Source organism: Vanessa atalanta, chromosome Z (genome assembly GCF_905147765.1).
Source record: "Vanessa atalanta chromosome Z, ilVanAtal1.2, whole genome shotgun sequence".
Lineage (NCBI taxonomy): Eukaryota > Metazoa > Arthropoda > Insecta > Lepidoptera > Nymphalidae > Vanessa > Vanessa atalanta.
Window position 1 is genome coordinate 11,083,077 of NC_061902.1, and position 72,089 is coordinate 11,155,165.

The 72,089-nt window shown below is 31.4% G+C and overlaps 2 protein-coding genes and 1 long non-coding RNA gene across 5 annotated transcripts in view; 1 reads left to right on the forward strand and 2 right to left on the reverse strand.

The window, feature by feature from the left end:
• Positions 1 to 878: 878 nt before the first annotated feature.
• Positions 879 to 40,813, reverse strand: LOC125076327. Its single transcript, XM_047688445.1, has 2 exons — positions 40,293 to 40,813; positions 879 to 1,030 (listed from the first exon to the last, which is right to left on the reverse strand). The coding sequence occupies exons 1-2, from the start codon at positions 40,768 to 40,770 to the stop codon at positions 879 to 881; spliced, it is 630 nt and encodes a 209-aa protein (XP_047544401.1). The 5' UTR covers positions 40,771 to 40,813.
• Positions 40,814 to 51,636: 10,823 nt separating this feature from the next.
• On the forward strand, positions 51,637 to 62,174 carry LOC125075870 (RING finger and SPRY domain-containing protein 1-like). Of its 2 annotated transcripts, none has more exons than XM_047687693.1 (10): positions 51,637 to 51,885; positions 53,027 to 53,208; positions 54,883 to 55,063; positions 56,413 to 56,583; positions 57,293 to 57,500; positions 58,200 to 58,459; positions 58,735 to 58,952; positions 60,035 to 60,179; positions 60,695 to 60,810; positions 61,018 to 62,174. In XM_047687693.1, exons 2-10 carry the CDS (start codon positions 53,030 to 53,032, stop codon positions 61,103 to 61,105), a joined length of 1,566 nt encoding a protein of 521 aa, XP_047543649.1. In that variant the 5' UTR covers positions 51,637 to 51,885; positions 53,027 to 53,029; the 3' UTR covers positions 61,106 to 62,174. The 2 variants fall into 2 exon arrangements, with proteins under 2 accessions (XP_047543649.1, XP_047543650.1); XM_047687694.1 differs by lacking the exon at positions 51,637 to 51,885 and adding an exon at positions 51,957 to 51,981.
• An 8,425-nt stretch (positions 62,175 to 70,599) lies between these two features.
• Positions 70,600 to 72,089, reverse strand: part of LOC125075919 — a 23,545-nt gene continuing 22,055 nt past the window's right edge. For both annotated transcript variants that reach the window (XR_007120262.1, XR_007120263.1), the window contains exon 6: positions 70,600 to 70,672. This is a non-coding gene — a long non-coding RNA (uncharacterized LOC125075919). The remainder of the gene's footprint in view (positions 70,673 to 72,089) is intronic.

Here is a 72,089-nt window from a genome sequence, read left to right on the forward strand (position 1 = left end):
TTGCAATATTTGTGAAAGGAAACTGTTAAAGGAAAAATTAAATCAGAGACGTCTAATTAAATGGAAAAAGGGTTGATAACAAAAAAGAACTGGTTTTATATCCATGCAAGTACATGAACGTATGTTGAGTGCTCTGGGACAAAGGAGAATTCAGTTACGAAATAATTATGATGTTTCCTGTAACATTTATATTTTAGTTCATTACGCTTATTTACATAAACATAAGAGAAAGAAAAAACATCGTTTTGATTTGGAGCTACGAGTACGTAAATGTGAGCTGGCTTGACTTAAATGGATTTCAAAAAAAAAATTTAAAAACAATTACTCTTGCTGTTTACCATAAAATTTTATTTCTAAATCTGTGAACTTTTCATTATAATGTCAAAGCAGAATATGTCCAAGAAAGGCTTATATATACATGGCCAATCTTCTAAATCTATAGTGATGCAGTTCTTATAAATAAGGCTTGCTGTATCATCGATTAGTCCACCTGTTATGATATTATGTATATTATAAACCTACGATTCCCTATACACTGTAAATCTTACCAGTAACAAATTCGAAACTTGTGGTAGAACTTGATTCCTCAGAAAGCGACAATGACTATAGATCTGTTCACTAATTAAGACACGCGCTCCGATGTTTAATATCGGTGTGCATTAAACAAATATGGTATAGCTTGTTTTTTTTTTTGCTGTCTATAGTCTAACATTAGTCATCTCACGCATACTGACGCATCTTTTAAGCTCGAGCGTCAACTCATACTAATGCACACCGAAAATCTGTATTCAATTTTAAAAGAATACAAATATATAACTACTATAAGTTGGTTTACTACATTTAACAATCGAGTCGAGCATTAAGTATCGAATTTTGGTTTACTTGCCTTCAGTGGGCGTAGTCTGTTGGCTAGAATTGATGCGCGGGCGTTCTTCTCCAGCTGCAATATGCTTCCCGGTCCTGCGAGCTACAGGTCGCAATTCCCTGTCAACGTCACTGCCGTCTTCTTCTTCGTAACCATAATCCATTTCTGCAAAATGCAACATTACATTTATTCATACAAAAAAGAATATTTAGTAACACTAATATATCTCTTGAACGCAAAGTGCTCGGCTTTTATTTTTCAAGGAAAAGAATACTTTGCTTTTATTATATACTTTGTCTTAACAATTACTTGAGTTCGAACACAAAATTTCACATTTTATTCTTCAATCTTTCAGGAAACATGACGTAAATGACTTCAATATAATCAAATTGTACACTGAAATTAAATGTAGCTGGTTGATGGGGCCATTTTTTTTGTCTATAGGACGTGTCTGTAGGACGATTTTGTCTACGTTGTCAACGTGCCAATAATTATGGGATGTATGATATTATATTTCTAGTATTTGAACTAAGCGCTGGCTCAAGCACCCTGACAGAACAAACCTGCAATACAGGGAGCTGTTACGAATAGAAAAAGTGATGATCGAATGGTATACGGGTACACAGTTTAAGTGAATACGCTTTGCAACACATATTATATACAATTTAATAATAATTCAAAAGCTCATTTGTTTATATTATTATGCATTTTTTCTGATATAGGTAGGCGGACGAGCAAATGGGCCTCCAGGTTATTGGTCACCGCCGCCCATAGACATAGGCGCGGTAGGAAATATGAACCTCTACTTAGACTAAAAATGCACCGCCAACCTTGGTAACTACGAGGTTATGTCCCTTGTGCCTGTAGTTACACTGGCTTACTCGCATTTCAAACCGGAACACAATGAACACTAAGTATTGCTGTGTGACGGTTGAATATCACATGAATAGGTGGTACCTACCCAGACGGGCTTGCACAAAGCCCTACCCCCAAGTAAATGCAAGTCGGATTATCAGATTTCACATTTAAATTTCAACCTAATTAGTTACCTTAACCGGTCTATTCGCTTTCTAAGAACACAGCTACAGTATAAAAAACATTTAACGAGATTCAATAGCAAACAGGAGGCGCAATATAATAAAAAAATTGGGATATATTTGTTTTTTTTTTTTGTTACGTCCTTTTGTTTTGCATTGTTTGTTAAATTTATACAAATAAACATTCAATTCGTTTATATTGAATGAATAAGTGTGTTTTATTTCAATTATAGTTTCCGTGAAGTCAAACAAAATATTGAAATAAACTGACTCCCTCGACGGGTTTAATTCGTTGTATTAATGGTTGAATAAAATTATCATTGTAAAAGATTTTAGAGAGGAGGGAATAAAAATATTATAATTATTATAATCCTAGTATCCGACCCGACGTTGGAGGGAATCAAAATTCTAGTATGAATATTATCCCGCGATAATTTTTAATCAATGAAACATAATATAAACATTTGCCAATTGGTGATATCGCACCTAGAATTTTAAGACGCTTTGCGTGTTATATGTCATGAGATGATAAACATATCTTGTATATTACCTACGAATGTAATATTACTGGTTCAATTACAAACTCTTTACTAGGTTTTATTTTTTGGCGTTCAATGGAAAATTCCGCGAGATAAAACAATTTTCTTTCCGACTAAGCCGTATCAGACTGTTCAACTTGTAATTTTGAAAATAAAATATCTAATATAAAAGTTCCGAATTAATCAGATCCGAAGATAGAAAAACTATGACTTACGTCTTTATAATTAGAGTATGATCATTAAGCAATTAAAATTTCATATCAATCAAATATTTATACAAACAATAAATCACATTTTTATTCAAAAATACAAATAAAATAATATGTTAATCACTCATGATGAATAAACCTCATTAAACCGTGTCAAAGAAATTAATCATAAAATGACTTTATTAAACAATAATTCATAAAAAAACATATTTTTCAATATTCAAGAATGTAAGCAATATACGTACGCATGTAATGTACGATACGGATGTACGGTAAACTATTACCAACATTTATTTTATAAATTTATTACATATAATTTATATATTATATTACATACTATGGAGAGCACATACTATACAGATTGCCGGGTAATAATTGATACGGCGGCGGTTGAGTCCATTAATTCAATAGAGACTTCATTGCGAGTGTTCTAAAATGGTACTCGATTTAACCCGATACTCAGCTTTACTAGAAACGCCCGAGGTAAATATACATTCGAAATTGAATGTATTCTTGATACATGAATGAAGTTATCGCTATTTGTATGCGTACTATTCAATAATACCAGACGGCTTTAAAGCCTTGTACTTAGATTTTGTTGAAGTGAAAAATGCACACAATACAGTTCGCTTTTTATTGTAAGATTTATTGAATTGCATCTTTATTTATTACCTTATGTTACAGAATATCATTCTTTAAAAGGTCAAATAGTTTATTTATTTTGAATATTTATAAACAGTCATATTAAAAGTGTCTCTTGTTTATTTCTAATACAACATAAGCTAGAAAATTACTTATAATTGACAGAAGGATCAATCAAGCATTAATTTACGTCCGCGATTATGCTCACATATACATATACGCATATATATGCTTTCCTAAATACCTGATCATGTGTTTTCATAATTTCACTGAGATAGATATATATAATAAATGTTTAAAATAACTCATACGAAAGATTACTATAAAAAAATGGGTCAACTCTCTTGTGATAAAATGTAAGAAAATGACAGCTATTCGGTATGCCACGTGATCAAAACTGACAAATGGAATTAAATGGGACGATTGATCAATCCGTCGACGTTTCGAAAACGGTTTCAACGGATTTAGGAAAATAAATTGCTTAACCAGTTTTAGTAGTGGTTTCAATATTTTACTATGAGTATATTCAATTTCTCGCTTCTTATCAATCTATACTAATATAATAAATTCTGACTTAGAGGGGGTAAACAAATATCTGACCGATATTTGTTTAAGGACACGCGGGTAAGCGACTCCGGGTTTTCGAATCACTATCACACCTTCATCCAGTCCGCGATAGTGGTGTCCCATTCCCCATATTTCTTATCCTCCTTCCTAACCCTTACCCTCTCTTTGACCGGAGTCCTATTGGACTTGAACCAGCCGTTAAGTTTGAGCGATTTAGGTATCTTGGATCCATCCCACCTGAGTCCGGAAGCATCAATCACGACGGTCAAGCAAGATGTAACTGCAAAATACCGCCAAGCACAAGGGTAGATATACAAGAGCGTCATCCGACCGATCCTTCATATACGAAAGCTGTCTTAGAGTGAATATCTCAGAACACTCAAGATCTTTATATTCTGGAGATAAAAATGCTGAGATGAATGTGTGGCGTAACGCGGGCTGACCGCATAAGCAACTCGTTCATTCGAGGCAGTCTCGGGTTCCGCGATATAGCGGATAAACTCCAAAAGCATCGTCTGGAGTATTATGGCCATGTCACGCGTCGGCCTAATTACAATGTTGGAAAAAAGTGCCTTTATATGAGAGCCAATGTATGGATGACTTACACAATATAACGATAAAGACCGTGCAATATGGAGTAGGCTTAGTCGGAAGGCAGACCCTGGAAATAACCGGGATTGATAACAGCCAAACTACCAAAACCAAAACGCGAGCAAAACGGCAACTGGTAATGTACACAAGTTGCTGAAGATAACAAAATTGAATAAATTGGCAGACACACAGAGTTACTTTCGCATTTATCATATTAGCATAGATTGACATGACATGTGTAAATTTCATGTTCTTGTCAATGTATAAAATATATATATATGTATTATATACATAACATACACATATAATTGCATTTAACTAACATGACTTTATTTCAAGAAATTGAAAAAGAGTAACTACTGTGTTTCTTGCCGGTTCTACTCGGTAGAATCTATATTCCTAGCCGGTGGTCGCTTTACTTTAAATAGTTTGTTAAACGACGATTCAAAAGTGATACATATACATTTATAGGTATGTTTTTAAATATCTGTACCTTATAAATTAAAAAAAAGTCCTAATTATTAAGACTATTTTGCAGAATAAATTAGTACTGCATAGTAGACATAAATAGAGATTTTAATAGAATATCGCACGTAAATAATACGAGGCTAAATTCATTATTAGCTTATACATCATAAGCAGGGATGTTATTAAAGTTTGACAGGGTGGTAAGTGATGTGAACGTAAATTACATTTACCAAGTTGTAGCCACCGGCTTCGTCCCTGTCTCTTTTTTTTGTACATAGTTTTTTATACATATTAATTAAGTGAATCCTAGTGAACATAGTTGGTATATAATTGAATAATTTAGATGTATTTTAATTTAGATTTATTAACTTTTTTATATGGATTATATTTTATTTTGAAATCATCAAAGGACGAGATCGTAGTCCCATGAGACGTGATTTAGTAATATCATCATTATAGTAGAAAAACAAATTTGCTTACCGATGTCTGTCTGTCCCTGTGTATGCTTTCATCTTTAAAATTACACTACGTATTTTGATGCGGTTTTTTAATAGATATATTAATTCAAGATGGTTTATATATATGCACAATATAGTAGAGAAATACTTAAGAGGTTTCCGAAAGTGATGAAAATAAACACATTTTTAGTGCTTACTCGCAAACGTTGGCTGAACCCTACAAGATAGATCTAAATAATGTACAGTATTGCACACCTTAAAAACTACTTCAAAAAAGTCCGCGATGATAGGTATATGTCTCCTAGGGTTATAACCCTTAATAATCATTTTTTGTTGTTTACTTTTTACGATAAATTAATTCTTATCCATTTAAGTACTTTAAATACATTGTGCATTTAATATACATCAATATGGCTCTTTACAAGGTGTAATTTAAATAAATATTTTCGAAGATATTACAGATTTAAAACGCAGGGAAATAGCGGCTTGTATTGTCTAAAGACTGAAAAATTGTGATAGTTGTATATAAGGACATACTATAGTATATTATTTAGTATCAGTATTGAACCCGTGCGAATCCGGGTCGGGTCGCTAGTTTATTTATAAAACATAGTTTATTCGGATGACTATTTTTGGTCCCAATTTATTTATATCTAAAAATATATTAATTCTTAGTATCCTTATCAAGGTAGTTCTTAAGACCTATTTTTTATTCGTTAATGCCACGAGATAATCTTTGGAAAGGCGTGTTTTTGTATTATTCGTATATAATGTCTGTAAAGTTCTTTATCATTTTTCTTAGGACTAAACCCCTCTCTGTGTATGTATAAAATCAATACTGTTATAAATAATTTTATAAATAATTTATTGGGCTAAAAGGATTCACTAAAATAATATATTTATGTACTTAAATATTGTATGGCCGCTGTTCTGTGGGTACAGTCTGTTATTACTAGTCACGATATTTTAATGCGATTATTTTCATACCACAAAATGCTCATATACTCAAATAATGGTTAGAATTCAATTCAAAAATATTATTTACATTGAAATAATCTCACCTGCGTAATAGTTTACCAATTATTTTCTTTGTTTTATTAATTTAAACGCGCTTATCTCTGAAACTACAATTCGGATTTTATAAATATATTTTATATTTGATAACCCACTTCTTGATAAAAATGATATTTGACATTACGCTACGGACTACGTGGGCGGAACAGGAAGTATCAGAATAAAATGATTGTAAAATAGTTTTGTTTGTGAAATGTGAAAAGTTAAAACTATTTTATCTAACTCCGAAAATATTTCGGACATTTTTTTCACTTCCACAGTATACGTTTTAATGTGTGCTCTCCCTTTGGGCGTTTCCATTTGGTTAAAAAAGTAATAAAAATCAATACAACTGAATGACTGACGATTTGTCGATTAAAATAAAACCAGAAAACAGAACTAAGCTATTATCTCGTCTTTGTTATCTAACAGGCGAGGTTTGATGCAAACAAAACAACTTGTAATTTAGCGGAAAATGCATTCTGGTGAACATAATTTGCGGTGTGCGTGTACAACGAAGTGTAATTTAAGTTGTTTTTTTTTGGAACATTTGACAACAAAATACAATACAATTTCTAATGAAAGCTTCTACGTTCACATAAAATATCTTTATAAAGTTCTGTTTTTAAAAATATATTTAAAAGTGTATATACATATACAGGGTTTATACAGTCTGGACGGGAGTAAGCTTTAGCACAAATATATGTTCGTAGTCGGAGCGAGATTGGATGGGATCGATCCAGTATTTCAGCCCCTCGTCGTTTGCTTTAATCATTTCCTTATCAACGCGTTAACGTAAAAACATCAATTTTAATGACAAATATTTATTTAATAGTTTTATGTACATATCCATTACATTCGATTTAAAATTAAAACCTCACATTCGCTTGTTATATATATAACCAATCATTATACAATTTTGCTTCCACGATGTCAGAGAGGACATAAGGACTCAACACCTGCGCGCGTTCCCCTCGCCCGCTTAGTCTCAAGCGGAAAATAGTTCGATATAAACTTTTAATATTGTTAATGCAAATGAGAATGCAATTTGTTTTTTTTTGTCAAATATTACTTATTCGATTAACAAGACATATTTAATGGAGGAATGAAACGCTCCTTCTCCTTCTTCAATTATGTATGTTAATAAAAATTACTATAAAATACAAGAACTATTATTAAGTTGTCTTCGTCGCGTTATCGACAGGTGTCTAATAAAATTAATTTTTAAAATTGTTTTTTCAACTCACAAGTAAGATAAATTTTGTTAGCAAGATGTACCTAATTTATTAAATATTGTAAACTAGTTGATGGCCGATTCTTCGCTCGCATTTTAGGTGTCGGTCGTCTAGTATTAGGCATAAACGAGCAGCCTATGTCTTTTTTGGGGTTTAAGCTTGCTTTATACCGAATTTCATCCAATTCGGTTTTGTGTGTGGCCTTGAATAGATTAGTAGTAGAAATAGTTATTGTAAATAAATCTTTAAACATCCAAAAAAACGCAAATAAGTCTTTATTTTATTAACCCATAGGTAAATATAACATTAGAATACATAATAATACAAGTAGAAGATTCACCTTGAATATCTATAAAACAGACAATTTTGCGGCGGCATCATATATTTTTTACTAAATAAAAGAGAGTAAAAACTAATAGGTTTAAAAATCTCAAGACGTCGTCTGAAGAGATCAATTTAACAAGTGAATAAATAAGGCTCGAGTCGTAAAGTAAATTCTCAGTACGATCGCCATACATAGTAGATATTATTTTAATAAACTTTTACAAAGTCGAGCGAAGTTGCTAAATATCAAATAATTAAAAACGTAATACTGACGATAAATTACCCCGGCAACTGTAAATTTTAATTGGTGTTTAAATTAAAAAGTGAATATTGTGAAGTTGCAATCACTAATTTACTACAAGGCCGAAAAATAATGCATGCTCTGCGGCTTTACCTACAAATGTTGTTTAGGAGGTGCTTCGTTACTGAGAGATCTCTTCTACTTTCGAACGTCGAATCAACTTAACTATGCACACGCTATACACCGTTTAAAAGTAAGACCTTATATTTCTATTGAAGTAATTCCCTAGTTGGCAATAGATCTCGAGGTCTCGGTTTCGAAGCCCTACTGCGAAAATCGAAATCGGTCACAAGGACATTTTCGTAATTTATTTGAGTAATAATATTATGTTACATATTGTAAAATATTAGTTAAACTGAAATAAAGAAAAGCCTAAGCCTGAGATGAATAAATAACCGTTGCTCATTAGGTATTGAAGTCACTCGTTTTTTTTCGTTAATTTAGTATGAATTTTGAGAAGTTTTGACATTGTTCCATCAAATTATTTGAATGAATATGGATACTCATGCTAGATTTTCATTCAACATATATGTGGCGACCATAGCATGGAAGAGGCAGCGTGGGTAGGCCCCCACAAGGTGGTCCGACGACCTGGTTGCGGGCTGCACAAAACCGGTCGTTGTGGCGATCTTTGGGGGAGGCCTATGTCCAGCAGTGGACGTCCTTCGGCTGACATGAATATGGGTTTCTGTCTTCCTTCCCGCCAAGCAACCAATTTTAAAATCAAATTGACTGCAATGGAATCACCATCACAAAAACCATATGAAATGAATATTCACCTCTTTTAGACACTGAGCCTAGTATTTGTTATACTAAAAGAATCCACTAACTGATATAAATAAGACTTTAATCATTTTTTTATTTATATTTGCTTTCAAAATCCCATCGGAAAAAAGATAATCAAACACAACGTGCGAATATCCAATATTAAAACTCGGTTTTTATCGAATAATTGAATATAAAATACAGGAGAATTTCTAACGTTTCGTATGAACGATTTAATCAACTGTAGTTTGAAAAACAAATGAATGTGAAGCCCTTATAGATTCGGGTATTTAATCCACAGTCAAATTCAGAGACTTTCACGTACCAGATTATACGTAAACAATACTACGTAAGAACTACGTAGATATGTCGATGTGGGCAAATATTCCATATTCCTAAAAGATTTTATTTTATAGAATCACAAATTGATGATACTTGTATAGGAATTTATATAGTAAAGTAACTAAGTTGCGTGAAGAAATGTGAGAGGAACATTCCAAGCTCAACTGTGATAAGTCTCTAAGTTTATAAATATCTCGGAAATGTTTACGATACTCAATGTCATACTATGGTATTGTTCTATAGTAAGATGAATTGTGTTTCACCCACGCTATATATAAATCAAAAAAGACAACACAGTTCGGTACCTTTCTCTACTTTGTACGTCAATCGATATTATTATATTATAATCTTTATTTTTGTTCGTTAATTTTTTTAAAGTATTCAAATAAAAGTTAGTTTTGTAAAGGTTTTCTTGAGACTAATTTTTTTTTTTTTCAGTTTTGGCTGGATATTTTTCAGTCTATTTATTTCATACTGTTGCCCCATCGCTTGCTTATTAATTTACAACCATTTTGTTCTTCAATAAGGTTTCCCAGCTAACCCGGCCAGGCTTGCCCTGTGCCGAAGAGCATAGTGCTTAAAGAGACAACTACGTGGTCAACCGCAATAACGTGTATTTTGTTTATCATGCAAGCCCAGCACAATATAATATGCAACATTCAACGTTGAAACTTAACTGGCGATAATTGTAGGGATTTCGACTTATGAACGTGTATACAATCTTAGTTAAGCCAGACTTAAAATATGATTATCACAATTGAATATGAATACAAAATTACTTGTGCTATTGACCAATGAGCAGTTTTCTCGTGAGGAAATCTAGAATGCAGGAGTCCAACCTAGAATAGAGGAGCTATGTAACAGTAGCACTTATAAAGCAATCATAATTATATGCATATAAAATAATTCGTGTCTTTACAATTGGCCGTTGTTTAGAAGTGTAAAGTTAATTTTAAGTGTAAAGTTGTAAACCAAAGAAAAGCTTGAATTTAAGCGTATTGGTCAGATAATGCCTTATATGGATTGACTTAAGTAAAGAATTTTATAAGTAACAAAATTATTCGACAATTTTCATAGCTTTACCATAAAAGTATCCAACTACATAATTTACACACCTATAAAAGTAAATTAAGTGAGGAAAAATGCTCATTACACGGTATCAACGCGTATCAAAGTCAAAAGTATAAAAGTCGATGATATACTCGATAGTTTATCATAATTTAATTAATGTTCGCGGCGGCTATAAGCTGAATGGCTGATTAATCCTTAACTAGATTGAAGTTTAATACAATATAACATATTACATACAAACAAAAATTCATAATTGTGATTACAGCATCAGAAAATAACAATTGATTTATTAAAATTTTCGAATAACAGGTGTTCGCTTAGTAGACAAAATTTAATCGAAATTATTTCTAAAAATTGAGGAAATAATATATTATAAATTCATCATCGGTTAATTGGACTGAATTTAATTATGTCACACGTTACGTACTTCCAGTTAAAACATTTCATATAATTTATATGATAAACAAAACACTACCATCAAACTATATAGCAAAAGTAAAAATAAATATGCTAAAACTTTCAGTCGATATCACAATTTATTTTCAATATATGACATGGCAATAACGATTTGGAATTCCATTCCATACATTATTTTCGTCTGTTTTTATATGTATTCTTCTGGCGAAAGCATTTTGCGGTTAATACAAATCGTCGAATTCCTAGCCTTTGTTATACTTCGGGCATATTTGCCGGTCAAACAAAATAGTCGAAATATACTGCATTCGTGTATTTGATGCATCGGAGAATGGATACGCTTTTACCATATGAGAATCAATCAACTTTAAAAGTTTAAATATTTTAAAAGTCTGCAGAAAGATTAACTCGTATAATATATATTATTATTTATTTCACTATTTTAATAAATAAATAAATATAAATCCTCTTTGTAGCCTTTTTCCGCGATTTGCAACTCGGAGCTCCTGAATTTTTAACTTATCGATTTTTACTGAAATTTATCCCGTTAGCCGACTTTATTAATTTTTTATTCCCGCTCGCAGGGCAACAATATCGTTTACGCTTCTTTTTGCACAGCTTCTGAAGTTCCAGTTAAAATATTTACCGGCTTTGTTGTGTTTTTATCCTTTATTATGGCTTTTAGTAGCAGGTTTGGTTTATTCAATAAAGTGCATGAGATAATCCTAAACATTATCAACTTATTCTCTGTAAAACCGAGCGCTTGTTCCTTAATATTATGAATTCCAAAATAACTATCTCTGAGTGTATTATAAACACTCATGAACCTAAACCTATTTTAATTTAGTAAAACGCAAGTTTTCAAATTCCTAATTTATAGTATTATTTCTGGTGTAAATGAACATGTAAGCTCCTCAAAAATGTAATGAAAACTTTATGGTGTTGCCGTAGTTTTTTCCAATTGAAATGTGAACTATACTATGAATGCGTACAAATAACAAATAGTGATATGAAAGTTCTTTGGAATAAGTCCACAATGGGAGTTAGAAACGTGTAGATTATATTATTCATTTAAGTAAGATTTTTAAATATGTATTTTGTATTTATAAATTTAGGTTAAATATCTTATCTATTAGTTACAATATTCTTGCTGAAAGTATAATATTTATAGATCTAACTAATATATTTATATTAAACGTTATATAAAATATAACGTTTCTATGTCATTTTACAGAAAAAATAAATTATCAAATAAGTAGTAAGTGTACACGGCGCTGCAGCCACATCCGCGCTAAATATTGCTATCTCGACGTCAGTTGATTGTGACGGTAAAATATAAATTTTATGCATACATAATAATATCTGAGGACACCTTATTTTTGTAACATATGCAGCATATTATGAATAAGATTTTAGTGAATAATATTATTACACAACTAAAAGCACTTCAAATTGCATTTAATTTAGACTATTGACGTGACATGTTTTAGTTTTACGTTCTGGTAACCCTAAATATAACAATGTGTATTTTTAAAAATATAAATAGAATTTAAGATACAATGCAAATGTGACCAGCTGTTCAGACGTGTAATGTACACAAAATGTTGTCGTTATAGTCTGCAGTAATGCAACACGCGGTTTTTATTCATATTATAAAATAAACTTGCGGACCGACGGGAGCGCGAGCAGTGCATGTACGCGAAGTCTAATATTTGATGTAGTTTCGTATAACGTAAATTTATAGTTATAGAAATAGGTGCTTAACACTTAACGTCATATCTTCTTTAGACGGACCTTTCATTGCTTTGCGTCGATTATAATATCAAAAGAAAAGCATCAAAAATTTTAAAGAAATACTCCATATTTGTTTTGAATATACTCTTAATTAATATCCGTGGTCGTTATTGTTTTATCGCTTGTATTGAATCGAATAGTTACTAGGTAAAAGAAAATCCTATAAAAAAATGAATTGACTATAAATAAATAAACGGGATAGAGGCAGTCAATTTATGTACAAAATGTTAAATACTATTTTTTATATATGTACATATGTATTCATATTCGATGACGTTAGTGTGATGCTGGAATACAATTAAAGTATCAGAAATTACCATTTATATTGTTAAGCAAACTAATATTTACTTACCAATGTCAAATTAATATGCATATATCTTCAGCTATGCAGATGTAAATTAGTAATACCAATAAGTTCGTCTTATTACGGAAATTATAATTGAGAATATCCTACATGAAATTATTCATTGATCGTTTAATAGAATCAATTTGTTTCTAAATTTCTATAGTTCAAATAAAATTGTTATGTTGTAATAAAAGTTCGCCTACTTTGTACGAAGACTTGTAAACTCACTATCAGTCAGGATATAATACATATATGTTTTTTTTAATTAACATAACTTTGTTTTTAAAATGTTGGAAAGGAACAACTTCAAAGTTTTTTTTGTGGTTCTGGTTCTTCTTGGTGGAATCAACATTCCGAACTGGTAGTAGCTTTACATATAATAAAATAATATACATATAAAAAGACGATTCAAAAAGCTTGTGTGGATAAAATAGATACAGGTTGTTTAATTTTCACATATGTAAATATTTACATAGATATTAAAATTCTAGCAGTAAACAGAGTAACAGAAATGAAAACAACTAACGAAATTTAAATTTTGTTTATCGGATTGTGTATATAACTTTGATTAGTAAACTGACTAATTATGTATTGTTTACGTGTTTGAAAATTTTGCAGTATTTATTAATGTGATTATAGGCGATAGTTGATTGAGCGGACCTAATGATAATACCAATAAATTATACCTAAGCACGTGTTGCGATAATCGATTGTCGCCTCTGTGTGTATTCAATTCACGATGAAGCTGTCTAGCAAACATGTGGATTCCGATTGAGAACTGAATATTAGCATATTATTCTCAAGTTAACAAACATCATTTTCGTAATTATACACATGATTTATGATCTTTGCCTAAAAAATCTTTGCATTGATCAGAATCAATGTCCAAAAACATCATATTTCAATTCAATCTGATTTTCCAATCATTTCATGGTTAAGTCGTTATCGTGGCGCGGGTCGTAAAATCACATCTTTAATATGTTAGATTCGCTTGCCTCCAACCAAAATTAAAAATTGAAGATAACTTTATTCGTGAATGTGGCTTATATGAAGGTTCAATTGATCACATATTTTTTTAATGTCCTAAAGATTCTTAATATGAACCTTCAATTTCATTAATCTTCCTTCTGACATTAGTTGACTCCTCTTTTCAATGTAATTATTATTCTATTATTATTCTTATTTTCTATTCCAGTAATTAATTCATTTAATTATCATATTGTTCTAGATAATATCTACTACTTTATATTACTAATTATCACCGATTATCCTCATACGTGTCATCTGACTTCTACGTGACGTTAGCCGAATATTTTGCGTTCAACGATCATAGATACACGATATAATTGAAAATATAAAACGTCGTCCATAAAATAGTTAAGTTACACATTCTTTGTTATAATTAGTGTTATATGGACAAGTCAGTTGAAATAAATTGTTAGAGAAAGAATAGCCTAAAAATGAGATCGCGATCTCTATGTGATGGAGTGAAGTACAAAATTTAGACGGCTTTGTACTCCGTATTATAATAAATATGTAACTTTTTGGCACTAATAACTATATCAGACATCAACAATTATATATTCATGTATTTTGCCTATCTTATGCCTAATAACTATATCAACAAGCAAATATGGTTTATGAACATGTTGTTGACAAGATACGTAGGTTAATCTTGCTTAACCTAGAGGAATAAGTACATCCACATATCGATCACGTAATTGCCTTAACCTAAGTATGATAGCAGGAAATTAACCCAAAAACAAAATCGTTTCCTCACGACCTTTTTCTTCGCCCTCGAGCACGAGATGAATTACAAACACAAATTTATTTCATGAAAAATCAGTGGTTGCCTAGATTTGAGCCCGAAAACCTCGGTTAAGATTTACACTTTCTAACCACTGGGCCATATTGGCTTACATATTGTGCCGACAGTGTGTTTCTTGTACGAGTAACGCTCATTGCAAGACTTCGAATCAGCATGTCTTGTAAAACTGACTGCTAGGACTCTTCTAATATAATAATCTAGTGATTACATTATTATATAATAATATAATAATTTAATATGAATAGGCCAATATAACACTGCCTTATAGCGAAATATAATTTATCCCTAAAATATGTGTGATGGAAAGTAACATCCATAACAACAGAGTATCTGCCAAATGTGGTATTTCTAACAATAGAAGAATGTATTATATTTAACCTCTCACAAACTATACTGAGTTGATAATATAAAATAACATTTTATAAGTTCATGATATTACTACCATTACCGAAGAACTTAGCTTCGGCTAATCGGCTTGAGTAATAGTATATTTGTGGATAGTAGATTCGAATTGACTGTGTAGATATCAAATATTTTAAAAAGACGAATAAGAAAAGTGTCCCGTTTATTTATAATTAATTTTGTACGTAAGAAATAATATTTTTTATTATAATTACAAGTAAGTAGTAGCGTAGTTAGTTAATCATAAACTCAATATAAACCTATATATATAATATATAAAAACATTTAAGAAGTTCTATGACTTGTTGTCGGCCATTTATCCGGGATTGTCTACACGACTCTGGGAAGTCGTTATGTTAAAAAGGCGTTGATTATAAATAATGCAACTAAAAATTAACTTTTCCTACCTTTTCAAACAAACGCTTTCTCTCTGAACTTTAAAGCAAGTTTTAATGAGACATTTAAAGACAGCTTCAAAGTCGTCGTTTCTCTATTAAAATAAAATGTTGCGTTTGTATTTTCCATATTTCTTAACATTATTTCAATAAATATAATTTATATGTAACATACACGATCTTTTTAACTCGAACGCGTACAAAGCAACGCGTCAGCATAAAGAATCGATATCCATAAATCTGGTTCGTTATGATAACATATACAAATAGCCTATGTACCCAATAACAGCACCTGAGGTGTCTGAGGAAGCTAATACGTGCCACGAACGCTGTTGCATATAGAATTTCACTATATCCTATTTATAAAACGCATTTCTATCGAGTTTAAAGTGAAAGCAATTTAACGAGACGTATCCTAAATAGCTCCAGCTAAATATCTCTGTAAAAGCTTAAGGTACCTTTAATGTGATGTACTGTCGCTAATAGTCAAGAAAACTGTTGCTTTATAGTAATAAATGACATATTAATTTCATTGAACGTAATACGTCAAGAGTTCTTCTTAGATACAGACTCATAATGCGACTGCGGTAACAACTAAGCTATGAGTATACCTAATGATATATATTTTATCAACACTAATAACTCTAAAGACCAATATACATACATAAAACTTACACCAAAAGATGAACTGCGTTTCCCGGAAGGTTTTTGAATATATTTATTTGTATATAGTTTATTGTATATTAAACATGTGTTCGCAGCTTTAAATTTAGACTATTGACGTGACAAGCGCGAATTTCATGTTTTGTATAAAATAAATAAAGTTGTCAGTCTGTAAGTTCAAGTGAAGTAACATATTCAAAGCGTTACAGCAAACAGTTCTGCTCGAGCCTAACTTAATGTAAATTAGCCATGCGAACATACAACAATACGTACATATCAAATAACGTTTCGTTTAGCTACAGCCGAATTTAAACTGTCTCATTATTAACATAAAGCTTAAATTAATTTAAAACCAATTCGCAGTATTATTCATTTATATATGATGTATTTTAAAGCAATTTGTTACAACAACATGTTATTTTAATCGAATATGACAAAATTATTTATAATAAAAATATTTTCATAAATAATTCTTTGACTGATATTATTTTTTAAAACAATTAACGTACATGATATTTTTTATGATATATGACGCCCGGCTGATGTGATATTAATTATTGAAATAATTTATAATTAAAGAACACCATACATGTTTTTTCATAAAGTTTTGTTAATAATTTTTTTTTTTTAATTATATACAGCACACACAAGGTGGTAAGGCGGCGTTTGAAGAGGACGTCATCCCGCTGTCACGTCCCACGAGATAGGTCAACATCTAACAAAGTTATGAGATTTTCACCATTCACCAATATTCATTGCAGGATTTTCGATACGTGGTATTTCACAAGATTACACATGATGGAGTTACTGTATATGCATTATTAATGAATCTTTCGGACAGGTATATGAGTATGATAGTAGTACCGTGTAACACTAAACGTCATACAACTGCAGTATAAAGGCCGTCGGTCAGGTCACCCGTTGAAACCTCCGCCGCGTCGCAGACTACTTCCGTGCAATATAATTTTGCATTTCAGTATTCCGTTTACAATTCACATATTTTCATACAAACGATTATAATCAATAGTTTTCCGTTCATTAGCATAAATACAAAATACTTCTTACTAATATTACGTAATGAGATATTTTAATATATAAATTATAAATGAAATTCATTATTAATAATAATAATATGAAGTCATAAAATACGTAATATGAGAATGTCATATTTAATTTATCTAAATAGTATAATTGTTTAAAAACTGGATGCGCTATTAACAACGATTATTATGGATTATATGTGGCTTATAGTAATTAGGTTACTTTTTTCGAGAGCAGTGAAATGTCTCTTGGCCAGTGACCTCCAATCGATTTATGCCCCAACCTACTCGTACGTACTCATACATAGCCTACGTCCATGACGAATGTATGCGGGACAATAGGGTTTTCTACTATGTTTGAAAAAGTACTCGAAAATTTTGAAGTCACTAATAAAAAGCTACAAAACATATATATCGGCAAAATAAACACGTTTCTTCTTAAATTTTAAACCTTTTTTAATCCAGGAAAAACGTTGTCAGTAGTTTTTGTTAGCGTCATATTGCTATAAACAAAATGTTAACAAAAAAACTAACTTAAAAAAAACACTAAATGCACTAAAAAGTAAAAAAATAATTGCATATACTCTACACACGTTAATTCTAACACAACACATCTATGAATAACAAACAATGATCAAAGCATTTTTTAGAGTTCCCCTAAGTAAAATGAAAAATATTAGACTAATTTAAAGTCGACTAACTATAATATAATGTAGTTATAATGATTGTTAGTTTTGGAGTCGGTGTCAGCCAAGAACACTACAATATACCTAGCAAAAATAATACAACAGACAATATCTGCGACCTTGAAACGACGTAAATACCAATACCTAATCAAACCAAACAAACGAAATAAATAAAGTTGATGATAACATAACATACATTTACTATGAAAGTTGATAGATATGTACCTAGCTGTTTACAATGAACTGACAGTTTTTGCCTATGCGACGTCACAACGTAGCGGCTCATGTTTTAGGTCACGTGATATACAGATTAAAAATTACGACTTGAAACAATAATGTGCTTTTATAATTCAAAATTAGAGTATTTAAGAATATTTCTACATAAATTTTAATTTTATTATTCATTTTTAACTAGCAAAAGTACCCTATTGCTTGTTCTTAATGGTTTGAACTATTAATGTTATTTCATTGTATATATCCTTTATTTATACCCCTTGTATTATTTACCGCTAAGGTTTCCACACAAACAATTTTATAATAAAAGTAAAAATAAGTTATTTCTTAAGGTACAGAAATATTAGTTCCAATGAACGTAGAAAAGGCGTACCCGTATCTTTTCAATTTAATGACCGTACTTTAATATTAACTGCACTGAATATTGGTTTCAATTCCCGCTATTTTATTATTATAAATACGAAACGTATTTGAAATTATTATTCATTTACTTATAAATTCCTTTGGATATATGTATTTTACTATTAAAAATTGTCCTTAAATTTTTTAATATTATTGTAACGTCTTTTCATGTAATAATTTCCACCAATTTCTATTAAATATGTTTGTTTTGTTTAATTAAATTAAATTAAATATGTTACAATATAAAATTTCGACGAGGAGAATGTTAAAGCTTATGTGTTTTAGCTCACCATGGTGCTCCTGTGAGAAATTTTCTACTGAAACATGCAAGTTTCCTTACGATGTTTCTCTTTATTTATTACTAGCTGAACCCACGGCTTTTCCCGCATGAAATTAATAAAACTTTATACCATACAAACCTTTACCCTCGTTACCTCACGCCCACACATATATAGATTGATTCCGCATTTAAACATCCAGCCGCCTTTTCAATCCATTAATAATTTTCGTAATAAAAACTGACCCTTGTCTTTGACTCAAACTATGTTCATACTAAATTTCATTTAAATCGGTTTAGTGGTTTAAGCGTATAGAAGTTACAGACGGAGTAACTTCCGTATTAATAATATAAGTAGAGATTATAATTACTAATGAAGAACAATAAAACTCAGAGCTGCCTGCTCGGATTTTTAGTTGTCGTATTCGGTTAAGTGTGTATAGTGAAATATGTTTCTGTAAATTGTATCGAAATATTTCTACAATGACTCTTTAGAAAAATGTACGTTGCTGTCTGAGAAAAGGTTGCGGAAGTACTCGTCTCACAATTACTAGGATTTATTATACTAGAGACAATACAAGGAATCTTTCAAAGCAATTTTCTTAATAGAAAATAACAATGCAAGTAAAATCATTTGACCAATGTATCCGGATTACTAGTTTGATTAAAAAAAAAGTCTGTTTTAAAAGTGTTGCATAATTTTATTTTAAATTAATTGACACAATTATACATAATCAATGTTCCGTTGATTATTATATTTGTGTGCATTAACCGAACTAATATTAAAAAATTAGAGAGTATGTTTCTTTCATCTCAAGAATTACTCAGATTTAAAGAAAACTTTTTACGCTTAGGTAATCCGATTATTGAGTAAAGTTATATGTTTTATATACGTTCGCTGGCCCTTGGGATCAGAGCAGTAACTATAAACGTCAACTAACCTGATAAAGTGACAAGTGTGCGAAGTGAGGACAAGGAAGGCAGGCGGCATGGCTGTGGTGGTAACGAGCTGAAATAGCATGTATCCAACTGAAGATGCTTTTTTAAACATTTTATCAACTTTTTTTTTATTACATCCTACACATGAAACGGGTGAATATAATCGAAGTGAAACGCAGGTGAAACCACAGCGAACTGCTCGTTAATAAAATGACTCAATTAATAAACTTTTAATGACGATAGTAACAATGAAGAATTTTGCTGGTTTGAAAACAAAAAAATAACTTTTCAACCATAAATGGTTGCAGATTTTCTCATAGTACAAATTTAAAGACGTATCACTTTAAATTTTACCTATATCAGTTGTTAATAGTAACTGTTTAGTGATATGCTGATAGTGTAACTATTTCAAAAATTAAATAAACATTATACTAAAATTTTAAAATTAAAATTCTAAATCAAATAATTAGACATAACGAAATAATTAAATGGTCACGCGTGAAAACATTGACCTACGTTGGATGAGAGACATTTTATCGGAGCTATAACCTATGCGATTTAAATTTCTTTTTAGTTAGAAAATTATAAAAGGTAAAATTCCATTTCAATTAAAATTAATATAAGTGTGTGACATACGTTCTGCCTGAAATAGTATAAAAAACTCTTCGAAAATATACGATTTTTCGCATGAATTTAGCTAATTTCTTCAGACAGGTGTAAGATTTATATAATCAATGGCAACATAATTTTTGATTAAATTCGCAAGTTTATCGTTATAATAAATGCAACGATTGAGGTTGGTCGTATTAGTTTGAAAATAAAATCTATTATTTTGAAAATTCAGACTATAAATAAACCTAACACCTGTAATAGTCATGCTGTCTCTTAAAGGCCCGGTTTAGTGACAGTTTGCAAAGATAATGTTTCATTTTCTTATAACCAATTTGATGCAACTAAGGACTTAAATAAATAATTCACTATAAAACGAACTTAACAGTCAAAATTGTCCAGGCAAATATATTCGTAAAAACATCTTTCATCAATTTTTCGGAATTCGCCAGTATTATTTTATTTTACGAGCAGAGAAATTTCGATATTTCGTAATCAAGTCGCTAAAAGGTACTGTCACACTGAGTTGCGCTGACAAAATGATAACTGATACATCAAATTAATGCACTGCAGCACTACAACAATGCTATTCTGTAAGGGATTACTTCGCATTACACGCGTGACGCGTGACGTGAAAATTGACGTAACGCGCTATTCAAAAGTTATATTTTTAAAATTTATAATTTACAGTAAGTCATATATAACTTTCTGACATCTCCAGATTTTGTTCTGCGACATGTTACATCTAATTTTATAACACGCTTTGTCGGCCGAGCATATGGAATACCTGATATGTGAGATATGCAAAAAAACCTTGTAATTAATAAATGCGTCTCCAACTTTGGGAACTAAGATGTCATGTCCCATTTGCCTTTAGTTACACTAGCTCACTCACACATCCAACCCGAACACAATAATAGAAGAAATCACCTAGTAAACAAACAGTGCACCTGTGTTTAAAACATAAGTGCCCTAAATATTCCCTCAATTTCATAATCCAATGGGATTGCAAATCCCACGACCGGAACGAGTTCAGACGCAACATTTATTGGATTGGACTGGATTTACGTGATTTTTGAAGAACGGAGGTATAAACACTGCCATTTAAGTGTTTACGAGCCCGAACCGGGGTTTGATCCCAGTTCCTTGGAATCTGCTGCCTTACAAGCCACTAAACTAACATAGCAGTCATTATTACTATTATCACGGACTAGCTCTTAAAGAGGCAGATAGTGAAATAAATCTTCTATGGACGACAAACACTTAATTCAAAATCGATGACCAAATAACGCTCACTCTGCAAGCCACGTTTAATTTTGATAGATAAAGAGATTTATTCTATCGACAAAACCGTAATTCGCATTCAGATTTACTTAATTGTATAAATATATTATCATTGCATGGTAGGGTTTATTGCAAACCCATTTGATTAGTAACCACTGCTACATATTCATCACGTTTTATACCACCAACTGCACTCCACGCACTTAGTGTTCTTGTGTTCCGATTGAAGGTTGGAATAGCCACTGTATCCACGGGCACATGGAAAGTAACATCTTACATCCCAAGGTCGGTGTATTGAAGATGTAAGAGATGGTTAATATCTCTTACAGTGCACATGTCTCGCAGTGGAGACTACCATTAGTTGGTCCATTTGCCAGTCTGTCTAACATTTTTTTATTTAAAAATATAAATATATTTTACAGATAATTTTGTCCTAGATTATTTATTGAAAAAAACGTTGTGTATTTCGATCGCATCTTGAAAAATATATCTTTAGGACTTAGACCGTAGAAGACACATGAAAATAACCTTAGATCATAATAGACGACAAAAAAATGTTTTCAAATAGTACTGAATGTTGTTCATTGTGTAGAGATAGACTATCGTCTGTTGACTGTCAGTCTCACTGTGATAGTCAGAGAATCATCTGTACAAAGAGACAATCGATTGCTCACTGATTGAAACACACAAAGTAGCCACAGACCTGCAAACTGTACAACTTCTAATCTGTGATCAGTTAAAGTGAATTCTGTCATGAATTACATGTGGTGAACATATATTTAATTGAATATAACGTTCAATGCTGTAGGAATACATTTGAGTGCGGAATGCTTTTCAACTGAACGCGTTTCACGCTAAATAGAAAACTACTTATACATATGGTATATAATACAAAGGGGCTACTTCAAAACTAAATCTGTTTGTGTTGTATCTCATTAAAAAAAACTGTCAACGTTATTAACAAGAAAGAATTTCTTTAGCATAAGTACTTAACATAAACATACTTAAACAAAGTTTAAAGAAAATAAGTAATTTCTTACTTTTTCCTATATTATATAATAACAAAATATTTTAAAATAAGTTTATATGTTAGAAATTGTGAATATTGTGTACATTTTCAATTCACATACATATCAGTTAATGTTACGTCTATGATTTGCTCTTTTAGTGTGATATATGTATATTGTTAAATAAATAATTAAAACGGGTGAGCCGTAAACATATTGTGAGAAGAAATAAATATCTAATTTTAAAATTAATTTCTAATTGTTAGGTATTGGTAAAATAGAAATAACTTCTAATTGTTAGATATTGTAAACCACGCCTGTATAAAAAAAATATTGATACCGATTTGCGAGACTCGTCAAAGCTTCCGGTAATCGAGGAGCCGGGGCGCGGCGCTTACCTCGGTTAGAGATGAGCCTTGCTATTCAGAGAAGCACTATCGCCGGTATCTTAATGCCAGCGGACATTTAAATGCTAAGATCTTTTTATGATTTGTACATATTTTATTCTTAAAGTCACAACTTTATTTATTTTGCCTGTGTTACTTTAGAGCCCATGACAATATTAAAAATGATAATAGTACTATAATTTAACAAGTTAATAAAATTATATATAGCAAGCAAGATATTCTTATGTATATTTCAAATGAAAGTATAAAATACTTCATACTTTTATTAAAAATACCTGTGAAAATATCTGTTCTAAGATATTTATATTAAATTTTGTTTGATATCATCATTAAAATTAACTGTAGTATAGTAAATATTCGTATTTATTAGAGTTATGTCTTAAAAAAGATTTGTATAATTATTTTGCACTATTTTATTTAATGACAAATGCTGAAGACTTTATTTGTTTAAGCGTGATCATCTATCAACCAACCAGGCTTAAAATAATTTATTTACAATAATGGAATACTTACAAAGGCAAAGTAGCTATATAAATAAAAACAACACGCAAATTAACCTCAACATGTACATTGTACAAGTATGGTTCAATAACACCAATATATAATTGCAACATATACATTACTTAAAATGCAGCCTAAATTAACACAATTTAAAAAATATAACGATAATTACCGAGCAACGAAATGCGGACTTTATCGAACAAGTGCAGGCGGGAAGTTGCTTGAAGGAGAGTTGCAAACTTATTCACATGAGATATATAAACATCTGAAGGCAATATTACATGACTGAAATAAATAAACTTGTAAAATTATAATTGCACATGCAAACTCATAGAAACATGTTTTTTTATATAAATAATGTAAATTGCATAATATTATATTATATTAGAGCTTAATGCGACTACACATAACGCATAAATTGAAAGGCGCAGTAGGCGGACGATTAAAGGATAATTAATCAGCAATTAGACATTACTCAGCACGACTCGATATAGATAGAGTAATTGCATTTTCATTTGACTGATTTCCTTATCATTACGTCTTTGATTCAAGATAAAAATAAAATTACGTTTCAAGCATTCGACGCCTTCTAAATATACGATGTTGTCTTATCTTTGAGTTTAATATTTAACATTATGTGACAAGTATTAAAATAGTTTTAGAAGTAAAAATTATAATAGAATATCTGAATATTATTAATAATGTATTTATTAAATATGGCGGACTAATGTTTAGTTGTGTGAAGATCGAAGGCAACAACAATAACGAAGTTATTGACCTAACCATTATTTATGTTCCACTGGGTTTAAAAAACAAAAATATCTATATTTTCGCAGTTATTTTTATGTTACGAAAATATTTTTTGCCATAAAAAAAATCATATTATCAGCTTTACGTAACGCCTGTGTATATCACTGGAGAATTTAATTAAGCTTGCCTAGTGATAGCGTAATCCCACTGAATATTGTAGACTTATAAAGATATATATAATAAAATTTATATCGAGAAATGAAATAATTCCCGGGGCATTGTACTTCAATACTATATCAATATGTTCAACATCTACATAACTAATTCGATTTTTTTAAATATAGATTCTGTCCTAATTAAAAGTCAATCACCCCTTAAATGTAATTCTATATTGCATAAAAGCGTACTGTGCGTTTAATTATTATTAATTTTAACGTAGGATGCATATAAATGAATTGACAATCGATTTTACTGAGCGAGCAACATTTGTACGAGTATGTAACGTGTATCATGATTACGATTGGACATATTCATCATACATTATAACTTAAATAAAATAATCTGTCATACTAAATTGATTTATTCGAGACTGTCATAAACCAACCCGTGAATCTTAATGGATGATGGATTCAGTCCCAGGCAAACATGAAAGCCGTGGCGGAGCAAAGCTTCGAATGTTAATCAGTCCCATCTTTATCCTTCAGCCAGCATTGGAGCAGCGTGGTGAAAGAAGATAACCTTAAGCTAACTTCTCTTCAAAAAGAAATGAAGCCTCAGGCCAGCATTGTTTCACTTCTGTATTTGTCAGTCACTAGTACTAGTAGTTTAATTAATTATAAATAATGTTGCTCAGTTAAGCAGATAATTATATTTAAATTAAAACAATAAAATCCTTAAATGGAAACACGATGTCGTATATTATTCTCAAGGTCAACACTAGATAGTGAAAATTTAGTAGTAAATGGCTAAATGAATAGTTTGTTTGAAAACTAAATTTAAACGCGTAATATTTATCTGACGCGAAGGCGAGTTAATATTTATATAGTCGCAGTTCTAACAGAATTTTAGTTTCTATTATTTACACAGCAGTTTATGTAATTATCAACTAAATATAATTGAATCTAACATTTAACTGTTCCTTGCTAATAATTAGAGTAATATTTATGAAATATATCAATAATTATTAATTTTACTGCATTTTATATACATACATGCTAGAAGTCGATATGGTCGCGGCTACGACTATTTACAGATTGGTAAACGGGAAACTTCTTAACACGTAGCTCCTGCTTGTAGTTAATAGCGTAGGACTTTTTTTACGATTTAGGTAGGCGGAGGTGCAAATGGGCCACCTGATGGTAAGTGCCGTTGCAAGAAATATTAACCATTCCTTACACCGTCAATGTGCCACTAACACTGGGAAAGGAGATGTTATGTCCCTTTTGCCTGTAGTTGCACTGGCTCACTCACCCTTCAAACCGGAACACAAAAACACTGGGTGGGCTGTTTGGTTGTAGAATATGTGATGAGTGGGCGGTACATACCCAGACGGGCTAGCACGAAGCCCTGCCACCAAGTAAACTTTTATGGACTGTTACTATTATGAAATTTGTTAGGCAGATTATCAAATGTCATAACCACCATCTCAGTTGATGGTGGTTACAACATTAGCACTGAACGAACTATTTACAGTCCCTTACATCGTCAATGCGAAACAAACTTTGGAAACAATGTAATGAGTGAAAAGTGAATATATTCTTAAAAATGTTAATGATAGATAGATTAAATAATTATTAATTGAACAAAGGGATATCTCAAGAAGCGTCCGTAAAACAATACGCCTAGCTTTTAAGTGTCACTATTCCCACTTGTAATGAATAGATGTCGAATGTACTAAACACACTCGAGACGTCTTTGAAATTGTAGTATTTATTTTTAAATGCAGAAGGGGCACAATGCATGGCTCTTGACACAATGCGAGCGTGCCGCGTGGCGCATAACACTGACAAACCAACATTTTTGAAGCGTATTACGAGCGGATTTAGAGCTTACAGTAACGGTAAAAAGCCGATTCAAAGCAAAATAGAAGCAAAACCTACATTTTCCATTACACCAGCGAAAAACAGAAACGTGTGAAGTATTCTGGTAACATTAACACGCATTCAAGTGTACTCTCCTTCATTGTGGAGGTGTATTAGATCAGGTGAAAAAATACTCTTTCAAAAATAAGTAACTGCGTTTAACTTGCCTTTAATGTCCCATAACTGAATGAAACCCAAGAGAAAGATTGGCCAACTCCAATGAATAAACACTTACGCTGAATTTCATGGTTTCCTCTATTTTTTTATTCATCGTCGAGCACGAAATGAATCATAAAAACAAATAACATGAAACCACATGAAAACACAGTGAAGTTTTCCCGATTTTGAACTCGCAATCTTCGGTTAAGATTCACTTGTATTAACCACTGACAATTATTTAATTGTATCCGTAGCAGCCGTAAGAGCCGACATGGCCCAGTGGTTAGAACGCGTGCATCTTAACCGATGATTTCGGGTTCAAACCCAGGCACGCACCACTGAATTTTCATGTGCTTATATTTGTGTTTATAATTGATCTTGTGCCCGAAGGTGAAGGAAAACATCGTGAGGAAACCTACATGTGTCTAATTTCAACGAAATTCTATCACATGTGAATTCCAACAACCCGCATTGGAGCAGCGTAGTGGAATATGCTCCAAAACCTTCTCCTCAAACGGAGAGGAGGCCTTAGCCCAGCAGTGGGAAATTTACAGGCTGCTAATGTATGTATGTAAATGTAATGTATCCGTAGCAGCTATTTTATGTAGAACATCCCGCAACTAACTACCTATTATGATTTCGCATAAATACTATTTAGACATGATTGACATAAGAAACGTATTTTTAAAATTAACAGGATCATGTAAAAATATCAAAAATATGGATGATAATTTTTTGTATTTTTTTTAAGCTAAATGTTACTTAAGATAACGTACAAAACGTAACGTGAAAAATGGTAGATCAATAAATTAATTAAACCATAGGCCTTGTTTAGAATTGTTTTTCGAAATTTCATAAAAACCTATTTTCAGTTAAAAGAGATCTCAAGCTGAATTCCAGTAAATATTAAGTAGTAAATTAGCTTTAATACTTAGTAATTTTACATTTCGAAAATCGATCGAGCTTTACAAAGTGGAAATGAACGTACATCGAACTGTGAGACGTGTAGAATAATTTTTATTCGTCTGTTTTAGTAGGGATTGATATTTGGCATAGAAGCATTGACGGGGAGTGTTTATTCAGAGCGAGTCTGTTACACACCTGAATAAAGAGAGCATTACGCATGCGCGCAAACTTCTCTACTGAAGCGAATATAATAGAGGTGAAGTGTACACAGTTTTTGAAATACAAAAATTATGAAGAAGATACACTCTTATCGAGAACGGTGATGGCTATTGAGATACAATGGCTTAAGTTATTGCATATACTGTTAACATCCGTTTTTAAGTGAATAATAAACACGATACTGTATTCGAAGATTAAATAATATTTTTAATAACAACCGCACTCGTCACTGTTTAATTATAATAATATCGTTTTACTAATTAAATGAAATATGGAAAATATTGCAAAACATATATATATCATTATTTTTTTATGATATTTTAGGCGGACAATAAATGGGACACCTTATGTTAAGTGGTCAACACCGCCCATAGACAATGGCGCTATATGAAATATTAACCATTCCTTACATTGCCAATGCGACACCAACCTTGGGAACTAAGATATAATGTCCCTCATGTCTGTAGTTACACTGGCTCACTCACCCTTCAAACCGGAACACAACAATACTGTACCTACACGGACGGGCTAGTAGGGACCCATAAATATAAGTATATTTATAGATATGTCATTATTATTCGAATAATTTAAACTTTTTCATATATGGTTAGTTTAATATTGAATATGAGCGTTTCAATTTCTGTTTTATTACTAAGAAGATAGCAGTCAGAGCGTTGACCTCAGTCGACGCTCTGACTGTTGTTTCGGTCACCTTATGCGTTAAAGTTCGATGACTCTTTAGCTACGACTGAACAGAATTCAGGCTAGACGACAGTAGTGACTTCTGCGCCGATGTTGGATTCTCATAATTTGAAATTGAAAGATCTTTATTAAACCTCAATTGCATTGCAATAAATAACTTGAATATTTGTGCTAATCTTTGCTGTTGTGCATATAAACGACGATTCAAAAGCCTGCTCGAATAAAGTATATTCAGTTTTTGATAAAAAGTCGTAATTGTTTTCTAAATTTATTTAGTACCAATTTATATTGTTTAATGTACGAAATTGAAATATGATTCATCGTTTTTCCCTAAAATTATTTCGCGTTTATACATCACGCCCACGCCAATAGCGAATCTGTTCCTCGACAATGGTAATGAACCATTCGTCTACAAATGCTGACCCGGACGATCGAGTACATTCGAATTCGAATCGTTTATATGTACATACGTTCGATACATATGTATGCTATTGACAATCGGATATCCAAATAAAGTATTTAAATTGTAATTCTAATTTTAACAATAATAATGTCAAAATAAGATAATTATATAAGATATATAGATTGTCATAGATTTTGTCAAATAGATTGTTTGATGATATTAAACACGTTTAATATCATCAAATCGATTACATAAATTCCTGAAAAAAAAATAGTTTAACATTTTTGAAATTGATTGTACTTTTAAGGTAATGAAATCAGTAAAAAAGTTAGTTCAATGACCTACTACGCGCATCGATTGATGATTTCTTAATATGATCAAATCGATTACATAAATTCCTGAAAAAAAAAACATGTTAAACATTTTTGAAATTGATTGTAGTTTCTTTTAGATTTTATCAAATAGTATGTACTATATTATTGTAAGTTTATTGATGAATTACGAATTCGTAATTTTACAAAAGCTAAGTTCACCTCACATCGTAATGCCTTTGTTTCGAATTAAAAAACCGCATGCAAGTGGGCGCTTGCTTTCGTCACTCTCGCACGAACACATAAATGCTGTATTACACCATAACATGTATGTCGGATAGCGGCATCCTTTGTCTCAAATCAACTCGCTCACACACGTAACACGTCTTTATGTCCCGCATGCCCCGCATGCGCATAGAGACGAATGGTAATAATTACGCAAAATAAAATTACCAAATCTATAAAATTAAGTACCACGATTAAACTAAAATCGGGGAAGCAGTGATCATTAATATTAATAATTCCAATAGTTGTCTCAACAAAGAAGGTAAATTTTAGAGTATGCTTAAAATAACTGAGTTTTTGATAAAAAAAAATACCTACATTTCTATATTGTGTTTTTGGAAAATAAATAAAATAATAATATACATTTTAAATAAATTGTTTATATGTTTCGACGATTTTTTTGTGTACAATATTTCGATTTATTTTATATTATGATATGTTTGATAATGATCTACATATAATACTAGAATTAAATAATTAACTAAAATTAAAAACTCTACCCTTTTATTCTTGTAATGAACTTATCTTTCTAATTAACAAAGCAATTAAACTATTTATCTTGTAACGCTTAGACATAAAGTATTGCCATAATTGTAGTCGTTAGCGTGGAATCCCCGTCTATTCTCTCTCATCACATACACGGCGTTCAAATGCTTTCAAAGGCTGTGTCATCTATTCGGAACAACTTACAATCGCCGTTCGTCTATTCTCCGACGACACCAACTCGTACCTCCTCTATCACCTTTGCATCTATAAAACACTCGACAGTCATGCTCTTCATTGTTAATAATGAACGATTCTTTTCTAATTCACATTCTGTTTACCAAAAGTAAATAAATATATAATTGATATCTATACATATAATAAAATTGGAGTGTCTGTTTGTAATATTAAAATAACCCATTTTTACATTTACCCATTTTAAATATATATGTATGTATACACGTTACATATACCGAAATAACATTTTTTACAATTTTTGTCTGTCTGTCTGTCTGTCTGCCAGTCTGTTTGTTTGTTCCGGCTAATCTCTGAAACGGCTAAATCGATTTCAACGGGACTTTCACTGGCAGATAGAGGATGTAATAAGGAGTAACTTAGGCTACTTTTGTTTTAGAATTATATATAGAATAAAAATAAAATCACGCTACAATATCCAAATAAGTTAAATTCAAACAACGCGTACGAAGTCGCGGGCACAACTAGTTACATATATGTAATATATATAAGTAAAACATTTTTGTATCGCTGATACGATGTCCGCCATACGAATTTCTTTTAATTTGTGTAAGACTGTTGAGAACGATGATTCAGGTTCTTGAAATTTTCTTTTTATTAAAAATAAATCGTTGAATTCCTTCGTTTTAAAAAAAGCTTTTTTTAAATTAAGATACTGTCAATTGATGTCAGAATCATTTTATTTATTACTGTCAAATCTAATTGGCAACGAATCTACGCCTTTCAAGAACTACAAATTATTAAAATTTCTGTTCTTTATAGATAATCAAAATTAATTTATTTGTCGTTCAAAAAATTGGGATAAGGGCAGGAGGATGATGATTGTAGTTCAAATAAACAACAGTGACATTTGAAAAAAAATAGGAAGATTTGGTTTTTGGTTGCTATTACGACAGACTAAATTGAGGTGCAAATTTGGCAGAATTTCAGACCCGACAAATATAGGTTTCCTCGCGATATTTTCATTCACCGAGCACGGTTTGAATTATAACCCCAAATTGAGCACAATATGCAATCTCAGTGGCGCTTGTCCGAGTTTTAGCCCCAAATCTTCGCACAAGATTTACGTGTTCACTTGGTCATCATGGCATTAAAAATAGGTCGCAGACTAGCCATTCAATTAACAGCCTAGCCTTTTTATTAAGCGGCAGCGTTCAATCGGCGGTCAGAATAATTACATTCAGCCAATACATCTTTTTTTTCATAAAACGGGGTAATTTGTTTTAGTCTCACTTCAAAATAGACATAGACATACAAAAATGAGCTAAAAATTTATTTTTTCAGTTTTTCTTTAACTAAATAATTATGTTGGTTAAACTGGTTTTTTTAGAAATTATATATATTTATAAATTAAAAGGATAATTAAACTAGTTGCCTGCTACATATATACCACGATAATCTGTTTCCTTTTAGCCTTACTGTCACTGGAACAAGCTATTTTCAAACTTCCTGTTACGTACTCATTTCATATTCCATCAATTCTCGTCACCGTGCACATCCCTCTCAATATTCTCATCTTAGCTGTACCTAAGTATTCGCCTTTCATCGTCACCTTATTGGCCCACCACTCTGATCCATGGCAACACGTCTGATAACAGTTCCATAATTTTTCCTATTAGTTTCAGAGATAAGTTTTTGAGTTAAATTTATTCATGTAACCATTATGAATTTAAATATCAAAAAACTAAAAACATATTCAGTTCTTATATATTATATTCAAGTCGTTTAATTACTTATTCTTTGATATCGAGCAACATGTACAAATATTTCAGTGTAGTATGGCTTCTTAGTATTAAAATGATAATTATGCGAAAGTAAAACTATACATAAAAGCAATAAGTGCTTTCGAATATCTATTCAGGATAAAAAAACAAGCTACAGAACATCAAACTCGTTAAATTTTATTTGCTAAGAATTTACAAAGATTCCTTTAAGGTTTATAAAAAAGTCTACCTCGCGTTTTTAAAATCACCTTAAAATGGAATCAAAGATCAAAAAGTCTTAACGTGTCTTAGGCTGCTTATTCAATCCTTAATCACAGTTGGGTCTGATCTATGATATATATATTCGCTGCAACGACATAAACACGATAAACTAGTACAGAAGATTGAAGTTTCCGAAATAAGATAAGTTGTTGTGTAAAGTTTTAAATGACGAACATCTATATAAAAGTTTATCCGTTATTTAACTATCATAGTTAATGATTTTTTTAAGCGCAGTTTTATATATGTATTGTATTTTAATCAGGAACATCAATGCCGCTTTCCATTTTTCTAACATATAAAATAACCCTTAAGATATGATTTTTTTTTAATCTGTATGTACCTGATGACTTCCAAATTAGAAATATTTCTAAAATAAGAATTAGCAAACTTTATACAACCTTTAACCCCCACATTCGACTGTATTTAACTCAAAATTAGTAGTCTAAACATCGATACCCATATTTTCACATCAGAACGTCAAGACTAATATCGAATTTAATATCTAAAGTAATTACCTTCTAAACATCCTTCGTTACTGTACACCTATGTTCCCAAAGTCCTGCGCAAATTTCCATCCTGTTTTATGCAGGTTAAGCTGTGTTTTGTATGTCAGTCATTCATTAACAAAATAAATGAATTATTATTATTAAATTATTGCGTTCGCCATATAGTTTTTTCGTATTTATTCAGGTAAAATTACAATAAACTTTTTTTTTATAATAATTTACTCAGATACTTATAGTCTCTTCAGGGCTCGAGGCAAGCGAAAGGGTACTCTCGCTACGCCCTCGCTAATAATTGATTTTAGGATGAGTATTTTAATTTAAGAAAATAATGAAATATAAAATTACCGAAATAAACATTAAGTACCTAACTAATCTGGACATGTTTTGTCGGAGACAAATTAAGTACGTAATTGATGTTTGAGGATTGTCCATACATACAAATAAGGCGACCACATGGAATTAATTCTTTTTTTTTTATTTAACAATACTTCTGAATATTTTTCTTACTAAAGGCACTACAAATAACTTTAATGAAGTTAATTATCTCAAGTTAAGTATCGAAGAAATCACGTTAACGCTATAAATATATCGACGACCATGTTTCATATATAACGATAGAAAATATTTTCATTAGAACTTCTTTTTGTTTTGCATGTAAAGGGACACCATTTGTACTTTTAAAGGACGACATTCTTGCTCTTTGTGGGGGTATCTGCATTGCTAATGTATATAATATGAATTAGGAAAATGCTTATTTACTTCCTCGTCTCTACGTTATAGAAAGTTGAAACAAAAAACAAACATGTTTCCTACGATACCTGAGTTATATATTATGTGTTTATATTATAAATAATGCATGTTTTAAGTTTAACTTGTATTTGTATCAATTACTCAAAGGTTTAAATATTAACAAATTTATGATATAATCGTATAAGATAGTTTTTAATTGAAGAAACAAACCTGGAAAATATTTTATTGAATATTTTTATCTGGAATAAAATGATCAAACTGTTTACTGTGAAGAGAAAAAAAGGCCATCTCATGTTTAATATTCGCATGTACAGCAACCGTACATTTCATTGAAAAATAAAATACTCTTCTTTTTATTATTCGACGCTGTCGTAGTAATTTAAGATTATTGGAAAATTAAAGCAAAATGTTTTAATTTTATGAATACGAACGTAATTCAATTTCTCTTTCCTCCTACATTAATTGGGAATTCACACGGCTCTATTTTATTTTAAAAAAAAATGTTGAATCAACAATAGTTGAAAGAGGTCAATAATTTATTTTGATAATAATTAAAATATTTTTTGATTCGAATGAACTGAAAAGTCCATACAGTTCAAAACGCTATTGGCTTAGGTTTTGACTCGACTAAAATCAACTCGTGTGAACGCGACGTTAGTGACAGAGAATTAAATTGGCAATTTGTTCGACAGCTCGGCATGCGAGCGTCGCGAATCAACAAGGATGCGGCCGTATCTATGTATAGTCGTTAACACTGATTTAATTGACACCGATTTAATCCAAAACAATTACAATCTTCATTCAACTAATTCTGCATCAAATTTATTCTATATACGTGGAAAAGGTGTTCGTTTATAAATATGATTATATTCTATGATTGCGATCTTTCAATAATAATAAAGCCTGCATTTATAATTTAGCTTACAAAAGTGAAACTTCCAGGTAAGCTTTTCATTTGCCTTAATCTAGTTTATAATTAAATCAATGAACACTTGTTCTATTCAGAGTAATAAGAAACATAAAATACATTTCTCACCTTCCCGCTTAAACACTTTGCATAAAAGAGATAGAAGCGACTTTTTCCACGAATAGAGCTTTATTAATTGCAATTAAATACCTGTTTATTTTATCCTATTGTTGACATTTTATTTGAAATTAATTACGAATGGCTGACTTTAATTATGTACTACGATTAAAATTATCTTTCGTCACGGATTATTTACAAACTAAATCATATTTATTTTAACACGCGTAGTAGCGTCATTTCGCTGTATTGGCTTACGGGCTTAGATGTAGGAATTGTCTTGATGTTTGAGTCGATGATCATTTCTTTAAGTGTTGTGTGATATATATAACACTACATGCTTCTAATTTCCTTTCTCAAGAGAAACTAAGTTAAACTCGATCAATAACCGAATAAATTGTCTGTAACTAGACATGGTTTAACATTTAACTACCTCCCAATAGGCAAACTAAGTTTCACATCATGTGTGAGATCTAATATAATGCGTGCACCACACTTGAGATAACAGTCTTGCTTGCAATATTTACATGTATATTATTATCTCTATACATTAGAATGAATAATTATATATTAAAGAACACTTATATTTAGTCGTTGACACATTAAGAAATCTTATAAGAACTTCCTGAAATACAAAATTCGTGGATATTATGCTGTTGTAAATGGTTATAACTCAAACGTTAATAAAATTGATCATTTTAGTTAAAAGACACTGTTTAAATATCGAAATCAACTGTGAAAAATAATTTACATTCGAAAAGTAATTTACATTTAATTGATTAAAAACCATGTCGCGACATTCCGGCCGAGGCAATGCGATTATTCACATACGTACTTATATGAAATAAAATTCGATGGAAAAACGGAAATAACCTGATTACGCTTTAAAGACGAAATCTTATTTAACAAAATTTGCATTATTTCAGTACTTCTCATCTATGCGTAAAAAGAAACTGTTTTATCGCGTTTTTAGGAAATATCTTAGAATATAGATATTTTAATGAGTCATCGGAGTGACAGCTTAAACCCTACAACAAGTAAGTCAAATTTTAAAACGTTTTCACAGAACGCACATTTAATTAATTGTAACAAATATGATGTTACAATTGCTGAAAATTACTTTCTTCTTCCACTTCGAAATGTTTTATATTTTTTAATACTTGTTAAGCAACATTTATAATATATTAGCGTTATGTTGTTGAATATAATGGAAAGGGTGCGCTGGAGCAAAATCGGCAAAAGTTAAGGATTCGACCACCTTTTATATGATAGTTATGTTGACAGGTTGCTGATCTGTGGCGCTGGATTTATACTACGGGTATTCTTGGCTAGAAACCGAAGCGAAAACTTGTCTGCAGTGTATCAATGTTTTTCTGACGTGATCGAGCCAATTTAATTCTGTTGGTTCTTTTCTAAAGATTTTACTATATTAAATATATTTTGATACAAAACATCTTTGTTTGTCAAACATAATTGGTGTGGCTTGGTTATGTGAATGGCGTAGGCCGTGAAGGAAAACGGCGAAACACCCCCGCCACTTTGTGTATGCATCGATATTGTCGTGTAGTATTATTATTTATTATAATGTAAGAAAAATATATTTATTTAAATAACGACATTCTACGTTTCTTGTGTATAAAACTATTCTTTCACAAACATCACATTCGACGTTTTACATCCACTGGGCGTCCCGTGATGGACACATTTTTATTACAACGGAGCTTCGAGGAGCTCTTTACTTTATATCAGGAAAATTATGCTTAGCGCCACCCATTATTACAGCCTGGCTTCGATTTGTAACATAACATGTAATCCAACAGAAATGGCTGATATGTCCACTGAATAACGTCTGTAGTTTAAAAAATCATAAACACAATGATGATTTTTCCATTCATAACACTTTATCCATAATAAAAGTTTGTAGTAGGCATTATATTTTTAATTAATCATAATAAATTATATTGTAGTAATATCATCATGCACGTTTCGTTCAATAAAAGTCTTAAGCATTCAACATTGTTTCGGTTTATTGAAGTTGAAAGCTATGCGTTGTATTTGTGCTGTTAACTTTCAGACATGAAAATTCGTAATTGGAATTAGGATGCAGTTTCATAAAACACATTTCGAAAGTAATTGCTGAATGCTTGGACTGTTTCTGTATTCACTATAATTTCATCCACGTCTTAAACATTGTTAGGATAACCGCTGTTTTGAGGCGAAGTCCCAGTTTTCGCAGGATTTCTCAGGTTGACATAGTAACAAACAAAGACAAATTCGTTATTGATTTATACGACGTTTGTTTAAATAACTCTTTTGACGAAAAAAAATGATAATAGATGTATTGAATTTAAAATTCTGAGCTAATTTATGCTCATATAAGCATTGTTTCTGTTATTTAGTTAGAAACTGTTGCAGTTTATTTGAGTAATATCTTCATAAAGTGACAAACTAATATTGTTACGTTGATACGTTGAAGATATGTTTAAAATATAGAGTGGATTGTTCTTGTAAGCAAACTAGCTAAAAACAATTATCTACTACGGTACTATGCCAAAAACGACTGGTAATGGCAAATGTTAGTTTCAACTAAATGTATATGAGTAATACGTTACCTTGCTAAGAAATGAATGCACATATATAAATGAGTGTGCATGTAGGCAAATTGATGAAGTGCGTTTTTTTTTTTATTTTATACATAAATCAAATTATGGTCGCATTCATTATCGACTTAACACATAAAATGAGGGATTATTGATCCTTTTTATACTGTATATATTGATACCTTATTTTAGAAATGGAATGATAGACTGGATTTTTTTTTTTATGACAGAGGTGGCAAACGAGCAGGAGGCTCACCTGATGGAAAGTGACTACCACCGCCCATGACATCTGCAACACCGGGGGGCTTGCAGGTGCGTTGCCGGCCTTTCAGGAAAGACTGGACTACTACTTTTCTCATAAAATAATCTTAAAATACTTAATTCATTAATAATAACTATTGTGATGTAAAATGATTCATTTTATAAATTAAATTATTAGTTTTATTTTGATCCATATACAATATTTTCCTTTAGAATATGTCAACAAATTTTTATTTTAATAACAAATGTCAATATTGTACACGATCGTATAAAATGTTAATTGAAATGTGCGATTTTTTTTTGGATTGATTAGTCCATTAAATAATTTATCATGACAGTAGAATATTTTATTTTCATAAAATATTTAAATAAACGTTTAATTTATATTAAGCACACTCTTTGACGGAAGTGGTGATTAACTCTGACGACTGTGTTTTATTAATAACATTAACTGTGTAAACGCATATAATAAAATTTTAATATCAATTAAATTACACTGTCTGAAAAAAGAAATCGACTTGTCAGCCTTACTTTTTAGTCACTAATTTACTTTATCTTTGTTTAGAGCAAACTAAATTAGCATTCGCGGCATTCAGTAATTCGATGTAGAAAACTTTACCAAAAATGTTTTGTAAATATAATGTAAATCAACTTTTTATTTTCTTTATTTCATTTACAAGTTTTTCGCTAACGGAAAGCATCTGTTTTTCTTCAATGTCTAAAATGTTTCGTTTTATCCAGAGTAGGGCTTGTGGACTGTAAATATAGCGTGAAAATGAATGAATGAATGAATATTAAACGTGTAACAAGTTTCCATTGCAATTAGGTATATATAGGTGCCGTGACTTACATGTAGAATATTACCAAGGTGTAATGTAAATATTCATAGGCCATGCACCTCCCCGCCCCTTCCTACCTGGGCGAAGCCGTAAGGGAAAACTAGTTAAAGTATAATTTGGGTCGGGTAAAGCGCTCTTAATAAAGTACTATTTTCATGAATTTCGAAAATAAAATCATTTGTTTATTATTTATCATCACTCAAAAAAAGGCTTTCTGTTTTTGTTTCTTCATCTCCCTTTAGAGTTTTTTGAATATCATAAAGTCGTACCAACTTATTGTATTCTATACTTATAAAATAACATGCCCTGACCGGCTGACCGACTGACTGATTCATCATCGCCGAGCGTAAACTATTAATATTAGGGCCATGAAACTACCTCCCTAACTACCCCTAAGTGGGTATAATAGGGGTTTAATTTTTTAAGTTAGATACATGAAACTTTATTTTTCGGCTACTGATTAAAAATGAGTATATACATATTTAAGCCGTTTTGGATATTATACCCATAAGGGTTGAAATAGGAGTTCGTTTATAAGTTATTCTGGAAGTCTGTCATTTTTTAAGTTAGAAGATTGGCGCTCCAATAATTTTATGAAGAAATTTAAGACCTCCAAATTTATGCAACGGCACTAGACTAATAGTAATAGTAACAGCACTCTATCGTAATGTCATAGAGGCTACAATTATTACAGGATGTGCTAATTCCATGTGTGTATATTCCATGAATATCTTTCATACCATCAGCATACCCCTTTGAGTTCAAGAGAATACAGTTCCCGCTTAAAGTCTAATTCGTCATAACAATTAATAAAGCACAGGGTCAAATCTTTAAAGTAGACCTAAGAGAAGACTGTTTTCGCAGGGACAGTTCTCTGTTAGTGATTGAGCTCTACGGGCAGTCTGGTGTCTTTGGCCCACGAAAGTCGAACCACAACTGTGGTATAAAAAGAGGTCTTAAATTCGTCTTAAATAACGTCATATTTTATATTATTCTGTAACAGGCACGGTCAACAGCTAGTCCTTTTGTGAATTAAAAGTAACGTATAACCTTTGCAGTTCAAATGTAATAAACTCATGCAAAGTACTTAGCCGTCCTAATGTTATCTGTTAATTGAAATCCAAATATTTCAAGGTAACAAAAACCAGCCACATTAACAAAGTATTTTTCTTAAAATTTCCATTGATTTCAAGAAATAAAGAATGTACTACTCCTCTTTGTAACACATTTGTATCAATTTGTAAAATTTTTTTGTGTTGTGAGTGTGACGCGATTATGAGACTAACAAACGCAGTTACGAACCGCTACAAGTAAGCCTTCTTGTATCTTTGTTACAATGATTTAATTTATGTTCTATTTTTATAACTAATATTTTAATCTCCTTTACATGTCTTATGTTTATGTAATCATTAATTTTTCGCATTAAATATTAAATTGTTATTAATTTTAAGGATAATATAATTATTGCATTTACATTAGATATTTGTATATGTCTACTGTATTGTAAATAATATATATATTATTCGTCTGTACTGTAATTTACAGTTTAATTTAAAATTACCGTTAAGAGATATTTTTTGTGTTTAATTCCAATGTGGTATCACTAGACGCTTAACACGTTAATTGTATAAAACGTTTTAACCTTATAGTAATATTTACGACCGTCATGAGTAATTGAGCGCATTGCTGATGTTTTCGCTTTAGCTATTTTTAGTTCAGATTAATACCATAATATTAAAATAACGATGTCAGTCTTCGCTAAGCATTTATATTACGATCGCAAGTGCTAACATTCATAAAAAGAAAGCTATATTATAAATGTTACTCGGTTTTTTGGTTATTATATAACATGATCATGACTTAAGTAAATACTTTTAGCGTAGCTATAAAAATGTTGTACGTAACGCATAATTAAGATGGTACTTGTGAACATTTCATGAAATATTGTGAATAATTAAGCAGATGGGTTTGAGATAAAACAAAGTCGCACTGTAGAAACATGAGACGTTATTCGGAACGAGGCCAGGCGAGGCGAGACCAGAAGGCACTCGTCCTTGCCAAGGACATAGGTGACTCACCGTGCGGCTGGTGAATCGTGGGGTGTGCGTCGCAATCCGCACAGACGGTGGAACGTAACAATCGCTCCCGTTGCAGCCTCCGCAAGAGCTGTAGATGCTGCGGCGTGAACACTGTCCCGGACCGTTCGCCCACCAGCACCACATCACCAGCATCCCACCATGCTTGTTCTCGCAATGTTCCATCCCTATTGAAAAGGCCCATATCTTTGTATCCCTCGGGCGGACTGAGCGCGCCCGGCTCGGGGTCCTGAAACCGCTCGCAAGCTCCACATCCCGAACACTCCTCGTTTTCGTCCTCGTCAGAGTATCCGCATTCATCGCGGACAACAATAATATAATCAGCTTCAAAAAATTCATTCGCGCTCTCGTCAAAAACCACGCGATGTTTTTTAGTCTTAACTCCTTTTTTCAGCGACGATTTTAAATTTTCATGGTCCTTGTTGTGACGCGTGTCACGAGCGGCGCGGTCGCCGCGCATCGTCGCGTGTATACACGGCGTGAGCGATCGCCGTAGTGGTTAAGTGTCGGAGTCTCGGAGAGCAGTAGCGGGCTAGCGGCTGGCGTACCGAGGAGCGACTGCAGCGCCGCGCCCGCCTATCGATCGCGGCGACCGCCTCATCGGCATCGCGGATTCAATTCCACCGCCATCGTCACCGCCGCCAAGCCGAGGCTGTCCCGTCACCGTCGCCTGATGACTAAACATAAGCATAATGCGTACGAACGTACTACACCCATTCAACAACGCGATCATTCGCCCACCTCAGTATTTTAACAAAATAACAATTTCGTTAATACAATTAACATTTTTTTTATTCATTTGAATTCTATATACAATATAAAAGATAAGTGCAAAACAAATATTAACACTAAAATAATTGGGTAGTTATATTATATTAATAGGATAAAATAATCAGAAACAAACCGATAATCCTTTAATCAATTTATAATTTTAATTATTTGAGTAACTTAAACAAAGGTAAGTTCAACGCTTGTTGCCTTAAGTTGTCAATTGCATAAAGTGCAGGTATAAAGTTCCCGACAACATTAACTATAGATTTCTGATAACAGGAAATTTCTTCTAAAACTTTTCCATTGCAATTATTCTTTACTTTTTTTAATTCTTTACAAAATTGTTTTTATATAAATTCTCTACCTAAAATGTATGAGCCGTATTTCTATGTCAATAGTTACCACAGCATTCGATGAAACTGTAATATGAGTATAGCTTTGTTATCGTTACGGCAAAAATATTTGTCATGTCTTTATGAAGACCGGCATTCCAGCGAACGCTTTTTTAAAAATTTATAACTTTTGTTGAGATCGAAAAAATATATCTGCATTTTTTGAAAAATTGTTATTATTAGAAATAGACGCGACGATTTTAAAAGAATATTTATATTATTATTTTTATCTTAGAATATAATTTAACGGATCATTATAAACTAGCGACCCGCCCCGGCTTCGCACGGGTGCAATGCTGATACTAAATATACTACAGAATATGTAACAACGTTCACAGTTTTTCAGACATTAGACAATACAAACCGCTATGTCCTATGTTCTATGTCAGCTATTTTAAATCTGTAATATATTCGAAAATTTTCATTTAAATTACATGCTGTGAAGGACCATATTGATCTATATTAAAAGAACAATGTATTTAAGGTACTTAATTGGATAAGGATTAACGCATTGTTGCTTAAAATCGCTTCGAAAATAAGCCATTATTTCTCGTAAAAAGTCAAGGATATAAAATGGTTATTGTGGGCTACCCCTAAGAGATAGACATATACCATCACGGACTTTTTTAATATGTACAAAACCGTAGTTCAAACAGCGTTTGCAATGTAAGCGCAAAATTGTGTTTATTTACGACATAACTTCAGAAACATCTAAAATAATTAGTGTTTCTCTCATTTAGTATACATACAAATATACCTATCGAATCGATCTATCTATTAAAAAAACCGCATCAAAATCCGTTGCGTAATTTTAAAGATCTAAGCATACTGGGACAGACAGTGATAAGCGACTTTATTTTATACTATGTAATGACTAAGATACTATTATTGTTACATACTCTTTTTAAGCAGTTCTAGACTAGATGTCAAGTTGTGTCTTAATAGACGATGTCCATTACTGAAAATTAGTTTTCTAATACTTAAATAGGTACAGATGAAATAAAGGAGCACAGGAGCATTTTATAATATTTATTAAGCTGGCACAGTTTTTAAAATGAGAAGAGATAATATATAAATGAAAAGTAAAAAAACTTTTTAAAAACAAGCTTTTATTTAAATGTAAATGTTTTACACTAAAACCCTTTATTATAAACCCTTATTTGACCTTTGACACATTTGACACAATTTATATAACATAAAAGCTTGTTGCGAGATTTAAGTAGGTACTCGTATTTACTTAGTATGTAAATTTTAATAGATAAAATTATTAACATAAAATTATTTAATTTACATGATTATCTACACACGTAAATAAACCTTACTCCGCCGTATTGTTTTACAGAGGCGTCACGTTATTTTTTTACTTATTCTCATACCGTTTAACATGCTCTGTCATCCAAACTAAACGTGTATTTCAGCTCAATCGGTAAATTGAGTTGCAAGACTTCACTCGTAAAAACCTACATTGCAAGTTAAATAAAAGTTTGTAAAAAAATTACAGTTACTTTATGGAAATGAAACATTGTTCTAAGATTACTAAAGTATTCAGTGAAATGAAAAAAGTACAATAACAAAGATACGTATTATCGACAATGATAATTGTATTTATTGTATTAGGTAAACATAAGCCTTAAATATTACGCAATTAAAGTTAAATATCAGATTTTTAAATAATAAGAAAAAAATGCACTACTGTGTCAAAATTTTTATGGAATATATTATACACAAATATAAAGATATTATACTAAATATAGATATTAATTATATTGGCCCAAAAGTATAATATAAGAGATTTTACAGCGTCACTGCTACACCAATTCCCGCCCCACGTCATTATGTCATGAGTTTATTCAAATATTGCAACATCTCTCTAATTACTTATCTAGATTGCAATATTTTAAAGCTTATTTTAAAAAGCGGCTAATTAAAGCAATAGGGTGTTTAATTCAAAATTAAATATTACTGAGTGATAAAGAACTGAAGTGACCACGTTTTCTTTTTTCATTTTTCATTGACGACCTCCATGGTCGAGTAGTGTGTACACCGGTTTTCATGGGTACGCCACTCCGAGGTCCCGGGTTCGATTCCCGGCCGAGTCGATGTAGAAATAGTTCATTAGTTTTCTATGTTGACTTGGGTCTGGGTGTATGTGATACCGTCGTTACTTCTGATTTTCCATAACACAAGTGCTTTAGCTACTTACATTGGGATCAGAGTTATGTATGTGATGTTGTCCAATATTTATTATTTATTTTATTAAAAAAAAATTATACCTAAAATTTGTAACTGGTTTCGCTATAAGAAGGTATATATTTAAGCACAAGACTCAACAATTGACATGGCAATAAGGCTTATATTTAACGTTACACGAAAAAAATAATTAAATAATTGTAGAAACCGCATCTAATTCGAATATCGTTTATGAAAAGCGAACATACTTATATAAGAAAGTCAGAATATTTTTAAATAAATAATAATAATGAATAACGTATGAGATATACCGATAAAATATTTTTACCAGGTCACTATAGCACCACCTTACCCTAAGATAGCTACGCCACTGACGGCCAGACGTGAAAAATGAAAATCGACTTTGTTTTATAGTAAAGATAAGATTTAAATAGCAAGGTCGACTTAGGGAATATGCAAAACTATTCTTAGTCTTAGAACAAGCTCCGTAAATAGAGACTGTACAATCTATATTTATGAACTAGAATTTCAAGAAAGTCACATTCGTCGCAAAATTATCAAAATCGAAATATTTTAATTCATGTGTGCTCATAAAAGCATTTTGGAATCGTCATGTTAAAGTATTTAATTAAATGTAAAGCTACTACTGACTGGTAAAGTAGATTCTACATTAGTAGTAGTTTCTAGTAGTTTCTCTTTTCCACCTTTTTAACGTGGCAGAGTATAAAGAGCAATTATATTTTTTTATATATCCTACGGAAATCAATAGATACTAAGTCAAAGACGTAATTTATTTAATTAGTAATACATAAAATTATAATAATATTTTATTTTCCTAATTTAGTAAAAACTTTCGGGGCAAACGTAAGTAAACGTTCAGCGCCATCTATAAATAAGTACACAAAGTAGTAGCACCTCCGTGGGATAAGTGATTTTAATTAAGTACAAAATTTGACCTAAACTCTAGAAAACATTGCAAGGTAAATAAACCTTTGCAAAAATAATAAAATTAATCAACGTTTAGTTAGAATGGTTTAATTATCGCCAATATATGTTTAAGGAAAATATATGAATATCCAAATAAATAATCAAAGAAAAAAAATTTTTTTTTCCTTGTGTGCGTCCGTTTATTTCGTAAGCATGAATTACGCTATCAAGATTTTCTTTAGCGATTGCTGTACCTATAAAATGAGCTGCTTCAGTTTTATCTGTCCAGCTAGTTACGCTGATCAATGTGACATATCTTCTCGAAATATTTATTATTTTTCTCTCAACTATAATAATAGAATAAACTGTTACCGAGTAATCTTTATTTTCTATATGTAGACATCTGCGAAAATAAATATTAGACCTGTAGTTTTAATAATTACTTTATTCGTTTGGTTGCCGGTGCGTTCGAAAATATAGTCGAATGAAAAATGTTTCAAAGAGTCAATACCTAATGTAAAAAGTTATTCCGAAAAAATGTTCGGTATTCGTACGTGTGTTTTGACATTTATTTACCAACATAAATTGTTTTTCACAAATACGGAAGCAAAGTAATATTAAATTGAAACTTCTCTTACAATTTAAGCGACCTCGAAATTTATTTTAATTAAGAACGTGAACTTCAATTATATATTATTTAAGCTTCAATTTTATTATTTCAATAGGTTTTCTTAATATTATCGTTTTCCAACTTTATGACACCTTACACGTGCAACCGGTCTTCAACGTATATATACTAATAACAAACAATCGCTTATGCCAAACCCATGATCTTTTAATTTTGACTAAGTATCGTCTAAGTGAGAATATTCTTATACACATCTGTCACTGGAAGATGTTCTTTTAAAAAACGCGCTACGGACGGTCCAAGTAATCACATTAGTATTTTTTAAAAATGATTTTACTCCAAGTGTGTACAAACATTTATAAGAGACGTATGTATATTTACGACCGCATTCTGCATTTTCTTTCTCTTACGATAATCAGGACTAATTCCAGAGGGCTCAATAAGAGTAGGAACGTCAATGGTGGCAAGAGCCCTTTTTATTGTATCATTAAGAGAACCCTAGCATAAAGCCTACCTTGGGTTTCGCATGCAACCAGTGACTTATCTATCTAGTCAATAGAGCTAGCTTTGTAAGTTTTATGGCACACGGCGTTAAACTAGTATACATGACGATATCAATGATTTAATAGCTTAGCTTGATCAACAAGCCCCGAGCATGATTATTTCAATTACTAATTTTAATTTAGTATATGCAAATAATGTAATATCTACTAAGAGTTGGTATTGTTATATTTATATTATGACTAGTTACTCAATTATTTACAATAGCATAATAATTTCGAGATCAACGGAAATTAAAATCGAAAATGTTACAGGAACCCTCGGACTTTTCTCAAACGTTACAGTTTTTCGGTAACTGCTTAGGTACTGCCTGATATACCTTTTTTACCTTTGATCACTTCAACGATTTGACACTATCCAAAAGCAAACTACTGATTCATCTTTATTGACCTTTATTTATAATCGGAACCCTTAAAGATCCAAAGATGTCAACATGGATCTTAAGTCCAACTGCGTTATCAAGGTTTATAAGATATTGGTATAAATCAAACTCAGAGTTATTTGTTCACTCGCTGTTTGTTCGTTGTTTGCCCGTCTTTTAAAGTTATGTATCTTAAGCGTCAATCTAGTCATTTATACATGCATAAAATACTAGATATATATGCATATAATTTACTAGATTGAGCAATCATTATTCATTTGGGCTTTGCACGGGTCCGTCTGTGTAGGTACCACCGCTAAACCGCAATAACTAATACTGTTCTATTCCGGTTGGAATGGTCGGTAAGCCAGTGTATCTACAGACACTAAGGATATTACATATTGGTTAACGAGGTTGGTAGCGCGTGGGCAATATAATAAATGATTATACTTACGGCGCAAATGTGTATGTGACCATCAGGTGTCCTAAGTTTAAGCTCGACCGCCTATCTAAATCAAAAATAAAAATAAGGATTGGTAAGATTTAAATTAATATAATAATTAATGAATAATTTATGAATTATCACAGATCTTTACGTTTGATCATTGTAGCTTACTTTTCTTAGCACACTAAGAAACAATGCTACAATAATCAATCGTAAAGATCTGTGATAAAATAAAAAAATATTATTGAGAATTATCTATATAAAAGATTTAATCTACGGCGAGTTGTAACTCTTTGTTTGATCTATTTTCTAATCGATATTTGAGAAAAAATTGTAAAATATTGAATTTTTAATAATCGATTTTCTTAAAGTATTTTGGAATCATCATCGTGAATATTTGAACAAATTTTTGCAGGTGATAAAGTTATACTCGAATAATATGACTCTTCGTATGCAAGTTAGGAAAACAGACACAGAAGCGATACAGTCAACTCAAGCGATACGTGGTCTAGTCGGTCTTACCCCTAGAGAGTATTCTATAAAACCGTAAGCGTAAGCGCGTGGGGAGTGCATACCCCGCCTGTTCTGTCAATGGCGGAGGGCCTACACTTTCCGCAGCGCCAGAGGCAGTTGCGATTTGAAATTGTTAATACATTTCATATTTTAAGTTTAGTTTAGGTATTTATTTTAATGAATTTCTCAAGAATAGCTGCATTAACTATTCGGTGTGATTTTGGTGTTTTCTTACAAGGTAATTTCCCTTTATATCCCTTAAAATTCACTTCCCCTAGTACTCCTCCACTTTTGCTATCAGATACTAACGGTTAATCTTTTATACAATTAATCTGACCTTAATTACTAGCTTATACCTTAAGCCTCTTTTTAAAATAAATAAGGAAGGAAGTGTAACGCTTTTGGAATCTTAGTTCATTAAGTCTGCATTAGAAGAACGAGTCAATACCAAAAATAAAAATAGTTGTAGGTACCAACTTTTCTATATAGACACTGCAGAGCTTCTTTCTTCAATATATATTTTTTTGAATCTGAATGACATCAATTTCAATCAGTTTAATTTCTAGAATTATTTCTTTAATTTTGTGTTTTCTTGAACTTAAGGAATGCACAAAACGGCGCTGTATATTTATTGTTCTCATTTCATTAGTATTAGTGCGATTTAGTTCAACGATTAATAATTATACTTATCTGTAATTACCTACTTACCTAATATATATTATTATATATTAACAAAAAAAAAATCTTAAATCCATTTTGTTAAGCAGTCTTTAAACAATTTTATGTAGCAACGATGTAGCTTATGCCATCTACAACTACTTCAAGGCAACTTACAACAGTGAGCATTTGAGCGGCTACAACATCTATTTTGCAGCGACCACAAGATGGCGTTTCTTATAATTAAACATAAAATAATAGTATAAATAAGTTATCAATATTTTAAATAAAAACAAATGAAAACCATTCATAATATTGTTATAGACCAAAATATATTCAAATATCCAGCGTCATTAGTCTAATTCATGTGCATATTTTTGACTTATTTTGCACATGTTTACGAGCCCATTCGATATTAAGACATTTTTCTATCATAATATCGAAGATTATACTTAAATTAATGTAAATTATACAACGTAAACTAACCTAACCATTTGAGTCAATATTTTCAAAGCCTAGAACATTTTCCTCTAAGATCAATTTTTATTAGAACAAACGAAAAAAACATCTTTTGATTACACCTGACATTAAAAAATCCAGGGGTAATTTGCCTATCATAATAAGTCATTATTAGTGCATCGAAATAAACATTTATCTATTTAGATTTGTTCACTCAAGGTGCATGCCTTTTTTGTCGGACTAAATACTTTAGTCACCTCGCCCTAACTAGCTTTGAGCGTCAATCATATTAATGTACGCCGATTTGGGCGCGTCAAAACAAACCAAATTACTAATAGCTATTAAATAATTCCGATATCCATTTTGTAGTTCCATCATAAAACTTCTTACTAAATGTAATAAATATGTAAATCACCACAACAAAACAAATAAGCCCAATTCCAAAGAACGAAAGAATTGCGAGTAGTTATAAAAGAGTTCCACTAGCCTGATGTTAAAGACTTTCCGTCTTTATCATCAGGCGAAATTAGCTCTTATTCCCAAATAGAAAAAGCTATTATATATGCGTATTCAACTCAGTGCGACTCGAATTAACGACGATCAAACCCTTTTCGACCTACTTTGGATCCTTTGGATCACTCTGCGTCTTCAACCGCATTTTTCACGGGGAATGTTCCGAGGAGTTGCATTAATTCCGACCGCTGAATTTCACCCTCAGACATCGCGTCACAATTTAAGGTTTCATCCAGACTATCTAGATGTCCGAAAATCCCCTACAGCGCGATTGTGGTTATGCGAGGCAGAAAATGTCTTAATAATCGCGCTGTGACGACATATACCTTAAAGGCTGGCAACTCACCTGCAAAAGTTTGGTGTTGCAGATGTCCATGGGCGAGCTACCTGGCCGTTTGTTGTTATTTGATTATAACAATAATAAAAAAACTGTTTCATCCGCTTTGGAACTACAATGGAGTCAAATCATAAGAAAAATAATTTGTATTAAAATTACAAACAAGTTATTGAAATCTTTGAAGTTATCTCTGAATAAATATTTAGAAGAACTAAACTTTTCAGCCTCACTTCTAAAATGTTTCTCTGTAACCAGATCTACTGTCTGGCTAGCAGTAAGCTTTAACCTTTTTCTGAGCACTGAGCATTTCCCTAATAAAATAATCGCAAAGAATCGACCCACCGCAACACAACCCCATCGCAAACAATAGAGTATTGTAATACAGATGGAATGTTGAACCTTGATCAACAGCGCTGCTTCTGTGTATTCTCCCTCTTCTTTTTGGCCGTGCACGGTCTACAAACCCGGTTTTAGTATGTTACAGTCCCGATGTTCGATGTTTCGAGATTGATATCACTCAAATAAGAAAACTTATTAGAAATACTTGCAGTAATTACAGGTGGCATTTTGATTTTAAGCTGTATTCCAAAACGCACTGACGTAGCAAGGTAGATAATGGATTTGGTGTAGTGGAACATTGACAAACAACCGGGACCTTGCTCAGACTTTCTACGTGGTTTGAACTTATCACAGCCCGTAAACTGAGTCATAGGGCGAGAATACAGTTACATCCAAAAAATTTACTATAAGGACATCATCAATAGAAAGAATAAGAACTATTTTCATTTGGAACTAGCTGTGCCCGCGACTTCGTGCGCGTTTGAATTTAACAAAAAAAACTGAATGTTGTAGCCTAAAATACTTCTTATCACATCAGCTATCTGCCAGGGAAAGTCCCGTCAAAATAGGTCCGACCGTTCCAGAGATTAGCTTGAACAAAGAAACAGAAAGACAAGAATTGACAAAAATGGTATTTTGGCATATGTACCGTGTATACATATATATGCATTTAGTAAAAAGCGGTTATTTTAATATTACAAACAGACACTCCAATTTTATTATATGTCTATGATTCTTAGACAAATCCTTAATCTCACGCCACTTTATTTTTCGTACCATTATATCTACAATATTAATAAATTACCCTCCTCATATTTAAAACAAAAGATAAACTAAGGCAGCACTCATTTTATCGTAAAGTATTAATCAGCATTATTATAATGTGCCCATCCCTAAGGCCTTGGCGGCAAATATAAAAACATGAATTATATAGTAGTCGATTAATATTTTGCTAGTGACATGCAAACTTCAATCTGTTCGCTTTCTTGTTAAGTTACTTTGTCACAAAAATGAAGACTATTACAATAATGGGACAAAATAAAAATAAAATTTGTGAGATTCAGCTTCTATGAAGTATTTTTTTTAAATAGGTACGAAAAATTACACTTAGAAACAAGGAAACCTTACACTTAGAAAATTACTTTCATTTATGCGACGTTAATATATAATATCTATAAATGTCCTATGCATTTCTGGAAAGCGTAACGTCGATCTCGAACTATATGTATAAACTTTAATAAAAAGAAAACTATGTTACTAAAAATATTTTAATTGCATAGTATTTTCCAATATCTTTCTATGCGTGGTCATTAATGACTTTAAGGTGATATACCTTAAAGTCATTTTAATCATAAAGTTTTCTTTTGTCACAAATGCATTATGTAACTGCCTTTAAATGCTATTATGTATTTATTCTGCGAACCACCTAAGCTTTTAGTTGTTTTAATAAAACATATTAAAAATAGCTTGTGCTTTAAATTATCAAACAGCAATTCATTTTAGGGACGAATCACGACATTTGTCAAACTAAATTCGTCTGTAGAAGAAATTGATAATGAATAATGATCGATTCAATTAGATTTTTGTTTTGTTTCTTAATATCTGACTTGAAGCTTATTTCTTTATTAAATATAAAACTCTTACACTCTTTCAAAAACTATATATAATGTTTTACTTATTAAAAAATATTTGACAATAATACAGTCCTGAATCAATGTCTCATAATGACAAAGATAAAACTAAAGACAAAGTTGATTTGTATTTAAAACTTTATAGGGGTATAATCAAAAATAAATACAACACCATATTAAACACTAATTATTTTCGATATATTATTGCATAATATTCTATATTGTGTTAACTACATGATTGATTAGTAACTGTTGACCTTATTTAATTATATTGTTTTCTTTTGATGTACACAATGTTAAATTAAACGACTAGTTATTCCATTATGTTAAAAAAAAAAGTACATTTCCATCCGTATTTTTATCTTGTATGTTTTAAATAAATGCGTCAGGGATGTCAAACCAATTGACTGATTTAATCTATAATAATTAATACGTAAAAATAAGTATATCGTGTCGATACTTAAACTTGACTCACGTGTAGCATCACTAAAGCAGCATTAGCTCTTTACTGACGTTGAGTTTGACGTGTTTGCAGTTTGACAGTTAAATCTTATTGAAGTACATGACGGCTACCTATACAATAATTACATACAAAACAGAATTCTAAATCACTTTAGCGAACCTATCTTGAAACTCGAATTATTTTTCAGTATGGCGTTGTTGCAGGATATGAACAGACTATTAAGTAGTAACACATAAATCGGGCAATTCTTTTTCGTTGTGTTAACCTATTATCTTTTGAACATAAATACATTTTTGACTTTTTAAGTTTCAGACATTTTAGTTGTCATTAAGATTGTCTCTGCTCAAGATTTACTATATTCACATGCGAGTGACCTGTGTACAATAAAGTATGTTTACAATTTGTTAAGTACATAATATTATTCGTCAAATTATATTATAACGTTTTAATTGATTAATTATTTAAAAATGAACAATCACTAACGGTAAGTAGATACGTTGCAATATGGTGAAATATATCGTCGGTGTATGTTATTAAGCATCATTAAAAGTCTACGATACTAGTTAGTACTGCCATCAAAAAGTTGTGCTATAAACAATTACATTTGTGAATATTTGTTTTTACTTGGAACAGTCGAGTAATAGAATATATTTACTAGTTTTGAATATATCAATAACAATTTTACTTAAAACTTTTATGTGCATATAAACTAAAATGAATCATATTATTGTTTTCTCTCTATTTATTAATTGCATTAAATTATATTTAATTATTATATATATAATAAAACAGGAAAGTCAATAACAAATTAAACAAAATATATCAAGATAATTATAATGTACCTACATTATATGATATTATTTCTATTGATAGTGGAATTTTAATTTATGAATCATTTGAAGTACTAAATTCTTGAGAGTTTGAAGACTTTTAGTAAAACAAAAAAGGCAAGATTAGTTTCATATCTCTTTGCTAAATAAATATTTAGACCATGCTATGATCCATTGTTTTTATATATGATATTTATAAATCCAGATTTAATATTATGGCTGAGATGATCTTATTTCACTTTTTCCTTAGACTCTATTTAAAGGTTTATTACAATAGTCTTCTAAGTGTACTGCAAAAACTATTTGCATTACTTCATTCAGATTTATACACAATGATAAAAATTAAAATTTAACAATATTTTTGTCTTTGAACAAGAAAAATTACAAGTCTGGGACTTCTCTTTTATTTAATTCAGTATTAGGTGTAAGTGTTAAGTGTGCAAATACTAACCATTCCTTACATCACCAATGCATGGCTAATCGTGAAAATGAAGTCTAATGTTTGTTAGCTTAAATCATTTATTCAATGGGGTAAAACTGATCTGAGTTGATCTCTATACTGTCAAAAAATGATAAGATTTTTTTTTTATGTCTGTTCTCCAATAATAAAACTTTAGGTTAACCCTTTTTATATGCATGCGAAATGACATATAGCTAGTTTGAAATGAAACTTCAAATAATTATGTCATATCTGTTCAGGTAATGGGTGATTGTTGCTGCAAAGAAAAGGAGCCCGATGAGACAATATATGCACCCACTACAACACCGGTGGTATCCGCGATGATTGACAATCGTTTGCGGATACCCAAAGTTGTTGACCCTAAAATAGTTGATCAATTGGTGCTAGAAATGCTTACAGTGGCAGCATCCCGAGTTGATACGTAAGTTGCTTAAAGATAAAGATATTTTTAATTAAACATAAGCATTATAATTTGAGTATCAGGCATCCCTAAACAAACACATTGTATCCTCAACTGCATCAGATACTGACTATATAGTACTGAATCTCATTAAAAACAAAAATTTATTAACATCATTTTTATGCTATGCTATATCTAGAATAGCAATGTCCTGATAAATAGTCTTAATCGTGTTGAATTTATAATAATATATAGCTAATAACTATGTATGAACACTTCTTACAACTTTTGATAGACCAAACAATTTTGATGAAATAATTATTAATTGCTTTATAATAGAGACAAAAAAATTATGTCTGTAACTTTCACTCATTTTGTAAATCAAACCAGACAAATAGACTGATAAAAATTCACATAATGGCCGTTTCAGCTTCTACAACAGTCATATTAACTAAATGAGTCATTTATTTTGAAAAGTTATGCAAAATGTTTTGAATGAAATTTTTGCTTATTTATATCGATGAGATTTTATTTCTCTGCTTGCTTTTAATTTTAATTATATATAAAATTAAAAAGTGTTCAATTTTTTAATTATTATAAATCATATACATTTTTAATTAGTATTAGTCTATACTAATATCATAAATGCGAAAGTAACTCTGTCTGGCTGTCTGTTACTCTTTCACGGTCAAACCATTGAACTGAATTTGATGAAATTTTCAATGAAGCACACTTGACCCCACAGGAACGACGTAGGGTTTTTTTATGCCTAACACCTCATGACCAAAACGCGAGCGAAGCGGCGAAAACTAATTTTATATATTTACTCTATATTTCTTACTAATATAGTTTTAATATTTATAAATGGCGAATATTTAACTGAAGCGTGTCACGATTGTATCAAAGGTAATAAATAGGTATCGTTGCCGCCATGTCTGAAGATTAATTGAGACCTATTGGAAAATTTAAAGTGCATTTCATATAGTTTATATAATAAGCTTCTAACTACTGATTGCATCACATGATTAAATTCTGAAGCGAAGACTGATGTCGCCTTTACTATTTCAATCGTAGGAAATCGATCATGCTTATACATTTATACTGTAATTTTGCTTTCCACTAGCCATTATTATGACCTTTAAAATGTCATGTTGTGGTACATAATGTCGCTCTTTATGAATATTTTGTATAATTATATATAATGTATCTTGTTGTTCTTCATTTGAAATTTTTGATTTCTTTTGCAAAGCGATATTTCTCTTTTTGTAGGTTTGTAGCTAAATAATTTAATTATTTACTAGCAAATGTAAATTTATATTAATTTATAAAGATTCATCTCTTTCATTCATTTCCTTACTCCCGTTTTTTCTCCTTTTGCTCTGCGATATTTGAGTTTTATGTCCGCAATAATAGTTATTATGATAAACTGAATGTTATTGGTATATAGTTATAATTTTGGCTAAAGCATTGCGTTAAAATTGCGAAATTGTTTTACTGAAATACATACACAGAACCGTCTTGACCCAGGCAAGGGCAAGTGCAAAAAAGGTCTCTTAAAGTGTTTTAGAGTCTTCTTGTTTAGGCGTAGAGGGGATCGCCAGAAGATTCCTTGCTTGTGTTTAAGACGAGCCTGTATATGCATTAATATATGTTTTGATTTTGTTGGTGAATTGTGAGTTTCTGTGCATATTTCAGTGACGAGGAATCGCCAGTTCCTCTCGTGAAGCTCCATGTCATAGCTGATAAAGAAGAGGGATGGATACAAATGGTAACATCAATGGTGAATGTTATCCCCTTAGAAGATCCCTTCGGCCCGACAGCTATTTCTATATTACTAGACGATTGTCCATTGCCGTCCAAAGAATCAGTTATAAGAGTGAGTTTTATTGGTTGTGATAAGAAAAATTAAAACAAAAAACATTACAAATCTGATCCACCAGATATATTAAATAGCTCAAAAATCAAATTATATCAATATTAAAAATATTCATAGAAATTTAGAATCAAAGCGAGCTTTTTCTAGTCGCCAATCCATTAATATGTGTCATCCATGTCATGGCAGCTTAACATATATGTAATGTATTAAACCTAAGAAATAATGTAGTATGTATAAGGTTCATCATTGTTACTACACCTTAAATATCTTTATTTGGTTTTTGCATGTTTAATGTTTGGCACAGTGAATTTAATACATTTTAGTCTTTTATCTGTTTTATTACTATTTATTAGCACTAAACTAATGCTTTTTTGTACCGTTTCTATTGTAAACATCAAATAAATGAGAAGCAACTATAACAATCTTAATAATAAAAATAATTGTGGGAATGTATCCAGAAAAGATCCCTTCGAGAGACTTCTTTATCCGTTTACATTAACTCTAAAGTCGATTGCAAATGTAGGAAATAAAGTGTCCTGACCAGGGTTTCATATTAAACGCAATCTGAGGTCTTTGATAAGTCACAGAATAAGTACGCCTTAAGCATCCCTTGACTCGTGTCTTCAAAATAACTTTTGATTATACTCGTTGTTATCACTCGAAGTTAAAAAGTAATAACAAAATAATTTAAACAAACCCATGTAAATAGGGCAGAGATACTTTAGCTCATTATTTACTTGAAAATAATGAATTTTATCACTTCAAATCCTCGTGCAAAGCCGGAACGCATAACTGTAATGAGATTATATTATAATTATTTATGACAAGTCTACAATTTATCACTATTGATTTGTTAACATTTATACTTATTATTCAATTGTTTAAAAAACTTAAATATGAAATATATTTGAAATAACATTTATTACACGACCATAATTGTTGATTAATTATTGACTTCGCACACTCAATAAATCATTCTTGGGGCAAGGTATCCGTTTCTATAATAAAATTCCGCATACATTTTTAACTTTGCCGTTTCATAGAGTCAAGTCATTTGTAAAATCGATAAAGAAGGCATATTATTCGATACAGGATTATATACATGATAAAAAAGCGTGGAATTAATGCTCGTTGACTTCCAGACTGGAGACATAACATACATATATAATTGTATTTAACTAACATGACTGTATTTTTAGACGTTGAAAAAGAGTAACTACTGATTTTCTTGCCGGTTCTTCTCGGTAGAATCTACATTCCGAACCGGTGGTAGCTTTAGTTTAAATATTTTGTAAAAATATACTTGAATAAAGGATGTTTTGATTTTGTATTCACGATTTGCAACGCAGGTGACACGTATGTACGCATTGTCCGCGGAACGCGCAACCATTGGCGACGTGAACACACGCGTTGAGCGCAACATATGCGTGGTGTTGGGATGTATCGCTGAGAAGTTAGTGGGACCAAACAGCATGGCTATTCTTACAAACGATACACTCGAATATTTACTCGCTTTTTTGGTAAGTAACTCATTCCTATTAACCGTCTTCGATTTTTAACCGACATCAAAATAAATTAAGTTTTATGTTTTTGGTAAGATACTGTATAACTTTACCGATACTGTTATAAATCGATTTTAATAAATCTAGTAACGATTAATGGTCTATTCTAATCAAAGAACTGATATATTATTCACTACACACAATTCTTGAATATGACGACCTCCGTGGTCGAGTAGTGTGTACACCGGTTTTCATGGGTACGCCACTCCGAGGTCCCGGGTTCGATTCCCGGTCGAGTCGATTTAGAAAAAAATAATTAGTTTTCTATTATATGTTGTCTTGGGTATGGGCGTAAGCGATCCCATGGCGCCCGCCGAATGACGGAGGGGGTACCGCTGGTTTTTAGTGGGTGTATCTGGGCACACTCGGCGTCCAGGATACCGGCGAGTCCCACATACCCACCCACTAGGTACCACCCATTCATCATATATTCTACCGCCAAACAGCAATACTTAGTATTATTGTTGTTGTTGTTGTTTCTGTTTGTATGGCGAGTGAACCAGTGTAACTAACTATAGGCTCAAGGGCCATAACATCTTAGTTCCCAAGGTTGATTGCACAATGGCGATGTAAGGAATGGTTAATATTTCTTACATCACCATCAGGTATTTCATAACGCCGTCCGCGGCTATACATCATAAAAAATAGTGTTTTCATTATATTTCAGACGCCAAATAGTGCTCCGTACATAGTATTGTTTGCGCTCATAGCGCTTGAAAAATATGCGCACACGACGGAGAATAAGTTGACAATAAAGAATCGATTCGAGCAATTAAACGAGCACCCTTTATTGGAACTGGAAAAATATGCCGATAGTGATAATTACCTGTGGCGACAGGTCGGTTTCTGCGCTAACTGGCTCCTTGACAATCTGTGTGAGTTATTTATTTATACATTTGTCCGTAATCGGTTCGATTCGATTGATCGTCTGACACTTATTAATAATCGAGTAGAGTAGATTAGTGTCACGCTACACGTTTACGATACGAAGCCTTGGTCATCTTTTAACTTACTATTGGATCTGAATTTGTTCCAAAGTATGTATATTTTCTTGTATGTAACTCTTTTATATAAACGATAAGTGACTGTATGAATGATGAATTTATAAATATCGACTGCTTCTTGGGAGTTCGGTCGCTCATAATAATTAATAATGTAGACGTATACGCTGGTAGTCGTCGAAGATAAGTAATAACACGAAAGTTTAAACAAAATCGTTAGATCGATTAGTAGAAGGTTTTTGAAGTACATGGACCGAGATTTAAACTGAACTGGACATTTCTTTCAAAAAATATCTAGCAGCAGCAGTTCGAGGTTAGGGAGTTAGGAATGTTTAATTTGATTGCTTCGTAAAGCATGTGAGGACATCGAAACGAAATAAAAAAAGTTTTTATAAGAATTATCTCTCCGATTATTTATAATTACCGATCCCTTGGACTATAACACGGGGACAGAGGTTGCACTTGTTTTTGCGTACACACACGTGCTTTATAGTATTATATTCACAGTTATGTTTAGAGGATATATTTTTTACCTCATATTTGTGCTTATGTAAATTTATTTCTGTATTTCAGTTATCGTTGAGGGAAGGAAGTTGTCTTACGAAACCGTGGACATGTCCGGCATAAACGCTTTACTTAACTGTCACGACGTCAGTGAATACTTGCAGATATCAAGCAACGGCCTTGAAGCGAGATGTGACTCCTATTCATTTGAAAGCGTCCGCTGTACGTTCCAAGTGGATAGCGGGTGTTGGTACTACGAGTCTATTATAATAACATCTGGTGTCATGCAAATCGGGTGGGCAACGAAAAACAGCCATTTTCTAAATGAAGTAAGTTAAGTTAATTTTAATGATTTGTTTCAAGATGGAATTTAGGATGAAGTTTGCATTGAAAAAAGTAGTGGTTGTACTTCTTATATACTTATTTATTGAAACGAGAATTGCCTCATTGGTGTACTGGCTTACGGCCGCAGATATCCGGGTCGAAGATTCAAACACCGGTTTACAAGTTAATAATACATCCTAGTTACTTGGCCATGGGCCGAAATCGGTCAGGGCGACTTTATTATGAAAAATGGTTTCGTTACTAAAGTATGACTTTTTAGGAGGGTTACGGCATTGGTGACGATATGTTCTCCTTGTCCTACGACGGCTGTCGTAAGCTAGTGTGGTACAACGCCAAGCCGACCCGTGTTACTCACGTACCAGCTTGGCGTCCTGGCGACGTACTCGGCTGCCTGATCGACATTACAAAAAAGGAAGTCATCTTCTCACTCAACGGACAACGACTCTCGATATGCAATGAAATCTTCGAAACGACCAAGTTAGTGATCATATTTTAGTATATTTTAAATATTCATTTGTTAATACGCTCAAACTTCCTTGGTCGAACTGAAGTTAGGTCTTCAAAAATTTCGCGCTTGTATGTCAAGAGCGTCGTTAAAAAATGTTGATATTCGCTCCAAATATTTGCGTCAAATATCGATTTTTCGAATAAAGTTATTACTTTTAAAAGTTCGAAGAATCTGCAAATAAAATTAACACTTCGGTTCCCTATAAAATTTAATAGGCTGCGATAATTTAATCAATTCTGTTAATTTTGGTACGTATATAATATAAGTAAGATTATTTATTTATAGCACTCATTAAATAATATAACTTTCTATTAAGTTAAGTTAAGAGCGTAAGAAGTCGCACGTACGTCCCTCCAGAGACGGACGATACGTAACGAAAGATCAATGCTGAAAAACTATATATTATTTTGTAATTCGTTTACAATTTCTTCTCATGCTTAACTACTAAAGACATTAAGATTTAGATATAGACAATGTTATACATTATAAAAAACTTAATAAAATTAGAAATATATTATATTAAAAAGCGTCAATAGCGCAATGATTTAAGGGCCTAGGGCTAATGTCGTCCCCACTCCTAACACAAGCCTTAAGCTTAAATGGAGATTTAAATATGTATATTAGTAATTCCTTATAATCTGGCATTGCCACTATTCTAAAATCTATTATTATAAAAAAAAAACCGCTAGTACCTAAATAAAATGTATGCACTTCCTCACAATGCGTAGGTACATCAAAACAAGTGAACGCAGCTATAAATCTATCACGACGTTTATTCAATGTATAATACGTTACTGCTCGACACGTCAAAATATTCCGCTATAATATTCACAAATGTACCATCGGCATAAATCGGACCTCATGAGAAAAACGGCGAAATTTAAACTGCGGTATACTTATATATGCAGAAAATAATATATAATATATCTGAAATGAATACATTGATCAATCAAAGACCTGGAAGCGATAGTTTCATTCGTATAGTGTGTTGTCATCAAAACGTCGCTTGGTTTACACACATACACAACTCTTCTGACTTTTCATTTTTAAGGTACGGTTTCTTCGCTGCAGCTAGTTTCATGGCGTACCAGCAGTGTCGTTTTAACTTTGGCTACGAACCGTTCAAATATCCACCCGTCGATAGAGAATTTTCCGCATTCAATGATTACGGTGAACTGACCGATGAACAGAAAAAGGTAATAATTCATAATATATACGATATATATACACTGAAACTGCTGTTGTTGTGAGTCATCACAACATCACGCTGCTCCACATCGGCTTGGTGGATATTGATGTAATTTAACCCACCAACAGGAACCGGAAAAAAGCACATGCAACGTCATCGCTAATTTAAGAAACTCTTATGCAAATTTACCAAGGCACTCATTTTACATTTGCTTAAATTGTGTTTAATTCACATCACGTTTGGGGAAGAAAATATCGTGAGTAAAACCGCATGTGTCGGATATAATTTTAGCACGTGTGCTACCTACTTTAAAGCAGCGTGGTGTAATACTACCCAAACATTATGATGAGAGGAGTTCTAGCTGTTACGGTTACTTGACTTTAACTAATTCTAAATTGTATTAACAGTTATAAATCGGCGATCAGAATTCCAGTTGAAAACTTATTTATATTATAATGATTAAATAGATTGTTACAGTTGAGCTTCTCCTGGTCCATTTGTATTTACAGATATTTTTTGCAGGTTATACCTCGACGAATATATCTAGAACAATTGCGATGTTCAAGTGTAAAGGAAGATTCGTGTACGCTTTGCTTCGACGATACCGCGTGTTGCATTCTTGAGCCTTGCGGACATCGGTGAGTTTTGATCAATATGAGACCTTAGCGACACTAGTGCATCCTATAAGATCTATAAGTGCGAAAGAGCGCGATGCAGCGTCTTACTCTGCCGGTTTGTTTTATTGACATGGCAACATTGGATTGCCGTTATAGTATAATATAAATATTTGATAAGGTATATATACAACTAACAGCATAACGATGTGACTTTGTATCTAATTACAGTGGCTTCTGCTCCGTGTGCACATCCCAACTGAAGGATTGTCCAATGTGTCGGGCTGATATTTTGAACGTGAAACGCGAGATCACATGACAAGGTGGCCCTTTATTAAATCGCCTCTATAGTCGGTTTACGTAACATTTCATCGCTCACCACACATAAAACAGCGGACAACATTAGATTCATATTGACGAATGAAAAATACCGTAGACAATTGCTTATTTTTAGCGATCAAATTGCTTTACATATTCCATACAAATCGCTTGACAATAGACAACATTGACGATAAGGATATCTCTCTATTACATTGACTGTCAGTGCTGTCTAGAGATCGATAAAGAAATTAGGAAACGATTCGTCAATTATGCATTTTGTCTATGCTCGCAGATATTTATTTATATATCAATAGGCAAATTTTGACTGAATCCTTCGGCGTGTATCGATTTAAACGTTAAATATGCATTTATTTGTATTTACACATATTTCAGAGCTTTTTGTCGCATTTTAACTCTAATATCAACAGATAAACGTACTAAACGTTAAATTAAATCAAGACACAATAGTGACATGAAGTACGGTATGACCTTGATCGCCTAATCACTCGAATAAAAGTTTTGATAGGATTTTTTCTCAATCACTTTTTGCTATAGTTTTAGTATATGTCCCTTTACATTATAGTTGTGCAAGATAAAGGGATATTAATAAAAAAAAATGTTTTATCTTTTTTTTTGTCTGTTAAAATAGTGTACGTACTATAATTTATCACAGATTAAAATAAAGAGCTAGATTCTAGTGAAAACAATTATGTTAGAGATGACGTAACTATTAAGAAATATACGAATGTACTATAGGGCTTGTTAAATTTTTCTACTTGAAACAGTATTTATAAATTATTTAGTTAACTGAGATTATTGCGAAAATATAAACCGTAGATTATTTAAATTAAGACAGTTTTAACTTTGGTTTTGTTGTAAAACCTATATGTCTAATGGTAAGGTTAGAATGTTATGAGGAGCGTATTATAAGCCTCGAGTTATTTTAATAATATCACACATTGTCGGGATGCTGACAACTTTAACACGTGTCGGGCTAAGGTTACGTGCAAAACGTCAAATTGTGTGTTTTTATTCAGCACAAAATAGCACAGCTTTAAAAACGCATTTCAACGTCGAATCATTATTTTTTTTGATTTATATAAGAATATAGTTTGTAATACGTTTTTTATTTGTTTTTTTTTTTTTTTTTATTATATTTTTGAGCACAAAATATGACTAAAGCACATTTACAATGTTATAGGTATAGAAATACGGAATATATTTACATCGGATATTTTGCTTTAAATCTGTACTGTGATGAAGTATAGATTAAATATTAAAATACATTGCCCCAAATATTTTCGGACACCCGTTATACAATAGTCTGCCTTATACATATGAAAATAATGTAGGTTATAATAATGTCGCCATTTACAAGACACAATTTGCCTTAATATTTTTTGCGGAAAATATACACACAGTTATACGACTACAAGAATCCAAGCAGTATGAGAAATTGGACTATAAGCAATGTTTTTTTTTTTTTAAATTATATACTTTCTTTATTCAACATTATACATTTAGCTTATTAAATAATTGAAGTAGTGAAATCACACTTGCCTTATAATATTCGACGTTGTTAAACGAAAACGATCCGATCCTGCACGGCCTTTCATATCAACATTGGTTTAGTTAAACATTTATTTATCTCTTTCCGTCATACGTGTTTTGATATTTGAAGAAAGAAGTCAGCAATGTTTATCAAAACACCCGCTAAACAAAGTTCATAAGCGAGGCCGCAAGTAGTATGAATAATACCATCGGTTAAAATATTTACATTTAGTTTTTTGGCATGTATTATTTTTAATGATATTCGAATGTTGTTAATTAAACAATCTCGTAAAATTAAAGCTGGACTAGAAATATCGCTCTCTGGTTATCCCTTTCTATTGTATGGGATTAAATGGAAATAGTAAATTAGATTATTTTAGTCCAGAATTTATGTACAAAAATAAACGTCATCAACATTATGTAAAAATAAATGTTACTATGTCACAGATACAAAATTATGCGGGGAAAAATTTATTTGCCGAATATCATAAATTTATGATCGATGAAGGTATACGTTATAACTATAAAGCAATGTGGATCGAATCGTTTTCCAACATGTTTACACATTTGTCTATATTTGGGACATAATTAATAAGAATCCATTAATTAAGAACATGTTTATATAATTATCACAATTTTCAGACAAACATACAATACTAAATAGACTAAAGTAATTAATAAATAGGTTTAATTATACAACATACGAAAAGCAATAAACATACACCTTGTACTTCAAATTATCTTAATCAAAATGTTATTGTGATAACCGTGATCATAGAATTAATATTACATGTATTAAGTCTTGAATTTCATATCAAAAGATGCACGAAACAGGACTCAAATCCGCTATTAACTTTAAATATAATTCTATTCACTCACGAAGGCGCTCCTCTACGTAAATTTACAATCGACGTGCATTAATATGAGTGTTTATAATGAGACGAATCAGAGTAAAGACAAAAAAAAATTTTTTTTTTTTAAATTAATGTTAAGTTTATTTTATTAATTGAAAGTGTAAGGGCGCGTCTTCGTGAATGAATAGATCAATAATGCAATTACACATCTTTTGAAATGATTTTCATATTGTAAAATTAATATTTCACTTGAAATTGAACAATTGTAAGCCGTTCGGTTCGATCGTCGTCCGATACTGATATTGAATTAAGATATTGCCTTATAATATATAAATAGTCGAAGACAAAAGGATCAGTACCTTTTTGCTCTGTTTGATAACCGTTTGTACGATAGCCATTGAACGTTTAAACTCTCGAAACGTGCAATATGTTTTCCATAAACTACTACTGTTATTGTATTAAAAACGCTTCGAAAAATACTCGTATATAATATTATAAATAATATCTGTTGATTTTTCTTTCAAACAAATTCTGTAATACATTGGAAGCTATACCGGTGGCGGACGTAGCACGTCAGAAGTTGAAGATGAAGTTTATGTAATCTTAGTAGCGTTTTAAAAAAAAGAGAATATGGATACGTATTGATCGGTAAAAAAACAAGTTAAGTTTATGTAAAAAATACGAACTCTAATATTCGATCGAAACTGGAACTAAAATTGTATTGACTTTAGAAAGTTGAACATTAGCAGTAATTTCCTTTAAAAACTTTAAGACATTATTTTACCATACTTTGAACGAATTGCAATAATAATAACACATAAACACTCGCAATAATAATAAGACAATGGTCACCAAGCACCTGAAGAGTAAAGGTGCAGAGCAATCGGTTGAATGGAATTTGATTAAAATTATTAACTAACCACTAACATGTGACGTTAAAAGACAACGCTCTTAAGAACAAAAGAAAATCGCCTTCTATGTTACGGATAACATTTTGATCTGTTTCTGTTGAAACTGGTATGCTATGCTTGCAACTGTTTGCAATTCTTCAAAAAGTCACTTGCATTTACGAAACGACAACTAAGATTAAATACTCATTTTTTTAATTAAAATTGTCATGGAAGCTTGACTTAATATAAAAAACATAAATTTAAACTGTCAGTATAGAAAAAACATTTCGGTTTAAGATTTTTTAACTATGCAAGCTGTCTTTCAAATTATTTTTACTTAAATAAAATGTTATTTAAGTAGAATAAAATTACTTCTAAAAAATTGTAAATGTATTTATCATATCAAATATTTATGCAGCTAATTAATTATTAAAATGTACTATTTTAACTACTAGATTTTGAATAAGATGTAGAGAAAAATTCGAGCGATATCAAAATCAAGGAATAGTCACGAAACGACACTAACACATTGCGCAGTAATTCATTGTGAGATCACAATAATCTTGGTCACAAAATATCTACATATGTATATCGTATATAGAAGACTGTACAATTTACTAAATTTAATAGTTCCCTTCCATTTAAAACGCTTGCGTCAAACAATTTCTTCATTACGCTCAATACAAAACATAATCCACAGATTATATAAAATTCTTAATAAAACTATTGAATTATATTATTCATTAATTGAAATATGTAATGAAGTGGAAATCACAAAATTACGCAGAAAGTGCTGAACGAATATACCCAACGACAGCTATAGACAATCAGTGAAAGTAAAAGCTGATATCTTATTATCCTCCAATTAGGAAGATCGAAAATTCTTTTAGTTAGTATTTATTATATTTACAATATTTTTTTTATATTTTCTTTTTCGGACAGTATTATTTAATGCAACCTTTTTAAGTCGCTTTTGTAGTCTGAAAGATTAACAACGATTCCAGGAAAAACCCGGTGATGCATTACATCTCATGATTACCTTTTTGTTAAGGAATATAAAAACGTATGATGTTTGTGTCCGTACTGTGATTATGTTCGTTATAAATTTAAAAAAACTCTTCGACTGAGTATTAAGTACGATTGATATATTTTTGAAATCATTATCTCTGTAATGAAAAAACGGTCGAATATAGGTTTATAGAATAGACAGGCTATGTGATTAACATGATCATTATTAAGGTTTATTAATAAAATTAATATAAAATTTTTCATTAAAAAATATTAGGCACCTACGTCTACTCGGATAAGTCATTAATATACATCGAAATCGTAAATTAAAATCCGAACTTCCATTTTTTAATATATTTAAGATAAATTAATTATTAAAAATGAAAAAGTCATAACTGACTGACTTAGTTCGATAAAACAAAAAAGTTCACAATTTGAAATATAGCAATAATGTTTATCAAAACTCCATTTAAACTTAAATAAATTATAATATTAATCTCGGTTGGGTATCTCGTATTCTATAAGTAAAGTAAAGAGATATCCTAATATAAATTGATAAATTCCCAAATATTTTGGCTAAAACGCTTAACAATAATACTCTACTTTTAATGACATTGCTTTCAACATGGTCATCGTTTCATCAAACATTTAGGTTTAATGCGTTTGAGAAATCAACAAAAATCCTATAATAATGCGTTGAGAGGTTTTATGTTATACATATTTATATTTTGATAAAAATAAAGACCATATCGTTTATTTCAATAATTTGATTAATAAAATCAAGTTAAACAGACTAAACTAATTTATAAATAAAATAGACCTACTAAAAATTATTTGCTGGTCAAGTTTTTTTTCTGTATTATCTGAATAATCTACAACTTTACAGGCAACTTGTAAAGTCGCTGTACGAAAAAACAACTCGTGTAACAACCGTTGTATTTTTTGTACCCAAAGGGAAATATTAACATCAAAAAATTAAAAAAGTGTACTTATTTCTCTACATGATTATAAAATTAAATTACTTGTTCAACCGGTTTTTTCGATTTAACATAAAATTGTTATCATCTAAAATTAAGATTAAAGATTTAGACAAGGAAGAGTAATAATATTAGAAATACTTAAGATAATCGTTACATCGTGTGTAACTAAAAACTGTATTTTTTGACGAGTAACTATCGTATGCTATTTGATATTAAGATAAAGGAACTCACATAGCTTGCATTATTTTATTACACGTTTATTTAATTTAGCTCAAAAAATCACTGTTAGAAATATTGAGTGCTAACATACGAATGTATTGTTACATATAAACACAATAAACGAATTTAAAAAAGAAATCGTGTTTTACTATCTTCTATATTTTATAATACGACAAAGACAAACCATTCGATACCATTTTTTTCTCTTTTGGTCAACTGATCATCATTTGGGTATATTGCTAACAATGAAACAAAACCCTCAATGGTACGGTCAAAATGTATTTGCGTTAACCGTTAAGGATGTCGTTTGAATTCAAAATGGCTTCCTAATTCGTTAGCGTCAGCCGCCATTTTAAAGTGCTGGGAAAAGGGATGGCGCACACCTGGAGTTATTCGTCACTAGTAATTCTATTGTTATATTTACATCATTTATGTTCAGGTTTCGTTATTTTAGTGATATATACCTATCTATCTTTTTATCTTTTATCCTAGTATTACATAAATCGAGGGTTGAGTTCAAAATTTATAAATTATTTCGCTCATAACTCTTTTTACAAAAGTATGTTATTTGAAAAATATGCTTCGACGTATCGAGATGAAAATTTAATTGTCTAATGACTTAGGTTACGATCTGTGACATGGGTCTAACCGATAGCTTGAAAATAAAGTTTAATTAAAGTAAGATTTATTTGAATTAGGGTGAAAAAATTTGCTCCATAGAAATAATTAATTTAGTAATATAATCTTCAACCCGTACCAAGTTTGAAAATCAACTAGGTATCTTCCGCACTACAGCTTGACGTCTCCACGAAGTCCAGGAATTATGGTCAGCTCATTCAACTAAAGAAACTTCATAAGCACATAATTAAATTGTGTTCCTCATATTAATCTTTGAAGAAACCACACGGTGATATTTTTTAAAGGATAGCGTTTTATTTTTTGAGAATCAACATAATTATATAAACTTATATTATTATTCGTTATGTTATTAAAGAGTTTTTCACCAATAGTAATTCTAAATTCAATTTTGTATTGATGCAGTTGTCACTAAGGTGAAATAAATTAGAAAAGATACTTATTACCTACTAAGTGCATTCTTAAAACGTAATGTACATAAACGTACTTACATCACTAGGTCATAAGACGGTAATAACTGAAATAATCGACATTTAGGAGAATATTGTCATTACAACTTCTCTTTATAGAGACAATGGAGTATTATGTTGCCAATATATGGAAATAACAGGTCTTACTTTATCGAACTAGATTTTTGGAAATGGAATAGATGAGTTAGTAATCCTAATAATTTGTATGTTTTTACTAAATATACGTTTACGCTTTTCTATGAATTAAGTGGATAAATTTCTTGTTTGTGGACATATTCATCGACCAAGTAATATTTTTTAGTCAAGGTCATTCGAGGACCTGGTTCTCCGTTCTGGGCAGGTAAAAGATCTGGCGTCTTCCCGATCAGCGATTCCCATATGTGATAGTATTTAGGTAAGCGTTAATAGTCTAAATTAGAAATTTGCCATTGTCCAAGATTAGGGTTATTATTATATAATTATCATTAGGGTAATGGCAAAATAAGAAGGGACACTGAAATAGTTTTTCAATACTTCAGTTCAGACTTTAGTAGCAGGGGGACCAAGAAATTGGGTAGACCGAAAAACGGGAAATAATTAGGCGTTGAAATTACATTAATTTTTGCAAACGATATCATAATATAATTTAACTAATTAAGGAAACTATGGGATCAATTCTTCTTTCAGAACAATTCAGTACAACCACTAGAAGGTTTATCTGTGACTACTGTGAATATAGACTATCTGATTAAGGTTCTAAAGATGATAGCAACTTTTCTATAGAACTATAATTACACTCGTCTTTATTACGAGTACAAGATTCGTAAGTGATTGCACATTTAGGCTTGAGACAGAACTGCAGAAACAGCCTAATTTGACACATCATAGGTTTACGTATTGAAAGTAAAACCTACCGCCAAAACCTAAAAGACCCTGATCTGTGAGAAATTGGGAAAGTAACTAAACGGAGTTTTTTCTATATTTGCAATTATTCAATATTAGAAAGAAATAGCCATGTTGAAATACTTTCATTTACAAATTACACTATCATTTATGAACTTACACATTGTTAAAAAATTGCGAGGAGTTTGTTACTATTTTTTTTAAATCTAACAGCAGATGTAATTGTACTATTCCTTGGGTTCTCCTATAAACTTCTACATTGCCTCCACAAAAAAGTAGTACTGGCTCTATGGAAGCAGGTAACAGAAGTAATAAGTTTGCATTTGTTTCTTGAACGTAGTAATATTTTATGAGAGAATATTAATGGAAAAGCCAAAAAATTACTCTTCAGATTTATTATTGAACTACTAGCTTTCTTTTATAACACAAATATCGTATGGGTGGATAGTACTAAGCGAACCCTATAAACTCCGTTAAATAGTCTTATTTTTAACCAGAAATGTAAGAACTGTCTAATAACTAATCAAAATGCTTACCGGCTGTGAAGAGCAATTGTAAGCTACATTGTTTCATTATTTAATTTATGTAGGCAGGTAGGCGAGCCTGAATGTAACCTTAATAAATGGTTCCTTCGTCCTTAAACACTGGGCTAGCAACAATACATGATGAATATAAGGATAAATTCATTGTTACTGCGTCAATACCACATCATAGATCTTATTTAGTCTTATGCTATGCTCATAATATTAGGTTTTGCTCGTCTAAATGACACTCCTATCCGTTCTACTTATCTCAAGCCTCTACACTTTTTTCTATGAATTAACAATTTTATTATTTTTTGTGATAGTTCCTTGGTGTTATTTGTAAGTTAGAAAATATAATGTTATGCACTTAAATTATTTGTCATATATTCTATGCTAGTTATCCAATCTTACTGATGCTTACTTAGTCGAGAATGGTGATTCTCCACATTTCGTAAGAATATTCTGAATCTATTATTTGTATAATCGTTAAGTGCAGCTAACCATTCTTTCAAAGGGGTAAAAAGGTATAGGTAACTGCTTGTATATGTCTCACAGCTGCCTTTTGAGAAGTTATAGAGCTCATCCCAACAAGCTGCTCCAATGCGGTTTGAAGGATACAGATGTCTTATAACGTGAGGAAATCTGCATGTGTCGGATATATATTTGCCACATGTGTATTCAAAGGGGGTAGTGATATATATTGTTCTTAGTTAAAATTCAAAAGTGTAAGTATAAGTTGACATTGACTTGATCTGTAAATAGTACGCACCTCTTTGTCGTGTAACAAAAACCTCTAAAAGGAAATTAGTATTATGAAATCATTGCCTAAATGGAACATGTAAAAAAATATATTGGCATTTCGTAGTGTTCGCTTTCTCATTCGGAAACAGCTACTTTTCACTTCTAAAATGATATTGATTCGGATTATATCTAAATAAGATGAGAACTAGTATAAATAAATGTGAAATATTTTTTTGTAGTAAGATAATCAAAAATTGCAGCTTTCGATTGTTAATAGATCCATAATTCTAATTTTATTATGTAAAAATAGAGCTCTTAATTTAAAATTATATTAATCTTTATTCGTGTTGTTAATTATAGGTTTACTATAATTAGGTAAACTACAGAAACAACAAGAGACATATTAATATCAACAAGATAGCCTATTTATTGAACACGGAACAGCGATAACTTTTAACGTGAGTAAAACTGCGGAAAGTAGCTAGTTATAAAAGAAAAAAGTTTCTATGCTCTGCTATAAGATATTCAAACATACGTAATGCATAATTTTTCAACATTTATATTTAATTTTTGTAACTAAATTAATTCTATTAACGCCTAGAGGTGAAGTGCTTTTATATTATGGTCATTTCGAGTTCATAGAAACATTACATTAAAATTCATCTACCTAACCATTTCTAACGGTAACCTATATAACAAAGAGGATCTGGTAAATAAAGACAATTTTATTTTTATTATTTATTATTTCAAATAAAATTCTTCTTGTTTTCAATCAGGCCGTCACTCCCGTTCAATACTATAATTAGTGATCTGAAAAATTAAAACATATATTAAAATCACATAAATAACTAAAATTTAATTAATTTATAAAGTACAAGCCAGTAATCTATAATCCTTAGCGCATTTACATAATTCTAAAACATTAATTATATATAAAGCTAGAATAAAATAAACATTTCAAGTAAGGTAATTTCTACACACCGTTCGTCACATAGACTCGAAAATGATTTCAAATAAATTAACCCTTGTTGCAGTATTGAGTGATGACGATAAAGCGCAACAACGAAGTCAACAAAGCTGGCTGTGATATGCGGATACAGAACATTCCACAACCACTTTGTCGGCTCCCTAGTTGCTCCTCGGCTCTTCGGATACCATCGTTCAGAACTTCCACGTGGACGATCGTATACGCCGATTGTCGCTCATCAAAGCTGGCTGTGATATGAATAGAAAACACATCACAACCACTTTGAGAGCGACACTCGTACGTGATTATCGGCCGCAGCTTACGGTGTGAGTAGATGAGTTGTCACGCAGCCCAACTCGTCAAAAATGGCTGTGATATGAATTATGTACCATTGCACAACCATTTTTACGAATGGGCCACAGACGAGACCCATACAACGTTCCTCTCGTTAGGTTCTTGTCACGTTTAAAGGTCTCCATAAACCGACCACATCAAAGTGGCTGTGATATGAGACGGTAAGACATTTCACTGCCGCTTTGACAGGCTAGGCCAGAGTACTATTAACTTGGAAATAATAGAGGCGTTGTAAAAAGTCAAAAACACGAAGCTCGGAGTACGAAGGAGCTGTAAAACGCGTTCTTGCTCATCAAAGCTGGCTGTGATAGTTACGTTATGACCTATGACAAACCGACTTTGATGACAAGACCACATTCAATCTCGATGCCTGAAAACACTACACGTAGTTTAATATTTACATCATATAGACTGAATAGACAGCTTGCGAGAAAATACGAGAAACAAGCAGTTAAAGAAAAATAACTTTAGGTATTTAAACGCACATAATACTAGAAAAGTTAAATTTAAGTCGATATAACAAGTGATAGCTTTGTTACTTTTAATATGTTAATTTATAGTCAAGTGGGTTCGATTGTATTATTACATACGTACATTCCAGCTTAATAGAATTTTCAATATTTTCACAAAAACATTTATGGACTTGTCACAGATCACATCGTGCTTGACAAAAGCGTAAGAACACACACATAAATTATTAGCAGTGCGTCTTGGGCGGAATTCCCGAGGAATTTAGAATAGTGCTCTATCGCAATATTCGATACGACTCAAAATTATAATGTTATGAAACTATGAAAATACAAGCATTGCAATATTCTTCTCAATGGACGCTGGTTGGGGCTATTATCACGTGACAAGCATTTCTTTTAATATAACCACGTTACTATAAATCCTTCTTGTATTAGA

Excerpts from the sequence above, each read along its gene's own strand:
- LOC125076327 (XM_047688445.1), bottom strand. The coding sequence starts at position 40,770 with ATGCGCGGCGACCGCGCCGCTCGTGACACGCGTCACAACAAGGACCAT. Across the intron at positions 1,031-40,292 it reads CACGATTCACCAGCCGCACG|AAATGGATTATGGTTACGAA; the intron begins GTGAGTCACCTA and ends TGCATTTTGCAG.
- LOC125075870 (XM_047687693.1), top strand. The coding sequence starts at position 53,030 with ATGGGTGATTGTTGCTGCAAAGAAAAGGAGCCCGATGAGACAATATAT. Across the intron at positions 55,064-56,412 it reads CCAAAGAATCAGTTATAAGA|GTGACACGTATGTACGCATT; the intron begins GTGAGTTTTATT and ends TTTGCAACGCAG. Across the intron at positions 60,180-60,694 it reads TGACCGATGAACAGAAAAAG|GTTATACCTCGACGAATATA; the intron begins GTAATAATTCAT and ends TATTTTTTGCAG.